At 32.6% G+C, this 72,089-nt stretch overlaps 6 protein-coding genes across 9 annotated transcripts; 5 read left to right on the forward strand and 1 right to left on the reverse strand.

The window, feature by feature from the left end:
• Window positions 1-7,531: 7,531 nt before the first annotated feature.
• On the forward strand, window positions 7,532-17,324 carry LOC123892347 (magnesium transporter MRS2-I-like). The gene is made up of 11 exons (XM_045942138.1): window positions 7,532-7,756; window positions 8,261-8,290; window positions 8,404-8,560; window positions 15,495-15,616; window positions 15,765-15,839; window positions 16,118-16,327; window positions 16,430-16,474; window positions 16,576-16,620; window positions 16,706-16,735; window positions 17,028-17,147; window positions 17,238-17,324. Exons 1-11 carry the CDS (start codon window positions 7,532-7,534, stop codon window positions 17,322-17,324), a joined length of 1,146 nt encoding a protein of 381 aa, XP_045798094.1.
• A 5,515-nt stretch (window positions 17,325-22,839) lies between these two features.
• Window positions 22,840-27,126, forward strand: LOC123908441 (protein SIEVE ELEMENT OCCLUSION B-like). The gene is made up of 7 exons (XM_045959083.1): window positions 22,840-23,159; window positions 23,302-23,394; window positions 23,746-24,179; window positions 24,790-24,884; window positions 24,990-25,123; window positions 25,277-25,762; window positions 26,255-27,126. Exons 1-7 carry the CDS (start codon window positions 22,938-22,940, stop codon window positions 26,888-26,890), a joined length of 2,100 nt encoding a protein of 699 aa, XP_045815039.1. The 5' UTR covers window positions 22,840-22,937; the 3' UTR covers window positions 26,891-27,126.
• Window positions 27,127-31,027: 3,901 nt separating this feature from the next.
• LOC123908450 (transcription factor bHLH92) lies at window positions 31,028-33,585 on the forward strand. Its single transcript, XM_045959094.1, has 3 exons — window positions 31,028-31,447; window positions 31,960-32,244; window positions 33,379-33,585. The coding sequence occupies exons 1-3, from the start codon at window positions 31,094-31,096 to the stop codon at window positions 33,469-33,471; spliced, it is 732 nt and encodes a 243-aa protein (XP_045815050.1). The 5' UTR covers window positions 31,028-31,093; the 3' UTR covers window positions 33,472-33,585.
• A 1,421-nt stretch (window positions 33,586-35,006) lies between these two features.
• Window positions 35,007-44,930, reverse strand: LOC123908458 (DNA topoisomerase 1 alpha-like). 4 transcript variants are annotated; one of them, XM_045959113.1, is made up of 16 exons: window positions 44,664-44,930; window positions 41,999-43,118; window positions 41,268-41,462; window positions 40,168-40,248; window positions 39,619-39,678; window positions 39,223-39,317; window positions 38,957-39,113; window positions 38,718-38,843; window positions 37,537-37,617; window positions 37,277-37,367; window positions 37,056-37,189; window positions 36,373-36,444; window positions 36,178-36,267; window positions 35,996-36,099; window positions 35,748-35,916; window positions 35,007-35,341 (listed from the first exon to the last, which is right to left on the reverse strand). In XM_045959113.1, the coding sequence occupies exons 2-16, from the start codon at window positions 43,040-43,042 to the stop codon at window positions 35,273-35,275; spliced, it is 2,568 nt and encodes an 855-aa protein (XP_045815069.1). In that variant the 5' UTR covers window positions 43,043-43,118; window positions 44,664-44,930; the 3' UTR covers window positions 35,007-35,272. The 4 variants fall into 4 exon arrangements, with proteins under 4 accessions (XP_045815069.1, XP_045815077.1, XP_045815061.1 ...); XM_045959121.1 differs by having other exon boundaries at window positions 37,339-37,348; window positions 44,664-44,875; XM_045959105.1 differs by having other exon boundaries at window positions 37,056-37,367; window positions 44,664-44,876.
• Window positions 44,931-52,064: 7,134 nt separating this feature from the next.
• Window positions 52,065-54,036, forward strand: LOC123908484 (benzyl alcohol O-benzoyltransferase-like). The gene is made up of 2 exons (XM_045959139.1): window positions 52,065-52,617; window positions 52,951-54,036. Exons 1-2 carry the CDS (start codon window positions 52,180-52,182, stop codon window positions 53,890-53,892), a joined length of 1,380 nt encoding a protein of 459 aa, XP_045815095.1. The 5' UTR covers window positions 52,065-52,179; the 3' UTR covers window positions 53,893-54,036.
• Window positions 54,037-67,517: 13,481 nt separating this feature from the next.
• On the forward strand, window positions 67,518-69,839 carry LOC123892364 (benzyl alcohol O-benzoyltransferase-like). Its single transcript, XM_045942155.1, has 2 exons — window positions 67,518-67,950; window positions 68,898-69,839. The coding sequence occupies exons 1-2, from the start codon at window positions 67,600-67,602 to the stop codon at window positions 69,837-69,839; spliced, it is 1,293 nt and encodes a 430-aa protein (XP_045798111.1). The 5' UTR covers window positions 67,518-67,599.
• The last annotated feature ends 2,250 nt before the right edge of the window (window positions 69,840-72,089 follow it).

Raw genomic sequence — 72,089 nt, forward strand, 5'->3', positions numbered from 1 at the left:
AACTTGTTCAGTTACCTAGCAATTGTAGAGCAATTGGTTGCAAATGGGTCTTCAAAACAAAGAAAGATGTTGATGGCAATGTTGAAAGGTTTAAGGCTAGACTAGTGGCAAAAGGTTTTACACAAAGAGAAGGTATTGACTTCAATGAAACATTTTCACCAGTATCAACAAAGGATTCTTTCAGGATTATTATGGCGCTTGTAGCACATTATGATTTGGAATTACATCAAATGGATGTAAAAACAGCGTTTCTAAATGGTGATTTGAATGAGGAAGTATATATGCGACAACCTGAAGGTTTTCACATTGGTAATGATGAGAATTTGGTTTGTAAACTAAAGAGATCAATTTATGGCCTAAAGCAAGCTTCTAGACAATGGTACTTGAAATTCGACGATGTGGTCACATCTTTGGGTTTCGAAGAGAATAAAGTTGATCAATGCATATACTTCAAGGTCAGTGGGAGCAAGTATATTTTTCTTGTATTATATGTCGATGACATCTTGTTGGCTTCTAATAACCTTGGAATATTATGTGAGACAAAACAAACATTAACTAGATTTTTTGACATGAAAGATCTTGGTGAGGCTTCATTTGTGTTGGGAATTGAGATTCATAGAGATAGATCCCGTCACACACTAGGATTATCTCAAAAGGCTTACATTAATAGAGTCTTAGAAAGATTTAATATGCAGAATTGTAGGCCATGTGAATTTCCTGTCATTAAAGGTGACAAATTCAGTATGGATCAATGTCCAAAGAATGAGGTTGAGCAAGCAGAAATGAATGATAGACCTTTTGCGAGTGCTTTAGGAAGTCTTATGTATGCTCAAGTTTGTACAAGACCAGACATCGCTTTTGTCGTTGGTGTTCTAGGTAGATACCAGGCAAATCCTGGGAATGATCACTGGAAGGCTGCCAAAAAGGTGATGAGGTACTTACAGGGTACTAAAGAGTGTATGCTGACATATAAAAGAGTAGACAACTTAGAGATCGAGGGATACACAGATTCAGATCTTGGTGGGTGCCCCGATGATAGGAAGTCGACTTCTGGATACATCTTTATGTTGGCCGGAGGTGCAATATCTTGGAAAAGTAAGAAACAAACTATTGTTGCATCTTCTACAATGCAGGCAGAGTTCATTGCCTGTTATGCTGCTGCTACTCATGCTGCCTGGTTGAAGAACCTGGTGACGGGACTCCGTATTGTTGATTCAATCAGCAGGCCAATGAGGATCTTTTGTGACAATAGTGCTGCAGTTTTTCACACAAAGAATAACAAAACTTCTAGTGGATCAAAACACTTGGAATTAAAGTACCTGACTGTCAGAGACCTTGTTAAAGATGGTACTATAGTGGTGGAACACATTGATACAAATTCCATGTTAGCTGACCCCTTAACCAAGGGACTTAGGCCCATGACTTTCAAGAATCACGTTGGAAATATGGGCATAGTGAGCTCTTTTGATGTGTTTGGTTAATGGGACCTTAAACTTTTATGAAGCCTTTCTATTATGTTGAATTTATATTCATGTATTGCATTTGATTTGATACGTTGATTTAAACATTGTTTCACGTTATTATTATTATTATTGGTGAAATAAACTTTATCAGATTTAAAATATACATGCATGTGCGTATATCAAATGTAAAATTTGAGCTCAGTGTTGTTAGGGTCACTTCGCCGGTGATCGACACTATTTTGGAGCTGAGGCGTTATGATAACTAAATATCAAATTAAAGCTCAGTGTTGTTAGGATCACTTCGCCGGTGATCGACACTATTTTGGAGCTGAGGCGTTATGGTATCTTATGGACCATATAATTTCTTTGGCTTTCAAGCATTTGAGAGAAATTATGTCTAAAACTTGATGCTCGGTGTTGATTGGATCACTATACCGCGGTGGTCAACACCATTTTGGAGCATAGACATGGTGGTATCTTATGGACCATAAAATCTCTTTGGCTTTGATGCATTTGAGAGAGATTTAGGACTGACAAAGAAAATGATAGTATGGTTGTTAGATCACGATGACATATCATTTTCTTGCTACACTCTACACGAATGACTAATCGACGAAATTGGTGGTATTTGTAACCATGGAAGGTGTTGTATAAAAAGGATATAACTACCGCCATGATTCAATATCATTTGATTTTTGTTGGATGGAGTCTTAATCAAGTGTTGCATCTTGGGATCACTTATTTAGTGGCTGGCCAAATTAGGAATTGTGTTATCAACCCGAGAGTCGTTTTCAAAAATATTTTTTCAAATTAAAATACACAATTGATTTTGCCCAAGTGGGAGAATGTTAGAATTTCTTCTAATATTTTGTGGGCTACAATCAATTGTAGTTTTGGTTGATGTTTTCTCTTCGGGCCCCCCGTGTTTCTTTTATACCCCCCAATATTCCAATTTTGCCCTTGTGAAAAATTCGGTTCGCAGAAACCGAATTTTTCCTAGTGCAAATTCAGAGTAAATTTCGGTTTTTAGAAACCGAAATTTGTTTTCAAGGCAAAAAAAAACTTCGGTTTCTACGAACCGAAGTTTTTTCAAGGGCAAAATTGGAAACTCAGGGGGGATAAAAGAAACACGGGGGGTGGGGAGAGAAAACATCGTTTTGGTTTTATAAAACGGGTTTGATGTTATTTGATGTGATCCATATGATGATGCATAAGCCCGACAAACGTGATCAATAATTATGGGCTTCGGACACTGATTCAGATTTGTGTAGAATAAAGTGTAGGCCCAACTCTAGGGTCCATGATGGGTGGTACTAGGGTTTGAGATCTTTTATATATAAGATTGGCTAGGTCCCCTTTGCCGTCACACATATAGAAAAACAATAATACGCTCATTTGTGGTTTTACCCATCAAAGACTGCAAAGACCGGAGCTAGTGATCAGGCAAAGGAAGACCGAGTTCAACACTTCAGTGTTCTGAAGAATCAATCGTCATGGCTTCAACAAGTAAGTGTTCTATCATCATATAATATTGATCATAATAATTATTTTACAGAGAATACTGGATTGTATGGTTTGAAACCCCCGCAAAACAAAATGTAACAAACTACACAGAGTATTTAGCGGGGTTTATAACCGCCGCTAAATAGTATAACTATGAAAAAAAAATTTAAAATTTTGGGGCGGGCCATGGCCCTGTCCAGCCCATGAAGGGCTCCGCCCCTGAGTCGATAGATCCTCATTTAGTTCTGTTCATTGAATAAATAAAAGTGTTTAATTTAACAATATCGTTATTTATCGGTTGTATTAGAACTTGTAAATGAATTAATACGATCAAGTTATTCTTGCCTTGCAAAAGTTGCAACAATTAACATTGTATTCTATGGAATTGATTATATAATTGATTAAAGAATAAATATAGTGTGATGAAAATTTCAATTCACTTCTCCAATTCGACTTGTTCATGCAGCTAAAGGCATGTTTAATAACATGGGTGTACCGAGTTGACATTTTGCTACATCTAAAGGCATGTTAGGGCCTTAGGTGTGATAATAAAGTAACATCTTGCAATGTGCTTCTATCTTGGGACAAAAAAAATCTTAGGAAGAAATGAAATAAACTACAAATTATCACTAATATGCTCATCTCTTAGAAGGTATGTGTTGTTTCCGAGGTTCAAAAATCATAAAAAAAATAATTTTCAGTAATCGAAGAGATTACTTGATTGAGTCGCGGGTGAATACGTTTTTTTTAAGACGTTTAGCGGCACTGCCCAAAATTGTGCAAGGCAGACGATCAACCACGAAGTCTCCATGATAAAACAGCCCAGTTCTCTACTGATAATACCGATAAATACTGTACTGTAGATATCGGACAAGAATTACATCCTCAAATATGGTACTAAAATCATTGCGCTATGATTTTAAGTTCATTCTAATCCGGTGCTATGACCGTTCTAATATGGTACTGAGACCATTCAAATTATAGGGAATATGGTGTTATGACCTTTCTTATATTTGAATGAACTAATGATATTTTAATCACTCTCAAAATAATAGTAACACTAAAAAGTGATATAGTATCACACAAATAATTAGTAACAAAAACTAATATAAATCTTCCCAATTTACATAATCAAATCTTTGCAAAATGTCTAATTCATTCATTCTAAAAATTTTAATATGGCACATTTCACTGAAAAGGCCATAAAAAACAATGACCAATTAGACAATATGGATAGAATGAAGCAAAACGTGATTTGAACATTCAACAATATAAGAACTCAAAGAACAAGGAAAAACTTGTTTAAACCAAACCAAGCATATATATCTCAAACTATTAAAGTAACCGATAATGATGATTTCATAAATCATTTGCCATTATTCAAACAAGACCAATTAAGGAGAATGAGAATACCAACCTTGTTGTTTATTGTGAAGGATACAACGTGAATAATCACTGTTTAGTATTATGACATAGTTAAACAAGCTATCCCCTCATGGCACCGTAAGTGTACATTAATTGGAGTTGAGGTAATTACTGACGATAAAAGGTAGTTGCTGCCGACATGTTCAGTCCCCATTCAATAAATATATTTTGGCTCAACACTTCATATTTAGGTTTAGTTTATAAAAAACTAATTGACACTGTTATGTACAGTAATTATTCCACTAACTTCCTTTTAAGATCATCCTGAGATCCAATAAGAAAAAGGGTGAGGTGGTCGTGAAAATAGGAACACATGCTTAGGGATGGCAATGGGCGCCCACGGGTGCGGGTTTGAGTGATACCAAACCCACACCCGAAATCAACACCCAAACCCAAACCCAAACCCAAATCTGTTCGGGTGGCAAAACCACACCCACGCCCACACCCATTGAGTTCGGGTTTTTTACACCCAAACCCAAACCCACAACACATTTTGTACTACTTTGCAAATTTAAGCAAAACAAGGTAAATTTAAGCAAAAACAATGGAATTTAAACATATTGTCAATCACTTAGCAAAAACATAGGTTTAAAACTACAAGGAAATTTAAAATTACAAAATAGTCTTTCAAGAAATTAAATTACAACTAAACCAAAATTAAATTCTTCCAACTTTCAAGCAAAATTCAAACACAATTTTGGTTTGTGGTTTGTGAAAAACCTAATTTTACTTTTACACTTATATATATGTGGGGGTATTTAGGTAATTTTAACATGTTTCGGGTGGGTGTATGAGTTTCGGGTGTGGGTTTGAGTGATACCAAACCCACACCCATATTTTCGGGTGTCACCCAAACCCAAACCCAAACCCAGTCAATTCGGGTTTCGCCCGTTGACTTGGATTTGGGTTCGGGTGGGTCTCACGGGTTTGGGTTTTTTTGCCATCCCTACACATGCTTTGACATTTTCTACTATCTTTCATATTATTTAGTAACTCAAAGTAAGTTTCTACAAGATAGTCTACTTTTATTATTTTTATTCTCAAAATACACATTAGTATATAATACATACTAATATGTTCTAGTAACCGATGTGAGACTCAAACATTTTATTTTATTTTCAATTCACGCAATATTATGCTCTTTGTTCCAATAGTATGACATGGAAACAAACACTGAATATATATATATATATATATACACTCATATTTCCTGTTGATTTTATTTTTTATTTATAAAAAGTTGGTTAATCTATTTCTAAAGAGTGTCACGCCTTCTCACGTAAAAAAATTTGCGTTAACTGAATAAGAATATGCGGCGAAAACATCTAGAAAACTTGAAATAACATTTCATAAATTCAATATAATGGAAATTTTAAACAATTAAATCTCGTCTCAACATCCGATGAATTAAACAACTGGTTTTTCAAATAATGACAACTTCAAAAAGGAATATTGTATAGTCATGCAAATTAAAGTAAGTGATGATTTTCAAAGTAATTGGATTCCCGATGACTTCCTAGCAGAACGACTCCTTATCTACTGAAAATAAAATGTAGATAGTCAAGCTATTTGAACCACTCGCCGACTTGAAAAATTTAAGATTGCACATTGTAGGACCAAGCCCGAAGGTGAAACAAGAAAGGGTGAAAAATGCCATTACATCAAAAGGCGTGCAAAATATAATAAGAGGTAGTAAAACATGATATCGTCATTTAGATGATCAAACATTAAAATGGAATGAAAATTGCAAAAACTCTACAAAAGGGGGTAGAGAATATCGTGAGGTGTAGTACTGCCGGACCGCCTACTATATATATAAACTCAACATGCGTTTATACTATTTACATTTGATATATTTGGTTTCATAGGACCAGAGGCGGTGAATATTTTGAAAGAAATTCAAATAGTCATGCATAACAATGTGATGTGTCTTAGGTCTCTAGATTTAGTGTTTAGGAGGATTGATAATTTTGTCATCCAAAAAGGATTAACGGCGCAACTTGTTGCCTGTTTATTAATTATCTATTTGATTAACATCTATTAAAAGGCAACAGTTATTAAATTGCACTTTGTTTTCAATCTGGTCTCCGTTGCAAAACAAATTTGTTCAATGATTTGTGTGAGAATTTGTTTTTGAACAAATGTATAAGAATATCTTAAAATAGGTAACATAGTTTAAATTAAATAAATTAAATTTTTATAGTAAAAACTTAAAATAGAAAATGTTAAAAAAAAATAACTTATAATGCATTGAATACATTCAAAAAGCTTGATTCCCAGTCCAGATTCAATGGACCAATGTAATGCTGGTAAACCAAGCTAATTTCACATATGAATTTTTGAAAAAGATTAAAGTGAATTCCTAAAATAAAAAGGTAAAGACTAAAAACTATTCAAAGTTTTTGTTTTTTTATACGCAAATTCGATTCATTAAATGATTTTTATTTGAGGCAAAATATTTTTCTTTCTTAATTAATAAAGAATATTTATTATTTTAAATCTATGTACAAAAATCTAAAAGGACCAAAAATTTGGGACGAAATGAGTAGTTAAGACTAAATTAACTTTTATCAATTTTTGAAGACTTGTAATATATTTTATTCTTAGCAGTTACATATTTTAAATTATTATATAATTTAAAGTATGTTTTTCTTATAATAATAATGATTTTTATTTAATGTATAATTTTTTTGGTAACCCACCATCATTAGAATATTTAGTCACATTTATCATTTTTCAAATACTATATCCTTATTTAGTGAAAATAAAAAAAATACTATATCCTTTGTACCAAAAAAAAAAAAATAATACTATATCCTTACATTAAATACTGAATATTGTTAGGAAATGACTATTTAATTAGGGGCAAGTTAGTAAATTTATATGACCAGAAGAAATATATTTTTACTGTCTGGTCAATTATTTTTTTGGTCAAAAGAAAAAAAAATTAAAAACTTTTTTCAACATATTTTATAACAATTGGCTGAAAATAATTAATAACCTCTTTTCAATAGTGGACCTAAATAAAAAAATAGTGTTTGATTTGAGAGAATATTATTAGCCCAATTTCTCTTATCTATTTGAGAAAACACAATTAACCAAAATTAAGTGTCCGAGTGAATGTGGTGATTTTCATTCCAATGCCAGAAATTACAAAGTCAATCGTGAGGAAGACAAGCATATCAACAAGGAATACTTGGATTAAGTTTGATGCTAATGGACATAGTTCTTTCCTCAATGTAGACAAGTATGAAATCATGCGTCAAGTTCGTATTGATGCTCGTGATTTTAGAATTCTTGATCCTCTTCTCTCCTATCCTTCCACCATTCTAGGCAGAGAAGATGTTATTGTTCTTAACCTAGAGGTTGGATTCACTTAACTTTTTCTCGTTATTTTCAATATTTGTCGTCATCGTTGTCATCATCATCCATATTATTATTATCTCTGTATTTCCTCCGGACACAATCATAAACAAAAACACTTTTAGATTCATTGAAAAAATAATGTATCTAGTCTATATTATTGATCAGATACATTATTTTTTCAATGAACCTAAAAAATGATTTTTGCTTATAATTGTGTCCGAATGGAATATTAAATATAAGATAATTTTTAGTCAATAAAAATTGATGTAAGCCACTAGGTTTAGTCTACTGGTGAGAGGTTTTGATAGTATGCTAGAGGTCTTGGGTTCGATACCCAGCTTATTATAAAAAAAATTGATGTACGTATTTGATTAAAAATTTGACCTAAATACATAAATTTTTATTACATTTAGGATAGAGTAAAATTTATGTATGTTTTTTTAATTTTTTTTGGTACATTGTTTTATATTCTATTATATGTTTTAATTAATTGTTATTTTCAGCATATCAAGGCAATCATAACTGCTAAAGAGGTTAGTCAATTTTTATAAAAAGTTTGATTTAGTGATCTAATATTGTTTGTCTGAGTTTGAGATGAATCTTAATTTCATGATCATATATATTTGTACCTAAATTATTTGTCTAGGTGTTTTTGCTTGACCCAACTAGTGAAGATGTAGTGCCTGTTGTTAGGGCACTACTAAGGAGATTGTGTACCATTGACACAAATCAAGGAGATGATATTCAAGACAATAGTCCACTTGAGATTGAAGTAGATGAAGATGATGGTATGCTTGATCATAATTATACCTCTTTTTATTTTATTTATTAAGAATTTTATATAATTTTATATCTAATTAGATCTAATTAAATCTTTGGTTTCTCTAATTTTGGAGTATGAAACCATGAATTTTATAATTACAGTATTTAATTAAGACTGTTATCTTTCATGAAATTGTGGTAATTATTTTTTTTTTTAATATATATGGTCAATGAAAAATGCTAGTATTAGAGTTGTGAATAATTTGTTTTTTCAATAAATTCTCTATGCTAAATGTAAATGTGTGTTGGGTTTCAAGTGTGAGTGTTTAAGTCTCATATCGACTATGTGTGGGAAGAATGTTGGATTTATAAGAGAGGTAACCCATTAACCTAACACCTTAAGATTTTGGGTTGAGATGTGGCGTCTCCCTCTCTTGTGTGGTCCTGGAGTATTGACCCATTGTTTCTCCTGAGCTTCCCCGAACTTCCCAACAGTGGTATCAGAGTCTAGGTTCGGCTTGGTGGGGGGAGCAGGAGGGGATCCTGGTTTGGATCAACTATAGTATGTGGGGGAACTCACACTTAGGGGAGAATGTTGGGTTTCAAGTGTGAGTGTTTAAGTCCCACATCGACTATGTGTGGGAATAATGTTGGATTTATAAGAGAGGTGACCCATTAACCTAACACCTTAAGGTTTTGGGTTGGGATGCGGCGTGTGGTCCTGGAGTATTGGTCCATTGTTTCTTCCGAGCTCCCCCGAACTTCCCAACTATGTGGATACCTATCCCAGTCATTTGTCAAATTTTAGTTCAAAATATTATTTATAGGCTAACTCCTTCCACTCAATTTTAAGACAGAAGAAAAAACAATCTAAATCTAAACGAGTGAGCTCAAGAACCAAAACAAGTTTGAAAACATGAGTTTTTTAGGGTATCATTTTTTGACAACAAGAACCAAAACAATTTAGGGCGGGGCGAAATCAAGATACAATATAAACTAACAATAAAAAAAGTATTTAGTAAAAAAAAAAACAATAAAAAAAGTATAAAAAAAACTGGTCAAAAACAACTATATATGAAACCATTTTAATAATTTAAAATTAAATTAGTATAAAATTAAATACTGTAATTATAAAATTCTTAAATTAAAATTATCTGCTCTATAATATTTTTAATTAGTTACTCTTTAAAATTAATTGGTTCATGAACCGTGTTTTATCATTTATTCTCATTTTTTTTTTGAAAAATCAGTCAACAATATTTAACTTGGATATTAATTTGACCTATTCCATGAAACTAAATATTAAATATCAGAGGGTTCAGATTTTAAGATAAGATTTTATAATATAAGATAAGATAAAATAAAATTTGATCTTAAAATCTGAACCGCCTGATCTTGATCAGACGGTCTACATGTGACCGACTGCACTGCAGTCAGTGAATTCCCGACTGCACTGAACCCCTATCCTATAGAAACTTACAAAGTGAAAGGTGAATGGTCATTACTACCAAGTACCAACAATTCAATAACAACTCAATGAACTCATCCCTTCAAACAAACAACACAGCTAAATAGTAAAATTGTAAATAACAAACTCATATCATACACAACTTCATGTAAAAATTTAATTTTTACCTTTGTTTCAAATTCAATGGAGATATGGAAATTGAGTTTCTGAGAACAAAGGAGGAGTAGGGTAGCACCGATGATGGGTGGCAGTGGCATGCCATCGTCGGGTTCCTTGCTGGTGGTGGACGCTAATTGATTTGGTTTTTTCTATCATACGCGTTGCTGATCTATTATGTTACTATTCTTGTTTATTTTATTTTTTCCTTTAGAAAAATTGGGTCTAGACATCTGTGCAGTTACTATTGATGTTTTTTTTTTTCTTTAGAAAATTGTGTCTTACATAATATAATTAATTTTTACATCCGCTATAATATTATTTTTGAGACCCTCATTTTTAAGAGGTCCTATGCCTCGACCCATGTTGCTCATAGGCCTGGCCACCCTTGAGTGTATGGGTGGTAAACCAGGCAGCCGCTCCGTTTAGGCCCGTCCCATTTTAAACCCGCAAAAAAATGGATGGATCGAGCTAGCTGGGCGAACTAACTTAGGTGTTCGACTTCAAAAGTCAAGCTCGCCCTTGTTACTAACAAGTTGGCGGATTGGTGGGCGGGGCCCGCCAAAGAGTTTTTTATATTTTTATTTTCTACTTATAAATTTACTATATTGATTCACAAATTTTCTATAAAAAAGAATATTTTTCAACGACACGTAATAGAAAATAACTCTAAAGATTAACAAATTCAAATCATGTAGTAAATTGTAATGCTTAATAATTTTACATAGTTAATTTGGTTTCAGTTCGCTACATCCTCGCAATCAATATCATTCGTCAAAATAAAGAATTTTAATAAAACAAAACACCAATAAAAATTCAACAACATTAAACAAGTCTAAAAATAAAACCAAACACCAACATTAAACAAGTATCAAAATAAATTAAATCATCTACATAAATAAGTGTCAAATAAATTGGATTATGATTAAAAGCAATCAAATAGAAAGCCCCGAGGGCGCCATATTCTAAGAGCTGAAATAATGTGATTGAATAAATCCTCCTCTAGCGGTTGTGGGCCAAGGACTCCTTCCGATCTTCTTCAAACCCCGATTCATATTTGAAAAGGGTAAAGAATAATAAAATAATTTTTTCAAAATGATAGGAGACAAAATTTATATGGATATAGTAAGTCTTGCTTGGGCTACGTACTTTAGTGGTCGATTTCACATATATTGATAGCTATCTCTCGAGCACATGTTTAGGTTTGGCCTTATACCAACAAAGTTAAGGATTATCCTATCAACCATCATCTACACTAAATCACCATCACCCCAAGAAGCGGCCGTTGTGGAGTTTGTCTTGGTTGCTCTTGTCATCTATCTCGAGTTCTTTTTTTTTTTTGAAAACGCTAAAATGATATATATTAACACTACAGCCTTCCCAGCACAAGACGTACCAAGATAAGCTACAAAAGTTTACAAAGTGTCATAAACACAAAATCATAAACACATCATACAAAGCCCAAACAAATCATAGGACTAGACCACCAGCTATGGTAGTTATAAGCTAACGAAACACTCGTCGACTTCAACCACCTAAACGAGAAAAGCTTGATCTTGTCCAACAAAATATGGGGCGAGTCCTCTGATCCTGTGAATAACCGATGGTTTCGCTCCGTCCATACAACCCAAACACAAGCGAGCCAAATAAGCTGTAAAAATGATCGGCGCACGCGAGATCCACCTGCTGAAAGAACAAACTGAGCAAAATGGTCACGCAGAGTAGTGAACTCCACCAAAGAGATACCAATCCACGATCGCACTAGGTCCCAAAGAGAGCCAACGGTACTGCAGGAGATGAATAAGTGATAAGCTGACTCGGCCTCTCCACATCCAAAAACGCAAGAGTGTGCTGTAGAAGATAAAACGCCTCGAGTAACCAGATTTACTCTCGTAGGCAACCTGTCACGCAATAAACGCCATGCGAATATGGAAACCTTCAAAGGAACCTGAGGGTGCCAAATAAGGTTATCCGCATCATCCAAAGTAGCCGAAACATGAGAAGTGAGAAGCTTATAAGCTCCTCTAACAGAGTAACCCATGTCAGGTTCAGGACGCCACTGCCACCTGTCAAAAGAATGAGCCTGCAAGATAATGGTGATTGCTCATAAATTGGTCTCTATTTATAAATAAAATTCTCCCTAATGATAGAGGGGAAGTTGTCCCGTTGTCAAAATTCGCTATGTATGGAAAGACCAAGTGTGACAAATTTATCAGCACAATGATTTTCTTCTCGGTAAATGTGGGAATTGATGAAAGACATTTTGAAGACCAAATTCATACATTTGAGCCATCTATTCTTTAATTCGCATGAAACAATGGATGCATACTTGTAAACCAATTTCATTAGCCTAGAGAAGTGCATAAACTATGGAAGAAAAGGAATGAATCAGGACGGTTTGTTCATCCACGGAGGGAAGCAATGTCCATACCAGCTCTTGCTGTTGAGGTGTGCCTTTAATGGATAAAATCTTCCTCTCGAGGGCGATATAGAGAAAAACTAAAATCAACACTTTCATTTAACTTGGAGATTCTAGTCAAAGATGATTCCATTCTTTTTAGAAGATACTTCTATTGCATTCATTTCTCCCATAATTTCAACATAAAGACAAAAATTAATGTCAATATTAATCGAAAAAAAAAACCGAAAAAATCAACATTGTTGCTCCTAAAAATCCCACTACAAGCAACTAGGTCTATACTACCTATCGCACTACTATTCGTATTTCGTTTGATCCCGGAAAAAATAGTAGGTATAAAATTATTTCCTCAATGATCGGCGCTTTAGATGGATGAACTTGGAGTTTGAAAGCTTTGAGAATAATTACAAAATCAATTATAGTAGACGAGGTGAATGATTTGATGTGGTTTCGAGTAAGAGAGACAAATGAGATGACCTTGTTAATTGCAGCTTTCCCAGTGAATGTGTTTTGTTGAATCTACTTTGATTTCATCATTGTGAAAGATTTATGCAAAAGATTTTACTTTGGGGGAACCATGATCTATGAAAGATGTCCCAATAGTGTTCATCTACAAACTCAAGATTGTTGATAACTAGGCCGGACAACAATTGTTGAGCATAGGGATAAGAACAAAAAATTAATATGGTATGCAACTTCCACAACCATCAAGAAAAGACTATACAAGAAATTAAATTACATGCCCTAGAATTCTAATTTTCATAATTGGGGAGTTCAATTGTTGTGCATCCAAACCAGAATGAATTTTGATGGTGAAGTTGCACTGTACTCCTACCATATTAATTTTTCCCAAGAAACATTTTGACCACTAGGAATCTTTCAATGTGAGCTCTCTATAATTAGAATTTATCTGCATTAATTGGTCATCTTTGTGGATTGAAGTGATAACAATTGGTTTAACAATCTTAGCTAACATAGGTAACAATCCTACAACTGGTCCTTTGGCATTAATCGGGAATGCCCTACACCGCATATGTCATTCAACCACCATGAATTTATTTTATTTTTTTAACTGAATTAAGAGCATAATGACATCAAAAAGTATAGAAGAAATTCCAACTAGGTTGGCACCCCTTGTATACTCTAATCATATGTCAAGTGCTCGTTTGTATATATAAAAAAAGAAAAAAGTAATTACAAAGTGGGGGGCCAAACCGTACCCAAAAAAACAAAAATAAAAAATAAAAAACAAGGAAAAAAGAAAACAGAACATGAAAAACATTAAGAGAAACGAAAAATTGGAAGACCACATCTATCCCAAAAGAATACATCCGATAAAGCTAGGGGCAAGGAATTCCACCATAGGAGACCTGTCGAGGCGTGTCCCAGATTGGATAGAATGTCGGCACAAGCATTCCCTTCACGAAAAATATGTGAAAATAACAACCTCATATTCCTAGCAAAACAGTTGCGCCAACGGTTCCTCAAATCCCAAGGAACAATAGTGGAGTTTTTAGATGCTTGAACCGCAACCTGTGAATCAGTTTCCACCCATAATTTCCACCAACCCCTAGAATGAGCCTATTCAATAGCAATAATAATAGCAAAGAGCTCTGCATGAAGAACAGTAGCACAATGAAGTTTACAAGAAAAACTACCCAAATATGCTCCATGAGAGTCACGAAAGATGCAGCCGCGCCCGATAAAGAGCCATCAGTAACTTTTCAAAATCGTAATCCACTTCCACACACGTTCCATATTAAGCACTTTGCACATTTTTTCATCGTGATACCCTCTCTGACAACCACCACTACAAAAAAAGTGTCCAATGGCGGCAACCCTTATTATGGAGGTTGAATGGAACCACCACTATAAAAGATAATTGCGGTGGTTTTTTGAACCACCATAATTAACTAAATAATTGTGGCGGTTGTAATGCTATCTGTGGTAATAACAAACCGCCGCTAAGTATAAACTATCGCAGAAACAGCCACAAAATGCTTTTAAGGGCAATATCAAAAAAGTTCCTTTGAATCCACATCAAAATATTATACATATATATGATGGATAGAAAATGTGTATTATTAATTAGCACCATCCGAAAACCTAAAGTGAGATGTATATTTCTTATAATAGGAAACTTTTATCGCCGAAGGAGTGTCAATCTTTCACTATTCAGGTGTAAGGTAAATCAAATGCGATCTAAGCAAGACGCCATGGAATTCCATTCTGTAGGGAAGGTGGACCTATTGAATAACTCTCCAATCAATCGTAGGCGGGTGAGCTAATTTCTTTATTTTTTTGACTTTAGCCGATCTTATTCAATGGATTGTGACTTTCTCAGCTTTAGTTTTCTATCTAATTTCCATTTGTGTTCATTGGACTCTTCTATTTAAGCTTGGCCCGAAGCAAGTGAAACTCGTCCTTCATTTCATACCTCAGTCCGGTGCCTATGGGTTTGAGCCCCATGGCGTTCATTTATTGAACAACGTTGTGGATTTGGCAGCTTTCTAGTATTAGACTCACAAGTCATGGTTTCTCATTTGCAATATGTAGACGATATTTTATTCAAAAGAGATTGTTTACATTTTTTCAATGATTGAGATTCTTTTTACCTTAATCACTATTCGACAGTGTTAATATCTCCCGACTTCTCCTCATCGCCGGCACACAACACCGCCCTCTCTCTGCATGCGTCCCTTCCTCCGTCATCCACCGCCCTTCCGTTCCTCTCTAAGAGTTTTTATTAGTTCACCTATATTCTCAAAATAATACTTTTGATATCTTATTTAAATTTCACGAATTTACACTTTTACTTCATTTTATTTAATTTGCCATATAACCTAGTTTCTACTAGCACTATATTCTCATGAAAATAGTTCTTTATTTTTTTCTTCATATCAATATAATGATATCTAAATATGAAATGTAGAGACACCTTTTGAATTTCGAGCACTAGAGATATTTCTTGAAGCAATTTGTAGCTTTCTTGATGCACGAGCTGCAGATCTTGAGATGGATATTTATCCTACATTAGATGAACTTACCAACAAGGTAAACATGCATGGCTTCACTATTTTATTTTTCCAATATGAAATACAAAAATGTTTAATTCAGCGTTCATTTATTAAATAATTTTCATAAAATTGTTTATGCTTTTTGTGACGATAATTTCATAATTTTGAATTAATTATATGTTTAGATAAGTAGTCGAAATTTGGAAAAAATTCGTAAATTGAAGAGTGCAATGACAAGGTTGACTGCAAGAGTTCAAAAGGTATGTCTTTGAAATTTAAAATCAATGTTATCATTTGTTAAAAAAAATAAAACCAGTGTTATCATGCCATTTATTTTGCTATCTAATGTTACTAGAAAATAACAATATATATTGTCAAAGGATGCTAGAGTCGCGAGTCTACACAGTTAAAAAAAGGGTTTAAGGGCTTTTCAATTTATTTTTATTTTTAATTTGGGGTGGGGGGTGTTGATATGAAAATTATTCTGTTAATTAGTACTTTGTCATAAATTTTTCTTAATTAAATCATCTAATATAAGGTAAAAGAATCTATTGAACACTTAATGGATGATGATGAAGACATGGCTGACCTATACTTATCAAGAAAATTGGAAGGAGGAGCATCATCACCTATAAGTCAATCAGGTGCTGCAAATAATTGGATTTCATCTCCAAGCACCAAATCAAAAAGTGTAGCAACAATTTTAAGAGATGAAAATGATGTGGATGAACTTGAAATGTTACTTGAGGTATAGTTATAATATATATTTATTTTTAACATGTAAGAAATAATTTTCTATTTTTAATTATTGTGAAAAATGTTAATAAGTGTTATATGTTTCATTTTGCAGTCTTATTACATGCAAATTGAAGGCACTTTTAGTAGATTATCTACTGTAAGTGATAATGTTATTTTGTTACATATTGTAAATTGAAAATGCATACACATATTTGGAGCTTACATTGGATATATTATTTTCTCTTATTTCATTTTCAGCTGCGAGGATATATTGATGATACAGAGGATTACATTAATATTCAGGTATAGACTTGCAATTTATCAGTGGTCTCTATTGAAATTTGATGAATGACATGTCATAAAAATAAAATGTTTATATATTTTGCAGATTGACAACCATCGAAATCAATTGATTCAGGTTCTACTTTATGTTCTTCTTTGAAATATTTAAATTGAATTGTTGACGCATTCACAGAGTCAGAAACATCTGACAGTCGTCTGATCTTGATCAGATGATTCAAATCTAAATCAAATGTTAATTTTTAATCTATAATTTAAAAATACCAAGCTTAAATTTAAACTGTCCGATCTTAACTGACCGCGTGAATGCAAGGAAGTTTTGACTGCAGCAGAAACGTGACAGCACTGCAGTCGGTCATTATTTTTTTAGTTACATTTTTCTTTTTTTGTTAATATTTGTCTCTATGCAGTTGGAGCTATTTCTTAATGCAGGAGAACTTTGCCTAGCATGTTATTCAGTGGTGACTGGAATACTTGGCATGAATCTTCAATATGATTGGCAAAATGACCATGATTACATGTTCAAATGGGTAACCACAATTAAACTATGTTTTTATGCAATTTTTAAATGAGATAATTAAAAATAAAGAATATATATAATATAAGCTTTTTATTGGCAGGTGGTTATTTTTACAGGATTCTTTTGTACTTTTCTATATCTCATCATAATTGCCTATGCTCGCAAAAAGGGATTGGTTGGATCATGAATAGTTGAATTTGCAATATGGTGGAAAAGGGAACAATTGAATGAACTTAAGGATTTCTAAGGTGTTATGATTTGTTTAAAATCGTTGAATTTGCAATATGGTGGAAAAAGGACCATTAGAATTTGTTGTTGAAAGTTTAAAAGAGATTATATCTCTCAACATATTGATTTTAGAGTTGGTATGTATCAAACACAAATATTAGCTACAACTTTAATTGTATAACTTGCTCTTTGGATTTGATCAACAATATTGTTTTCAAACACTCAAAATGTTGATTTTTTTTTTATAAGCAATGTTAGTCGTTAGTATTACAATGTTATGTTAATTTTTTTTCTCCTTTGAGGGGACTTGAATCTTGGACCTCTCTCCTTAACCCTTAACTCAACTATCTTAATCAGCTGAGCTACCCATCACACCCGGCATGTCAGGCCATCTCGATCATCATATCTGATCTAGGACTTCTTAACACACCCATCACGCCTAACACTATTGGGCTTGGTGTGTGGATATAAATGGTAGGTGGATCGACAACGGAAACCTAACAGCAGGTAGCTAGTCCAACAGATCTTGGAGACTCTGATACCATTTTAAAATTGAGTATTGAGGGCTCGTTTGGATTTAACATATTTTTTACCTTGTGAAAATAACTTATACAAATAAATAAACTTTTGTGTTAATTCATAAATTTTGATTAATAAAATTGTATTTTTATAAATTATTTTTTCATGCACTACCTTGAAAAACTTAAAATACTACATAAAAACTTATTTATTTATTTACACAACTTATTTCACATAAGCTAAAAAATAAGTCAATCCAAACGGGACCATACCGATATTATGTTGGCTTTTTATTTCATTCTTTTCTCTCTGCCTTATTCCTCTCCACCTGAGCAATAAGGTCCTGCACTCTTCTGGCATCACAAGTAGTGGAATTTGAGACTCAATTTCATTTGTTCAGACACTTTTTTAACTAAAAAGTATGCAAGAAGCTTCAATTGTACAAATTGTCCAACAATAAAAATTGACATGTTCTCCAACAACAAAAAAGACATATATAGAAGAAATAGTTAATATGAGGACTAACCATAAAACAATTGTAAAGTTATATTGAAGATCTTATCCAGACACATATCTACATCATCATCATTAAGAAAAAAAGTTTAAAGTTGTACTCTAAAACTATTAACAAGGACATGTGATATGCTCCATATTAAGGAATAATTAAACTAAGCTCTTTAACACTTTGAAACTCACAGAATTTATTAAACAAAGTGAAAGAAATTAGTGTACTCATATGTTAGCTTATCCCGTTGGTTGTACTCCCTCATTTTAGGAATCAAATTTCCTAAAGTAACTGTGTTGACACACTAATGATGTTAGCCGTCCGATCTGAATTAATAGTTGAGATTAATTGTTGATAGTTTAATCTCAGCCGTTTGATCTACAATGAATGGTTCTGAATCAAAATAGTGAGGAACTTTGTGAAACAAAACTGTAGCATATCTGGATCCCTCATTTTACTATAACGGTTGTAGTGTTAAATTATAGTTCATCGATGGAAAATTGGATCAATATACACCATAAGATTATGATTTGCCGATTGTAATATATATATATATATATATATATATATATCATTTTCTTAGAATTGAGAGTTGAACCTAATCCACCTATAAAACCGACTTAATTATTGCAGTTGTGTAATGATAACCAGAAAATTACATCTTACACCATATAAATTTTGTTTAAAAATGATATATCTCCTGCTTCTATTGTCTTCATAGTTAAAAAAAAATTCTACATATGTCATAGATCAGAAAAGATAGGTGAATCACAATTTCCTTGTAACGATATTATCAACAAAAAATCTACCACTCTAAGGCATCCATTCTACCCTATATACCATCCAGTTTCCTTGTCATATTTCTATATTGTATGTTTGATATGCTTTGAAATCTCGGTAATAAGTCAGAAGTTTTCAAGTTGCTGTTTTTTCCGCCCTAAGCGGAATTTGTGTGCAGGAAAAGCAAAAGTTTTTGTTTTGTCGCCTCGGGCGGAATTTTCTGCGCCCCGGGCGGAAATACGCGGGTTTGTTGATTTTTTGTGAAAAAAAACTTTTTTCGGAGGGCACTCTGACTTGGATTTGTTTTATTTTAAAATAGATTTGTTACTAATTTTTTGGCATATATTTTTCTATAAATAGGGAGTGCTTTATTGATAGAAACATAAGAGAGCACCATGTGAGGGGTTAGTGAATAAGGATTTGCCGCAACACCAAGGATAGAGTTTTTGGAGAGAAACAAGAGGGTTGTCTCTTGGGTTGACTCTAGGGTTGGGCAAAGGGTTATTCAATACACATTGGGAAACACTTATCAAATTGAGTCTCTTGACCACGAGAAGAGATTAGGGTTTTGGGTAGAATTAGGATTAATTCCTTGTAACCCAATTGGAAATTTCTTTGTAAAGTTACTCTTTGATATAGTGGAACCGAGGGGCTGCTCTCTCCCCCAGACTAGGTCATTATTGGACCGAACTGGGTAAACAATTTTGATTTTTCTTCTTCTCTATCTCGTTTATCGGTTATTATTATTATTATTATTGTTTATTCCGCTTGTTATTTGGTTGTCGTTCTATTGCTCCACACACCAAGTTTTCATTGGTATGATTTTTAAGACGAATTCACAACATTGTAGTTGTGGAACTTTAATATTGCCACAAAGTTGTGATGCCGTTGCAGACACATCTAAAATCTTTTATATTGCAATTTGAAACTCTACACTCATTGTCTTCCTAATCTATATACTTTTGCCTCATAAACTTTGAAATAATTATAATAAGAAAGACCAATTTATAATTCTACATATTCTGCAAAATAGTTGATCAGGAACCTTTTAATTTCATTCTTATTTTAATTTACTATTTTAATCATACACAATCTTTCTATATTTTTCTTTACTCAAACTTGCTATTATACTATTTTTTTGACGATGATTATATTATGTAATGGCAGCCAGACACTAGTCCTCCACTAACTCACGTTTTAGGGATGGCAATCTGACCTATATCCAACGGTATCCGCAAAAATTATTCACAATCAATAGGGTAAAAACTCGTATTTTGGGTATGGGCACGGGTATGGATAATTACCCGAAAAAATGAACGGGTACGGGTACCTTAGTACCCACCCCGCCTCATACCCACATAATATATATTTATTTATTTTATTTATATTATTATATAATAATATATGTAAATCAATTTAAAACAATACAAAACTATCAAACTATTATGTATTTTTAATAAAAATATTTATTTATAACATAATTATACAAAAATAATGTGAATATTTAACATAAATATCAACTTTAACTTAACATAAGAGGTTAGTAATAATTTTGTTTATAATTTTCATTAGTCAATATTAAAATCTTTGAAATTTTTTTAATTCTGTTAAAAAATGATATGATATATTATAATTCATCAATTTATTTTTAGTAAAAATGCGAGTAACGAGTACGGATATGGGTACTTAGGTACTCATATGGTATGGGGACGGGGGGCAAAAGTTTTTACCCACGCGGGTATGGGGATGAGTACAAGTATTTTTTCAATTCGCGGATATGGGGATGAGTACTATAATATCCTAGTCATACCCTACCAATTGTCATCCCTATCACACTTCATAAATATTCATATATTTATAAAAAAAATTTATTACAATTTATTCAGACCGCGGACTACCCGTGGCCCATATGGGCTAGCCCATATAGTAAGAGGGCTAGACTAAAAGTTGGGAAAAAATTCGGACTGAAAATTCAAGGCCCAAATCCTACATTTTAGCGGACCAGGCTGGCTGATCTATTCGGACAGTCCATTTTAATAACTCTAATCACAAATGACACATTAAGAAAGAACAAATATTTATCCATCAATACCTATCTAAAACGACATTTTCATAATATCATCATTTTTTTTTATAATGTGGAAGATGAGACAACACTGCAATTATACAAAACATGTTAAGAATTGCAATCCTTAGATCAAAGTAGTAATTAATATTAGAGGTTTCTTATTATCCAAGTTACTTATTTGTTGATGGAATAAAATGGCCCACACTTCACTTTGGGTGTATCAATCCATTGCTTGTTATCGAAATCATACAATATATTCCACTTCTTTTTAACCTTTAGTAGTAAACATTTTATTCCTTCCTTCAAGGTTTTGATTCAAGAATACCATCTTTGTCTAAAGCAAAAGCTGCGGGAAATCATTTAAAATTCCAATACTACCCCTATTTGCCTCATGAATCATGAGCATACGAGGTTATAATTGCCACACAGATTAAATTGGTCGAGAGATTTGTCCTTGTTGGGGTAAAATACACACTACTAAGAATTACTCATTAAAGAGTGAAAAAGTTAATCTTTGATTCTTTCACTAAATTGTGATGAAGAAATTAGAGATTTCAATTATTTTGTCCCGAATTTTAATTTTACTAGTACTGAGGTTTTATTTTTTAATTTGGTCATTATAAACAATAGAATTTATTTTGTGTGGTCAACAGATTTTTTCAACAAAAAATTGATACATTAATAATGTGGTATGCGTAAAAAAAATGTGGTAGAAATTTCGTATCTATAATATATTAATCCAAAATAAAAAGACAAAATTGGTCCTTATCACAAAAAAAATATAGAAAAAAAAAATAAAGAAGAAGAAAGAAATAACATTGGTATAACTTTTGTAAAACAAGAGACTACTTTTTTTAAACAAAATAAATAATATTTTTTTGTTTACGATGAGCTGGGAATTAAACTCATGACCTACAGGTTACTACCCAAATTCCTCACCACTAGACCAAACCTAGTGGCTTAACAAAATAAATAACTTTAATAATATAAGGATCGATAACCGGAACCCCTTCCCCCAAAAACACTAACTGAGTTAAGTTCACGGAGACATATTTCTACCAATTATTTCTACCAATTTAATTATGCTCACGGGAACTAAATATTTTTATATATAATAAAAAATGGAGAAGATAATATTATTACATAAGGTGACATTCACTACAAGAAAAACACAATTTATTGAGGGCCAAAAACCCTCTGTAAGTGGGTAAAACCGCCACTTTATTCGAATTTATTGGCAGCCAGCTGGCGGCCAAAATTCACCAATAAAACGCTCGTTGATAAACTTATTGGCGGCCTAGACCGCCAAAAAGTGTTATACAGCTGTTCTCTAACTTTTCTGGCGGCATACACCGCCCATATATTATATTTGTATATTATGTTTTGCAAGCAAATCAGAATGTGTCAGTTATGTATGTCAGTAATCACAAATTTTTTTATTACTATATTACAAATTTTTTGAAAAAATTTAATTTCTAACTCTGAATGTTAACATCAAACTCTTAATTACCAAAAAGATCGATAAAGGACAAAAATGTATTTTAGTTTCTTTTTTTCAATAGTATCTCCTTTGAAAACTTGTTACACAAAGTGTAAACTGTTGTGCATTCTCAATCTTATAAATAGGCCAAGCAACTAAAGAGCAATACACATCATTTGCATCATAAACTTAGAGATATAAGTATTTTCTTGGCCTAAAAATGTCGTCTTCGATGGCGCCGGCTTCAATAGCAAGTAATTTGTCAACTTATAGTCAGGGAAAGACTTTGAGCCCATTGGCATGGAGTGATGATAAGATCCTCGAAACTGTTTACATAACTCACGTCCACACCGGTGAAAGGTACGATGTGGAGTCGCTTTTCAGTCTCACATCAAACATTCTCAGGCGTTCCACCGCGATAGCTGATAGTGTTGCATCAAAGGTATACATTTCTAACGACTAATTATTAACATTATTGTTGCTGCGACGGAAAAATGTTTGATCAATTATTTTTTTCTTCCAAAAGTGATTATTTAGAAAATTATGAATTAATGAGAAAAATTATTGTATTATTTGTTTTGCAGACTGGGACTCCTACTGTTGGTCTTATAGAAGACAAAGTTCCCTTATCTGGTTATGAGCCTCCTTTCCGTAAACTGAAGCAAATTTCTTCTCAGGTGATTTTACATTATGGGATTTTTCTTTTCCAACATATATGCATGGAAATAATTAATATGATTTTAAGACCAATTTACTCAAAATCAGATGCATTGTTGAATTTAGATTAAAAGACAAATGCATAGTACCAATCGTTAGTTGGTTCAGTGGTGATTGACACTGAACTTGGTAGATAGGACCACGGTTCGATCCACTTGATGTCAGAACTGACCCCAAAACCAGATTAAACTGGTGGTGAAAGCCACTTCATTTCACTTCGTTTTAAATATTTGAACTTCCATGGTAAAAAAATCTCACCGTTTGATATCTGATTTTTAATACATAATCAATTTTGATTTTGTTGGTTGTAGATGATGAGCACCCCTCTTGGCGAACACCACGCACACTTAACAACAATGTCGATCCTCGAACAGCTGAAATCGCATACATGGGATGGAAAAGCAATCTTTGCTTTAGCTGCATTTTCATTAGAATATGGAAATTTCTGGCATCTAGTTCAGACACCAAGTGGTGACTCACTTGGAAGATCATTAGCAACAATGAACAGAGTTCATGGTGTCGAGAAAAATCGCCAAGCGATTGCTGATTACAACAGTTTGGTTAAGAATTTGTTGTTTGCTGTTGAATGTATTACTGAGTTGGAGAGGCTTTCAACAAAAGGTTATGATAATAAAGATGTTCCTGCTTTGTCTGATGCTATGCAAGAGATTCCTGTTGCTGTTTATTGGGCTATTATTACTGCTATTATTTGTGCTAATCATCTTGATCTTCTTGTCGGTGATTCGTAAGTACTTCATTTCCTTCTATATTTAATTCTTTTCATATCTGCGTTTAAAATATGAGCTTGAAATTTGAATTGTCTGATCTCAATTCAATAGTCATCGAGATCTAACTACTTGAATGCGTAGAATTGCTGACCGGACATTTATTAATTAAATGAAAGCATGGTCACATATAACAAGACAAAAGTTAATCTTGACCATATTTTTTGTTATAAAATAACTAATATAACCAACTTTCAGTTAATTATAACTAACTTGTAACTACCTTAAACAATATTAATTAATATTCTAACAAATCTCTAACTATATCGCATCAAATATTAATATACTCATTGTGTCTCAAAATATAAGGAAAAATAGGTCAACCATTAACAAAAGTTAACGTATATCTAGTCTAAATTTTACACCAATTTTTATTGACCAGTTTTTACTTATATTTTGGGACAGAACGAGCACTTAGTGTACAATGTTGGAGTAGTGATTGAATTTTTCAACAAATTAGTACTAATGAAATTAATGATTATTTTACAACTGTCTCAAAAATATTTGAATTTCTTCGCTTGAGGTTACTAATGAAAAATCAACTTTGTATCTGGAATGTGTTTGTTTCAGGGATGATAGGTATGAACTATCAAGTTTTGATGTCAAGCTTGCTTCCATTGTAAGCAAATTAAAGGCTCATCTCACAAGGAGCAGAAAGCATATAGGTAATTATATCCTTAATTATATTCCTTATAATTTGGAGCAGAAAACAATTAATGAAGAATGATAAATTAGATGCTGATTATAAATTATGTGTGTATATATTTTAGGTGAGCTGGAAGATTACTGGAGACGTAAGAGGGTCCTTCAAACTCCAACTGAAATTGTTGAGGTTTTAAAAGTTCTAATCTTCCACAATGAAGTTCAGGATCCCCTTGTGTTTGATGGCTTGAACCGACAAATGGTTCGTTAATATTCAAATGCTATTTGAGTTTAAAACGATATCGACAGTGAATTTTATATTATACGATTAAGATAAAAATAAACTGTGTGATGTAGCACCAAACCGAATCCGATTAAATCTTGTGTTACTTTTACTTTTTTTCTAATCCAACAGGTGAGCATTGAAGTGTTCCGAAAAAAGCACGTCCTAGTATTCATTTCAGGCCTAGACAGCATCCGCGACGAGGTTCGCCTTCTCCAATCCATCTACGTTGGACTCCAAGATGATCCAAGAGAATTAAAAGGATACAGAAAAGAAGATTTCAAGATTTTGTGGATTCCAATAGTGGATGAATGGACTCTTCTCCACAAAGCTGAATTTGATAACTTGAAACTAGAAATGCCATGGTATGTGGTTGAGTATTTTTATCCCTTGGCTGGAATAAGGTTGATAAGAGAAGACTTGAACTACAAGAATAAGCCTATTGTTCCTGTTTTAAACCCTCAAGGTAGGGTTGTGAACTATAATGCTATGCATATGATTTTTGTTTGGGGTATAGATGCTTTCCCTTTTAGGCCTAATGATGATGAGGCACTTACTCAAAAATGGAATTGGTTTTGGGCTGAAATGAAGAAGGTTTATCCAAGGCTTCAAGACATTGTGAGTACAACATATTTTAAAATTTATTATTTTTCAATTATTTTGTTTATGCAAATAAAAATTAATAATACTCACTCATTAAGTGTGTTTGTTTGGTACTACGGTGGTGGTTTGTCGGAATTACGTTGAGTTACTGTGATTCTGGTAAAGTCACCACAATATCAAACACACTATAGTAGATAGCTTATAACGTATAAGTTTGTTTGATAAAAGTAAAAAAAATTGGCAATTATCTTCTCTCGGAAGTTTAAAGTGTTTTTCACAAGTTTAGTGCATTTTTGTAACTTATATCAATTAGGTCAATCATTAATTTTATCAAACACTTTAAATTTAATTTACAAGTGTATCCACTATTAGTCGGTTCATCCGCTATCTATTGTAATTTGCTCTGCTAATTGCTGACTTATCTGTCAACCGCTATTTTATATCAATCCTAGCCAAAATACTATACTTTTCAATGAATATTGTTTGGATTATGTCAATGTGAATCAGATTAAAGGGGACACATTCATCTTCATCTATGGAGGAAATGATCAAAAATGGACACAAGACTTCGCACTAGCTATCGAAAAAATCAAAAGGCACGAAATCATCCGCAGAGCAGACGCAGTAATAGAACACTTCCACTTTGGAAAAGAAGACAAAAGAATTGTTCCTCGTTTCTGGATTGGCATAGAAAGCTTATTCGCAAACATGATTCAGAAGAAACACAAAGACCCAACAATCGACGAAATCAAAAGCTTGCTTTGTCTCAAACAGGACCAACCTGGTTGGGTCCTGTTAAGCAAAGGACCCAACGTGAAACTACTAGGCCGCGGTGACCAGATGTATGCCACCGCGGTTGATTTTGACATATGGAAGGAGAAAGTTCTGGAAAAAGCTGGGTTTGATGTTGCTTTTAAGGAATACTATGAAAGGAAGAGAAGAGAGTTTCCTGTTGCTTGTGCTAATATGCAGTTGGCTAATTACCCTGCTGATATTCTTGATCCAATTTACTGTCCTGATTCACAATGTGGAAGATCAATGGAGATTGCTTCTGTTAGTTATAAGTGTTGTCATGGACACACTCATCAGAATGTTGATGCACCAGCTGAGAGTGGTGTTGTTCAGATTGAGAAAAGGTCTTAAGTTTGTGTTGGTTTTTGCAATAATTTGCTTAAAATGTTGATGATGTTTGGTTTTATTATGATTTGTGTGTTTTGATATGTTTTATTTTGGTTTGATATTGTTGTTTTTGTGTCAGCAGATGTGATTTTAGCCTCTTATGTGCCCTTTAATGGGTTGTATAAAATAATGGCTACAAATATCTGTTTTGTCTTAATGAATTAATGAAATAATCTTATATATTATTTTATCTTATCTGGATTTTGGTGTGTTTTTTTTTATTCCACTAAGCTTTATCAATTAGCACATAGTTGAGTATCTCTCAAACCCCTTCATAAAAGGTGGGAGAAAAGTATCCACAATATGTTACAATATAATATCTACTTAATTACTTCTTATTTTATCTTATCTTATTATCTATAAAACTAATCAAGCCCCAAATCTATATTTTTCCAATACTACTAAGGGACACTTAAATAATTCTTGAATTAGATTAATAGTTGTTGATATGGGTAGTTGGGTGAAGGGAGAGTGGTAGCAGGAGTTCAGTTGGAAATTGAATCTTGACATATTGGATAAGGATCTCCTTATTGATTTGATCGAGTCCTTGTGTCAAGTTTGTTTTTCAAGTATGAACGACAATTCGTGTTGGAGACATGAGCTAGGTGGGTTGTTTTTCGGTTAAATCAGCCTATTTAGCTCTTGAAGATAGAGCTGGGCTTCAAAGAACTCTCCCGGGAAACGAATTCATAAATCTCGCAAGGGTTTGAGATTCTCGGGTTGCGTCCAAAGTGATTGCCTTTCTATGGCAACTCCTTTAGGATAGGGTTCCAACTTGGCAAAACCTTCGTAGACGAAGGGTGACGATGGGAACTACTAATACCTCTCGTGTGTGTTTTGCGGGGCTGTTGAGGAGTCAGTAGACCACATTTTCGTTTCTTGTGATTGGATTTCTCATGTTTGGTATCGTGTCTCTAGGTGGGTAGGGATGGAGTATGTGTCCCCCAATAGTATTATTCAAGTTTTTGAGAGTTTCCTTGGTTCGGGTGTGGAGCATCGGGTTCAGTTAGGTATGAATCTAATGTGGCATGTTGTTGTGTGGATTATTTGGACCTCTCGGAATGAAATCATCTTTGTTGGTGGGTAGTCAATGATTGATATTATTGTGGATAAGGTGACACTTTCCTCCTATAAATGTTTGCTAGGTAAAAACTCTAATAGCCTCTGCACCCTCTACGAGTAGGAGGTGCAACCTCTTTTGTGTCGGTCCAGCAAGGCGAGGTGAGGTTGTGTGCCTGATTGTTTTTAGGTTTTGGTTGAGTGATATCTCTTGGAGTGCTCTCTTACATATAGTTGGTTCTTCATCTTCCTCCTCATGATGGTTGCTCTGGCTGGTCGTGGTGGTTTCTAGCTTCTAGGAGTTCTTTTATGGTGTATCTCTTTTTCTTACTTTGTCTTCTTTTTTTTTTTTATCGTTGAGTATTTCTGGTACTATTGATTTGTACTCAAACTCTATTTTTGTATTTATATATATAATATATATTTGCCATTAAAAAAAAAGTATTCTAGATCTTTTAAATTTAACTTTTGTAATATATATATATATATATACACACACACACTCCCTCCGTCCCAAATTATAAGGGAAAAAAGCCCATTTTTTTTGTCCCAAATTATAAGGGAAAAAATCATTTTCAAGAATGTTTTTCCCTTATTCTCATAAAATTAAATGCAAATTGCATTTAATTTTCTCTCTCTACCATTTTCTCAATAAACAACAACCAATAAAAATTGTTTTTACATCTTCCTATGCAACTTATTCCAAGGAAAACCCACAAAAACATAGTTTAAATTCTCATGTTTTACATTTTCTTAATAAGTGTGATTTTTTTATTTTCTCTTATAATTCGGGACGGATGGAGTATATATATATATATATTAGTCATTTAAGTTTTTTTAAGTATATATCAAATTGTCCCTTTAAATTTATCATAAAGGCTTAAATGATCAATTCGTCCCTATAAGTTCGCGAGTTTTTGGTTTTCATCCCTGTATCTTTTTTTGTTTTAAAATAGTCCCTGAATGTGCAAATCCATTTGGTTTTAGTCCATAACGTTAAGTGTCATTGCAAAAATGATGACGTGGCAATGTGTAACGTAACAAACGAGGATGATGTGTCAATAATGATGCCCAGTCATCCACTTAGAGGGACCAAATCCAAAAATAAAATTGCAGAGAGGACCAAAAAAAAAAAAAAGAAATTAATCCCAAAAACATATTTTTTCTTCATTTCATTCTATCATTTCATTCTCATAATAATAAACTACATCAATACTTTTTAAGTTCTAAATTGATCCTTTAAATTTATAATAGAATACAATACACTACTCCTTTAAATGGTAACAGTGTAAACCGTTACAAATTTAAAGAACCAATTCTTAATACTTAAAAAACTTAAAAAAAAAAATCAATTTATTAGAAACATTAAATTTAAAAGATCTCTAAAAACATTTGGCCTAACTTTGAAGATTATAACATGAAACATTTTTTTTTTACTAAAGATTATAATATGAAACATAAAAAACGAATATTGATCTTTTATTCTATCCTCTGCAATGTCAACAACTTAATTTAAGAGAAAAAAATAAAATTGATTTGTTAAACTTAGAGTATCTTGAAAACATTTGGACTAATTTTATCATCGAAGATTATAAGATGAAACATAAAAAAGGAATATATATGTCAACAACTTAAGTGTCTATTTGATAACACGAATAACTTAGATTATAAGTTTGTTTAATAAAATAAAATTTGTTTGGTAAAAAAAATTCTCATTAGTTAATAGTTTTTTTTTAAAAAAAAATATTATTTCAAGTAACGTTTGAGTTTATAATTTTTTTCATTTTTAACCTTTAGTTTAATTTCGTTACCTTTTATAAAATAAAAAAACTAGTCATTAAAGAGAAAAATTACCCATTAAACATACATGTCTTTTTATGTCATTTTATATCAATCATTTTAAACGTTTATTTTACCAAATACTTTAATTTTAATCACTTAAGATTCACCTTATATTTCTCTTATTATAGTCACATTGTATAATTGTTATTTTTTTTGTGTTTTATTATATGACATTGGAGGTACATTTGATTTGAAAAAAAAATCCTATAGCTAGTACGTAGTGATACTCTTTGGGAGGATGTGAAAGCCAGTAGATTAAATTCCTCAAAGGATTGAAATATTTTGGAGTTTATAATCCATGTGGTGTTGCTGGTGTTGTTAGAGAAAGTTGATGCTCCTCATGAGATTGTTGGTGATGTTCATATCATATTGAGAAAACGTCTCGAGTATAGTTTTTTTTTTTTTTTTTTATGACAAGAGTATGGTTGATTTTTGGAATAATATGTTGAATTTTGTTGAAGTTTAGTGTTATTTTTTTTTTTTTTCTTGTTGTAGTTAATGCGTCGGCAGATGTGATTTTTATAGCCTCCTTTGTGCCCTTGAATTTTGAAAAATAATGGCTTTGACAATACTTGACATAAAAGAAAAAGTATTTTTGTTTAAATGATTTAATGAAGTTATCTTATCGTATTATTGTTTGGATTAATTTATTTTTGTTTATTTACTAGTAGTATAAGCTCGAAAGAATTTATAAATATTGTTTATGACAACTTTTATAATTATCAGTGAATTCTACGTTTAAAATCTTGAAAATTTTGTGATAGAATGATTTTATTTATTTTTTTATAAAAAATCTCATATTTACCAATACTCTATTTAAGTAGAGGACATAATCCGTTACTTATGTAACAGATGTTATAAAAATGAAAAAAAAAAAAAATCATTTTAGCGGTGTATTTTTTTCAAATTTCACATTTTTATAACGTTCTCTATTTAAGTAGAGAACTGGTAAAATATTTGAATTTCATGTAAGGTGTTTTCTCTCAAAATTTCTCAAATATGCATGCTGGGCCCACCTAGAGTGAAATTCTTGATTGGGGGCAAAAAATAAAACAAAGACACTTTAGTTTAAACTATGAGTTTAATTGAATGCATAAACTTTGACCACACGAATGGTCAAAACTCTATTATTGACCACGTTTTCAATCTATAGCACACCATGTTCCTCAACATATATAAATCAAAAAATTATTAATTTGTGATGAACACACTTGTCTCTTACTCATCATAAACTAAACAAATAATATTCACAAAAACATTACTATTATGGATCCCTTTTATCCTGAAAATCTTTTAGGTGAAGTTTTCTTTGATGAACCTCTAACTTCAAATCAAAGTGATTATGCTATGGCACAACAACAACCTTGTCCTACACAAAATCCAAGTGCTTTTGTTCAATATAGAGATCAACCCAAGATTAGTTTTTTGGAAGAAAATTCAAATACCATGAACAAGAGAATGGTTGCATTTTTGAAAAAAAGTTTGCCTTTAGAGAAAAATAAAGTAGCTGAATGTGAAAGAGAACGTGGTTTCAAACACATGATTAGTGAAAGAATGAGAAGACAAAAACAAAGACAGTGTTGCTCCAATTTACATTCAGTGTTGCCTAAAGGAACAAAAGTATGTATATAGAAACAATATTTACATATATATCGTAGTTTTAAATTGTAGTTGCAGTTATATAGTTACGTTTTTGCAAACATTTATATAGGTATGTAGCGGCCCAAAATTGTGGTTCTGATGTTGTTGTTGCAGAGACATCAAAATCATTTATATCAGTTGCAGATCGCAATTTCCAATCATGATTTAGGTGTATCCTATGGATCTATGATTATATAGCTTTGAAAATATTTTTTTTAGTTTTAATTAATTTGAAATATTTAAATTATATAGTTGCCTTGCAAACATTTATATACACATCTAGTGGCCCAAAATTGCAGTTCTGATGTCATTGTTGCAGAGAAATCAAAATCATTTATATTAGTTGCAGATCGCAATTTAAAATCATTTCAGGTGTATACTATGAATCTATGATTATATAGTGTTTAAATTTTTTTATTTTTTTTTGTTCTAATTAATTTGGAAATATTTAAATTGTTGGTAATTTATTTATTTTTCTTTTGTGGTGGTAGACAGATAATAATTCTGTAGTTCAAACAGCAGCTAAGGAAATTCAAAGGCTACAAGGATACAAAGATGAATTGGAGAGGAAAAACTTTGTGCTTGAAGAAAATGTTGAAGTAATTGAGAGAAGAAAACCTCATTATTTGAGAGTACCATACGATGCTACATCTGGAATTATTAGTTCTATGATTGAGACACTCAAATTGTTGAAAAGCAATGGTGTGGAAACTACAAGCATCAAGTCGAAATTTTCTCAACAGGAGTTGTTTGCATTCTTAGAGATTGAAACTGAGGTATGTTTATGTCTAAAACCAACATTCTATATTGTTGTTGTGCTAAGGTTATGGTTGCATTGTAAACCTTTGTATCACATATAACCTTATTAGATACTCTAAATTTGGAGAAGTATTTGTGTCGATACGTATCAGATATCGATACTTACATAAGAATCAAAACTTTTTATTGTTTTTAAAAGAATATATTACCGAATCTGTTTTAAATATTATGTCGTCTTCATTTAGGTATGACACAGAGGGAGATACAGCCGCAGCATTACGTTTTTTTTAAACTCTTTTCTGTAGATTTTTGACATGTTTGTTTATCGATTGAATATATTTTTTAAAACATTTTGGTTTTTTATATTGAAACAAAAATATTTTCACTTCCCCATAAACAAAAAGAATTCTCAGTCCTTTTTTTTTGTCACATTTTTTCCATTTAATTCTGACAAAAACTCATAGCTTTTATTTTAACCAAAAGTATCTTTTATAAATTAAGGTCAGTCTAGGTATACATTGATTAATGATTAATTTTATTTTTATTTTTATACAAGTATTTTACATCTATATAAGTTTTTCTATTAAATTTTGTTAATGTATTAAAGTTGTGTTTTATTTTTAATTTTAAAAAAATTCCTATTTCGGTCATACATGTTGTATCGAACCCATATATGTATTACGTATCTGGGATTCATATGACGTCTTCCATCACAATCTCGTTGTGGTTGAATCATCGAAAACTTTGAAGGTGTGACTTGGATCACAGTCGCAAACCTTATTTTAAAAATAAAATAAAAAATGCAATTTTGTCAAATCATACAAGATAGGTGAGGAGCACTAGCAAATAGCAATACAATCTCAACACAAAATTTTCAACACACTTCATTTCATTGGTTAAAATTCATTTGGACCCCACTAATAATTATATAAATTCCATTTATAAAAATAAAAAATTTGTGAGATTCATTTAAAATCTTAAAAAAAAAAGTGTTAAAAGACTGTCTTGCTAGCATTTTTCAAGGCTGAATTAATTATGATTTTTTAGTTGCATTTAGAAAAAATAATTAAGATTTTGTAGTCATTAGTTAAGGAGAGTTGAAACAGAAATAAGATTTGCTTATGCTAATAATATGTTTGGTTTGTTGAAAGATTGCAGAAACTGTTGTGGATAACATTGCAGATGAAATTGACTGGAAGCTTCAACATAAAATCCCGGAAGGTTCCCATAAGCAAATAATATAACATCCAAGAGTTTGGATATAGTCAATTGACTATAATCTGTTTTTTTTGCTACATGTAGTATGTACTATGTACATTATTTTTTTTTATATTGGAGACTACTATTTTTTTTGTCGACTTCCTGATTTTTAGAGGAAATAGAGGAAATGGTTCTGATAATTTTGAGTTCAATCGGAAGATGTGACTTTATTTACCTCCAAATCAAACTATGGATTACCACATTCTCTTGAAAATTAGTGGATTAACAAAATAAAATAGTTTCTAATGTGAAAATTAATTTTTGTTCTTAAATTATAGTAGACTCGAGATGTCATTTTGAACATGTTAAAATTGTCTCATCCGGCGCTACACAGGAAAATTACAATAATACTCTTGTTAATATAAATAGTAAGTATTGTCTTTTTTATTATTTTTCTGAAAATAGCAACTATATATGAAAGCAAAAATAATCAACTTCCAATCTCGTTAGCTCGAGCATTGTAAACGAGATTCGAATACACTTGTGTGTAAGTTTCTAATTATTGTTATTTCATCTATTTAAAAAAAATAGAATGATAACTAAACACCAAGTTTATTTCTTCACAGAAAATAATATGAAATTATTCCTGGCACATTTCCTGAATAAAGCCACTTGGCTGTGAACTATTTATAAAAATGCTAGAGTAGAGATTAATGTGGGTTTTAGTCCAGTCCGAAACACAAACAGATTTTATGTCCACGGCCAAGCGGCTTGCGGCGGCATCATCAGAAATCATAATAGAAACTTTGCGAAAGATTTCATGTGTAAACTTGAGTCAGGAAATGTTCTCTTTGTAGAATTAAAAGAAATATTCTTTGGTCTTCAAATAATCAGAGAAATGCCACTTACAAATGTCATTCTTAAAACAGATTCCATACAAGCTACTAACATGATCCAAAATAGTCATACTTTCATTTTTCACCTCCAACCTCTTCACCAAAGGGTCATACACCTTATCAACCTCTCAAAATCAACTATTCATATAAATTGCATTCACCGTGAAGCAAACACTTGTATCAATGCTCTTGCTTTAAGTGGTCATGAAGCGGATTTTTCTCTCTATTATAGATGTGTTTTTTACCCTAGCTAATATTAATTTACTTATTAATAAAAAACTTATGGGGAGCTTGTTCCACTATAGTCAGCCCTTAGTTTTTGTTTTGTCTTCCTTTTCTTATAAAATAAAAATAAAAAATAAAATAAATAAATGGCTCTCCATGATTTGGGAGAACTTTAACATCAGGATCAATAGGAGAATCTAAACTCTAAACCACAATTAGATTGTGTAACAAATACATCATTAGGTAAACAACTAAACCACAATTAGATTGAGCCACTTCAATACTCAGAAATATTTAATTGTCATTACTCATTGTTATGTGTGGTTGCTTACCTCAAGGATGGATTTGGATGTCCAGGCTTTAAAAATTTGCAAATTCATCATAAGGTAAGCAATCACACATAACAATAACAATTAAATAAAGAATAATAAATCTGCAAAACTGTCTCATTTTCCAAATTTAATTTAACAATGGTCATCACATTAAATTATAAATATGAATTTGTACCAACAAAAAAATCTATAAATATGAATGGTTGAGAGTCCATGAAGAAAGAGGACAGGCACAACTCACCCCAAATCAAAATTAGAGGGAGAATGTGTAACATAAATTTCCGCTGGACTTAATAAAACAAAGAAACAAAAATTATTTTATTTCATGTAAAAGGAATTAATGTGTAAAAAGAATGTTTTTTCCCTGCATAGTTGCCTCCATGTTATACATCTCAGAATCTGAAATCAGGATCTACATCCAATGCCCAAGCAAATTTTTCCAGCAGAGTTTTACTGAAAATCTGAGCATTTCAAGTCCCAAGCAACAAGGGTATGTTAGTCATAGGCCAATCAAAATTAAACATCAGAGTTATACCAGTTCACCATTTTGCAAAGATAATTTAAATGGTTTAAATCTGTTTTTATTTAGAAGTGGCCTGTCTATTATCTTTTTTTCGATCTCGGGACTAAAATGAAAAATAGAATATAACATAGATCGAAATTCAGAAAATTATTAAAGCCTATTTAGATTACTAGTACGATTTCGGTTGGGAGGCAACATAGCTTCCCGGCAACAAGAGCAAACAAGGGAAAGTCCAATAGAATCTCGACTATTTATACTAGTCATAAGTGCATTGTTTTCAAAATTTGATTAAGAGAAGAAATACTAGAATGAAATGTAATCATAACAAGTGAATAAGTTCTTACCTTTTCAATAGGAACTTCGTGCCGCTTGCACCAGGCGACTGTTATCCTGGGATCTAGGTAGTTTATCCTGGACGTGCCAAGTGCCACAGTTTTTAAATCTTCTTTTGTCATCATATCACTTTGCATTTTCTCAATTTTTGCATCGGTTTGATCTATCTTTTTCTCTATCCTGTACATTACGTAAATCACAATTACATATTACACTTGATAATTATAATGTGTAAAATGCTAAGAAAGCTGTATATTACGCTTCAGGACTCAAGTTCCTTTTGTTTTTTCCGTCCGAACCCTTTAGAGGCGGCTTTCCTTTTCTTGCCCTGTCCAAGTCTATTTTCAGCTCCTTCAAAAGAGCCTACAATTAAAAAGTATGTCAGCTACAAGTATATGTTCATCCACACCCAGGTTTCCAAATTCTAAATAGTATTATCACCTTATGTTCTTCGATCTTTTCACTCAACTTCGAAATTTGTCCACTGTGAGATTTTGAAACACTACGTTGATGATTACAAATAATTGCAACCTGTTATGGAAAAGAAACATCAATGCAACTTAGCAAACCAGTAAAATACACAAAAATCTGTGCACATTAACAAAGGAATCACAAAAGGAATTTTGAGAAGTCTACCTGTTTATTTGCATTTTGATAGACAAGAATGTTTGCTTTAACATCTTCTCCATCTTTAGTTTCCTTATTCAACTGTTGTCAGATAATTCAAGGAAAATTAAATATACAAAAGTTTAAAACTACATGGCAGAATAAACTCAAGAATAAACCTTTAATTTGATCTTTTAAAGATTGAGATGTTTCCACAAGTCCTCTAATTTTTAATTCCAACCAAATTAAACCCTCAAAAATTAAGAGTTTCACTTTACATGTCCTCCAAAAAAATCTGTTTATCAAATTTGTCCCTCAAAGATACATAATGGTCACCATGAAATATCTTGCAGAGAACTAAAGTGGTGACACAAAAGAGCGAATTCTATGAGAATTTTTTATATAAGATGCTAACATGGTGTTAAAATCATTGGAGGTACTATCATTAGCAGGACCCAAATGTCAATATGTGAATGCATAGATGATAGATCCAAAGGTAATCTTGGTTCAAATTTAAGTATGAAAAAAAAAAAGTGTAGGATTTCAATATAACTTTTAAGAGTTACTATCCTAATCTGAACCCGATAGGGTAAGGGGGTAAACCAAAATCAATGCACATACACAAATGACAAAGGAATTAATTGAGTACATAAATGCATAGCAAAGAACAGAATAATCTCTTTTTTATGGCAAAATTTGAAAGAACGTTTTACCATGTCATCCAAAGTGAACGATGCATTGAATGTACGGAAGAATTTTGCTGTCAGGTTGGGCATGAGTTCCTTCAAATGATTATTTAATATAGTTGTATCCAGCTTGTCAAAAAGTTGATCACCAGGACGTTTATCTGATAATTCAGAAAAGCAGATATTCAATGTTAATGGCCTCGGACTCATAAGCAATACTATATCAAAAAGTAGAACCATTTTCCTACCTTTTTGAAACTTCAAAATGGCATTATAAACAGGAAGCAACACCTCAACTGTATTTTCATACCTGATTGAATCTTTACCAAGGAAGTCAAACTGTATTAAACCAACATGAAAACATGATCATTATTACTAAGTATTAGCTATCGATAAAACAATTTAAGATGGAGGCAACCAAAACTTAAAGAAAAATCACATGTAACGTACTTCTGTTCATCCTCCTCAACCAAAACAAAAAAGTAGATAGATATTGAGGCTCAAATACCTTCAACTTGTTGTTGCCTTCTGCAGTCACATTTTCTACTTTTAATGTGCAACAACCAACTGTATCAGCTTCATCGTCGTCCTGAGGAAATGTAAATGAGAAACAACTACATTTGATTTGCAAAAGTCAAGGTAATTTCGGACAATAAAGGTAATGGAAAGAAACACGAAAGGTGCGTGCATGGATTCGGTCCTTTCTCAAATTCAAAGAACAATTAAGTTCACCATTGTCCATAGTTATCCAGTTCAATTGTCCAAACTTACTTCAGTGGCAGATAATAATAATAATAATAACAATAATAATAATAATAATAATAATGATAATAATAATAATAATAATAATAATAATAATAATAATAATAATAATAATAATAATAAAAAGCCTTTTTCCACTCGGTGAGGTGAGCTTTTACATACAATAATCACACCCAAAAATTAAGCAAAACAATGTCCCCTTGGAACTGACTTCAATAACCAAAGAAAATTCTAATCAATTTACCAGAATGCAAAACTACCTAACAGAATTGACCAGCCTGAAATACCTAGAGAGATTATAAAACAATCATTCAACTTTTGAACACCTTCCTGACACATTTGTGTTAATAAGTGGGAGGTATCCCTCACCTTACAAGCCGGTTGTGTAGGGCTGAAAATGAAAAGGTGAATTTGATATTGTAAAGATTATAGTTTAACTGAATATGACGGTTGTATTTTTATTGGACTAGCCACACATTTCCAACGCTTTTGGCATATGCCAACCATAATCATGAAGCATAAATAATTCTCATGAAATAGAATTATTACACTTTCAAAATGACATAATGGTGATAGATTAGCTCAGACTGTTTTACACTTTTACTTCCTCTTGGTAATATCTGATATACACATTGAAGGAATAAAATAGTTATAGCAATAAATAATTTTAATTTTCACTTGTTGGAAATGGTACCACATTAATGTTCCACCTTGCAAGTATTTAGCTTAAACTATAGCCAATTTAAAACTTAAACTAGCAAGTATTTAGCATACTTTAACTTACAAGATTACACAAGCATTCACAACACAATATGCTTTAGTATGTATCTATTTTGTCCTGTTTTAGCATATCTATACGTTATCTGGGGAAGAGGTGATTTCTAGTGAACAAATAAGTAAGTGCATCTGCAGATATTATATTTGTACCTTATCATTGCCAGCCCTCAAAGCTAGTTTGTCAATAAAATAAGTAGCAACAGCTATTTGCTGCTTCGTAATATCTTTGCTCGCGAAATCTTTCGTATATGCAGCCCTAATGTTCCCTATATAATTCTGCACCCAGATACCAAGTTATTATATAATTAAATAGTTTCTTTTAAAGGTCATACAAAATATCATGTGTAAATGCAGAATTAATAAAGCTGATAAACAAAGCATGAAAACACCTTTAACATCCTTGCTTTCTCATATTTTTCCCTGTCACTTTGCCCCTTCCAAGAACTACTAGCTCCCAGAAATATGTATTTGAATAACTTCGGATTGATTGGATCATTCCAGTAGGCTAACCAAGTAACTGTATTATCATGTCTTATCTCCTTCCAGCTGCCAAGTGAACAAAAATCAATGATTTCAGAAGATAATAATGACTTTCAATTCATAGGATTCATTTTCTTTTCAGAATTTTCACCAAGAAGTTTTCGAACAATAATACCTTTCACCAGGAATAGGACATTCAGGGATTGGTGCATCCTTTCCAATATTAATTACGACATCATTTGGAGTGATGCGTCTTTTCAGTTTGCCCATCTAATAACATAAAGAATAAGCCGTTAAGTGCAAAAAATTGTCAGAAACTTGTTAATATTCTCAATATGCATCTAAAATGTATGGCAAAAGATATATCTGAAGACAGTTTGCATGTTTTTATTTCCAATAACAATAATACTCCCTCCGGTCCTTTTTATAATAAACAACTCATTTTTTAAATTCATTAAATAATTGATGTATCTAGTTAATAATATAAACCAGATACATCAGTTATTCAACGAACCTAAAACGTCAACTGTTTCTTATAAAAACGACCGGAGGTAGTAGTTATCATAAAAACCTTGGGATGCTCTCCACGTCCACGGAACAACGCTGGAGGTTCAGCTCTAAAATTGCCAACCTGAAATATTTAACGGAAATTAGTCATGAATAGCTTCCCAGAGATTTTTTTTAAAACTAACAGTTTCATAAGAACATTTCAAAAGTAAAAGCTTAGATAGAGAAAGTCAATTTAAGCAGTTATAATGTGTTTTCTTCTGGCTCCAAGATTGTATTATGAATTATCAAAGCATATATCACCCTTTTGGTGATGCAATCAAAAGGGAGGGAATTGCGAGTATGATAATTGCATCTCCTCTTGTCCAGATTTACTACTTTGCACTTCAACCAGCGCCAAATAACGACAGGAGGAATAAACAGCAAGTGAACATTCAACTTCGATAATACTGACTCTTAATTCATGGAACAAGCTAAATCAAGATAAGGTAAAGTATAACTTCAATATTCAAAAAATTGGACAATTTCTAAGGCAAAAACCAGGCAAATTTTTTACAAGAGATGCAGGTAAGGGGTTTTGGTTGGGCAGAGAAAGAGGGAGAGACGATTAAACCTTCTCTTTAACACCATCAATAATAGCCCACATGTATTTCTCCTCTTGTTTCAGTTTCTCTTCCCTTAGGGCCTTCTTCTCCTGATAAATAGAAGACAAAAGAGGATCAATACTTAAACATAATAAATGAATAAAATACACTAATGATCACATTTCAAGCTAACCAAGAAAAAGCTTCATAAAAGGCACAAACATGCATAAAGATGTATATGACTGTATTATCCAGAACAAACCCCCGAAGTTAAAATCAAAAAGCTACAAAAGGGGGTATGAAATTTACCATGTAAACTTTATAAACTAGCCTAGATTCATCTCAACTTCCTTCCAAAAGATTGTTAAAAAATCAAAATATTTAAGCAATGTATGATGTACTTTACATATTTGGACTATAGTTGTCGGAACTGAAGTCAGATTGTTGAAACACGTGATTCTAGATGCTTTGCAACTTTCAATGATCCTGAACCCAACTCAGAACTCGTTATGCTGGGAATGTGGTAAAATTGCAAGCTTGGACATTAAACTCACTGTCGCTGTGTGAGATACATGGACCCCTGCTGATACACCAAATCCAGCAAAATTCAAGCCCAAAACCAGAGGGGAAAAACCACCAAATTTAACCCTTTGTCTATTCTGGAGGGTTTAGGAAATTAACGAAAGGAAAAAGAAAGAAAAACTCAGGCTGACACAAACTGCAACGAACAGAGCGGCAACTTCAGTTTTGTGACTGCCAACTGAATGCCTGGACTCCGGAACTGCAACTTGAGTGGCAACTTCGGAGGACACAAGACAGGTTCTTCCTGTGATTCCGACTGTTTCTGGGGTGCCATTTCAAGTACTTTCAGGAAAGGTTGTCTTCTGGAATTGGGAAAATGGCAAAGTGTATGGGTATGGTGATATTAGGAATAAACACATGACAAGCTTATAACTTATATAACACTCTCCTTTTCCTTCTTTTTGTCAGTTACTTCTCATAGACTTGAAAGTTTTATGTAGTTTTAATATTAATTTATCTAATTTATGTAATTTTAATACTCATAGATTTGATGTTTTGAGATATTCATTTCTATCATTTTCAAATGAAAATACATGAAACAACTTACCTTTGAACTCATCTGTTTCTTCTTCTCCTTTTCAATTTGGCACCAATCATAAATCGGTGTAAAGTCACAATCTTCCAAGTTCTGAATCACATGATTTTTTCCCAGCATCTTCTTCCAGTCAGTCCAAAAATTCTCCTTGAACTTTTGTTTTTGCATGTAATCTGTATCCAGCATGACAGCATACAATGTGGCGACCTGTATATACATTCCAAGTTCATAATAACTCTTGAGATAAAGACTCTTTAATATGACAACTCTCACATAGAAATCCTTGACACACACACCTCAATTTCACAAAAACTAAAAATATTGAAAAAGAAAACTCTTAGGATTTAGATAGGGTCTAACACAACCCTGTAAAACCGATATGTCAGGTAGGAAATGTCGCTCACTTATAAGACCCTCAACACACCTCCCTCACACCCATGACTGAATATCTTGAGCGTGATCCGGTAGCCCTATAACGGGTTCCCAACGGGATCTATAACAGACTCTGATCGGTGATACCATCTTAGAATTTTGACAAAGACTAACTCAATCCCACAAAATTGACTTGTAAAGCGAGACTTTTTTTTTTGTGACAACTTGTAAAGTAAGACATGTCTCCCACTTATAAACACTTTTTCCAAGTCACGTCACATCCAATGTAAAAAATTTAACAAAAACAAAACAAAAATGCAAGAGAAAACAGTCACAAAACCGTGAAAACACTGTCACAAACAAAGTCCTACCTCCTCTTGTTCAGGGGTCAAAGTCACTGGCTTTCCCTTATAGAGAATCTTTATCCCATGGGGCTTGTAAGGAGGTGGGAAGATGATACCATTGTGAACCAAAGTAGTCCATTTTTTCTGCCCATCTTCAGAGCTTGGAGGAAGTTTAGTAGATTTGAATTGTTCTGATTTATTTCCTGATTTTTTGAAATTGGCCTTCTTCTTAAAAGATGGAGTAGCACCCTTATTGACTTTAGTGACATTTGTCAACTTCTTTAAGGAAGATGATTTATCCACTAATGTGGGTAACTTATTCATTCGTTGGGAAAGAGGAACATCATCATTATCATCTTCCTCCTCAACCTTCGGCTCAGATTTCGCTGATATTTGTTTAGCATTAATTGATTGAGCTGGATCTGAGAGTTTTGACTTCTTGCCAGAAAAATGCAAGGAATCACTCTTATCCAGTGGTCTCTTAACAGACAATGTAGATGGCCTTTCCTGTTTAACACTAGCATTGGAACCATATTGCTGTCCTTTCGGAGCTTTTGAAAGTGAAAGCCTTGATGACAGGGGAATATCATCATCAGAGTTTTCAGAAGATTTCTTTGGAACAATAGGAGTTGCTTTCTTAGCATTGATATTGTTCATCTTCATCCTAACACTCAATGGCATATTTTCCACCTCGTCCTCAGAATCTTCTTTATTTTCCTCATTAACATGAACGGGAATTTTCTTTTCTAAAAGAGACTCTTTTTTATTTTCGAATGATGAAAATTTTGAAATTCCTCTAGGGGACCTCACATAGACCATTGACGTTGATGCTTTTGATATACCCACAGAAGATTCCACGGCAGATGCCTTAGCGCATGGGACAAGCTTACCATTTTGTGAGCTAGAATTGTGGCCATTTGATGAAGGCACATCAGAGGACTTTCTATATGACCGTCCATCATTACTATGAGAAGTTGACTTCCTCACTTCTGAATGCGATTGAGTACTCTTCGACACTGAGCTCCTTTTAAAAGTTACTGGCCCATCATCGTCATCAAATTTGCGCGACATATTTAACTTACCAGAAGCCTCAACAGCCGTTTGTCAACTATGCAGTGTCATAGCATGTACATCACTTTATCATGTCCTGGGGGAAAAAGCAAGAAATTATAAGTTCCAGGCCAATTACTAGTTACTAAGGATAAAATCACATAGCAAACATGAAGACAACGATGAAAAATTAACTCTGCATAATAGAGACCGTAAATGTATGTATGAATGCATGTGCAAATTGAATTGAATTCTGAAGTCAACTGAACTTAAGGAACATTCACATATTTGTCAATTTAAAATTTAGGTTTATAAAATGAATTTAGAAAAAGTTTAGAAACTCATTGTAATTTTTATGTTGAAGATGCAGACCCATGAACCAAAAAGAACACCCAAATACCAATTATTGCCTCATAACCAAGGTAGTAAAAGTCAAGATTTTATGCAAAATCGGGAAGTGGAAGTAAAATCGTCAAATCGTAACTATAATCATAAGATTATACAAAATTCATAAAACTCGCATAAATGCATATAAATTCCCATATATGCATACAAATAGCATTAGTAAGACAAAGAAAATCTTAAATCACTTGAAATACTTGTGTAAATTTAAACTCATAAGCATAGCTCACATGTAAGATAATTAAAACCTTAAATCACACTTCAAATTCTTATATAAATTTAAACTTATTCATAAGCATAATCACATAAATATTTCAAAGATTGTAGATTATATGATTCAACGGTTAACAGGGGTGGAATCGCCCGATTCAACCAAAATAGGATTTTGTGTATACTCTAAATCATTGAGGGCACACATAATCACAAAATCGTGGGATTTTACGGGTCAAATCAGGGTTTTAACTACCATGCTCATAATTAAGAATATATGAACAGTGACATTAACATATCAAACCCTAGGGTTGTTAAATGGCAGCTATAGCATTAAATAGAACAAACTGCTTTTTTCCCGTTATCCACGGTGGACAACACAGCCAAATGCTCAAATGCCTAAGCAAAAGAAGACAAAAAAATATAATGCTAGGGCTAGTAATAAAACTAAAATAAAAATTTAAAATTGTGGGAAAAAATCAGCAATTAAGATGATAATTAACCGCGCTATTTCCTTTAAAACGCAAATAACGGTTCTTGACAAGTAATTCTAATCAAACAAAAGAAAAACAGAAAAACATAAACCACAAACACAAAATGAACATAAAAAATTCATATCACCGAAATCCATATACAATAACCGAGTTGAAACAAAATCAAATCAATAAGAAACACAAAATAACACAAACAATATCTATAAGTTGGTATTTATATTTCACTCCTACAAAGTAAGAGCAAGCAAGCTTAAGAATAAAATTCCACACCAACTAAAAAACTATAATTTTTCTTAACATCCAATCTTAATTATTAATTATAAATAAAATCTAATATCAATCAACAAAATAACATCAATTGCATGCAAAAACATATAAGATCGACCATAATATAATCTACAAAAATTTATCAAAAAAATTCAAATTAATTTAAGTTTCATAACAGCTACAATATGAAAAAGTAACACACACAAAAAAATTTAAAAACAGATAAATTATTAGATTAGATGAAAATAAAGAGGGAAAAAAGGGGTTACTGAAATTGATGAAGAATTAAGGTGAATCCTGGAGTTTTTGCTACAGCAATAGCTCTATGATTGATGATGGAGCTGAAGATGAATGAGGAAGAAGATAAAGTTGAAAACTTGAGGTTGAAGAATGAAGTTGAGAAGTAGCTGAAGAACAGTTGTGTTGTGGCAAGACAGGTTATTCTCAAGTTAAGATTTTCCGGTGACCTGATTATCTAACATTTATATATTTTCCTTTCTTACCACTTTTTTCGTTGTTCGAAAAATCTCAACTTTTTTTTTTTTGGTTTACCCAATGGGCCTTTTGTTAGCGGTTCAAGCCCAAACCCAAATCGCTCAGAGCCCTCCCAAATTTTTGAAATCTGATTCGCAAAATAATAAGTACCGAACAGAGAGATTCGTAAATAAAATAAATTTTTTTATAAAATCCGGAAAGATATCATTGGATTTTATTTTCCATTAAATACTTTTAGGGACAATTTTAAATTTTTTGGGAGGACTATGAGTAACTAGGGGTAATACTTTTAGTGACAATTTTAAAAATTTTAGGAAGAGCAATTGTAGGGAAGAGCAATATGTTTTCTTGTATTAAAATTTTCAAAAATAAAATTTAGATTCAATTTTAAGAAATAAAATTTTCTTCTTCATCTCTGTTATTTACTAACAATGGTATCAAAGCTTCGGTTCGATGAGATATCACATCAGAAAAGAAGTGTGCTATTGTGAAGGTGTTGAAAAAAGTGTGGTACTGTGAAAGTGTTGTTTAGGGGGGTTCATGCAAAGGAAAAACTTGGTATTTAAGTGTGTTCGTTGTGATTCACCTCTCTTTTCTAGGAACCTACTTGGTGCATAGTGTACAGTTTGCGTGTAACTATTATGTCTCATTTAAGCGTTATGAAGTTTGACATAGAAAAGTTTGATGGAAGAATCAACTTTGACTTGTAAAAATTATAAGTCAAGGATGTGCTGATACAATCAGGATTACACAAGGCGTGTTGGAAGTGTGGAAAGTCTGGCATATATAGAGAAATTGTCCAAGTGGGGCATTATTTGAAAAAGACTCTAAGGCAAATACTAGCAACGTCTCCCTTATTTTGGGAGATGATGGTGATCTTATCTAGAAGATAAAAGAGTAAAATGCCAAATACCCCCCCTGAAATTTCAAAATTTGTCAAATACCCCCTGAAATTTGCCCCCTGCTCCGTTTACTCCACCTATTTTGAGCCTTCAAAAGCACATTGTTTGAGCTTTCAACCTCCTTGCAACCAGGTCAATAACAAGGAACCGAAACAATAAAACTATCATCACCAGAATCATCCTCATTATCATTGTCATTGCTTTCAAAATCAGAACCAAGAGGTTCTAACCATCCAATAGACTAATCTGAGTCATCAGATTCAGAACCAAACAAGAAACACCAATCACCAACATCATATTTTTTATCAATTCTTGTCTCATCCATCTTTTCCTCTTTTTTCCTCATCAAAATAGACGGAGTAAACACAGCAGGGGGTAATTTGATTGACGTTTTCAAATTTCATGGGGTATTTGGCATTTCACTCAAAGATAAAGTGTGTCCTTAAGGTATTCCCGATATACCATGCAAAAGGACACATTATTTGTTTTTTAACAACAAAATATACAAGATGAACAAATATCGAGAGAAACAGCACTACAAAAACAAAGGCGTCGGATATAACCAGAACACCATTGAATAAAACCAAAACTGACACCACCTATTAGCGGTCCACTTCTAATCTCATTCTTAGAAAGTCCCCCCGCAACCTTCAGACCACCAAAGACGACACCAACCAGACTCATAGATGTGGCGAAAAGAGGTCGTCATAAGCAAGGACCACCTCTGGCGGAAGGAACATATGATGTTGAGGTAGGGTGGTTTGCGTTCACGTGCACGGTCACTTTTAGGCCAAACACCGGTGGCTCAAGATGATTTTGATGCGGATCAATTTATAAATGAGCATGCCGATTATGACGAACCTGGAGCACCACAAGATCCACCACAACAACCACCACAACAACCACGACGCCAACCACCACCGAATCCACGTAATGTTGACGAAAAGGATTACTAGGTTGAGCTTCAACTTGAACAATGCCCATTGCAAAAAGGCCAAGCACAACAGGTCTTGACGGTTTAAATTCGTTAATTTCGTCTCCCATAACTACAAAATAAGCAAACGCAAAAAAATTCAATTAACCACATATAATAGTTACAATCCTAATAGAATACTAATTAAACACATATAATACTAATATGCAATTTTTGTTTTTTGATTTCAAGCCTTGAATGCGTGTGAACTGTGAAGACCTTCCCCCTTCGATTTGGTTTTTTGATTGTGTGTTGATGAAATAATAACAAGTGACTGGAGTGTCACTGATATAAAGTAGCGCTTCGATTTATATAAACCGAAGTCATATTAATTTGTTCGGTTCGTGAAAACCAAAATATATTGCCCAAATTTTTTCAAATTACGAGGAACAAAATGGGATTTTTGGGGTTTAAAAAAAAGCATGGGGTCGGAAGAAAACATCATAGAGATATATACTAGTCCTAAATTTAATTTTCAGTTTTTTTTCTCTGATTTAAACTCCTTTTAGACTTATTATGTTTGTGAATTGTGACATGTATTATAAGTATGTTTGGTGATAGTGTTAATAATAAAAAATTCTAATTTGATTGCTTGATCTCTAATTCATTCCAATATATAGATCATGTGGAGTACTAAATTTTCAAAATTAACATTTAACAAATTATGAAATTGATCACATATTGAATCATAAACATCAATATATAAATGACATATTTACACACAAACCTCTTCAATATCAATGTGTACACCAAGATTAAGATACTCGCTCAGTATTAATGACTTTTTTATTATTTAGCTAAAAATCAAAATGGAGGGAGTCCTCCATACCTACATTTGCATCAAGGATTTGAGCATGCTTGAGACATTCTGAATGCATATACTTCGATCGGGACGTATACTGTTTAAAATATAGACGTATATATTCAGAAGTACACCCTTGGACAATATACAAATTAAGATTAAAAACAAGGTAGGAGTGAGTTGGTTAGAGTGACATATAGATAAGTAGACAATCTAGAATGTGTTGGATATTATTCGGTGTGTTATAGAAAGAAAAATAAAATTTTATCCTAAGTTTAGGGGATTGGTCTGAATGATATAAAGGAGCTCACGACTAAGGATTTCATTTTGATTTCGTTCGTTTTTGGTTGAAGGTGCAAGAACAACCAAGTCAGCCCTCCCTGGATCCTTTTTTTCTAACGGAATTTTAACTCTAGGCCATCTTGATTTACTGCATGTATTATTCTCTTTGCCACCTTTGTGTGTCCTGTTGCGGTACTGTTGAATCAGCTGAGCACTTATTTCTCTCTTGTAACATTTGGTTCCCTTTAATTTGGTCATCAGTTCAATCGTGATTGGGTTTTCGTCGGTGGACTCTCACACTCTATCAGAATTTCATTCAGTTTACTTTTTCAAAAGGTGGTCTTCGGGCACGACATTTGTTTCTGCAACTCATTTCGCTCTTATGTGTTTGGGTTATGTGGAAAACGAAAGAAATCAGACTCTTTTCAGAAATTCGGAGTTGAAGACAACAAACATTAATTTAGTTTCAAACTACCATACTGGTGGTCGAGCCCGTATACTTGCTTGGACATCGATTAATTTTCATGTTGTTACTTTGTTTTGGCGGTTTATAAATTTTTTATAGTCTTTTCGCCACACTTTGTGCTGAGGAGATGATTTGGTTAGAATAATATTTCATTTTTATCTGTTAAAAAAATTATGTATATCTTTATTTTATTTTTTAAAAAAGTTGTTTTTTAGCATTTTTGAAAAACCAACTGTAAATTATTTTCCTAATCACATGACAGAGCACTTCTTTCCTTTTATTCCACTAATTTAGGAAGGGAGTTAGTAAGCATTGCGTTATTGGTTCTCTCTCTCAATTAAGTTTTTTTTGTTTTACGATGAGCTGAGGATCGAACCCAAGACTTATAGTATACTACCCAAACTCTCACCACTACATCAAATTTAGTGGCTTCTTGACACATTTAAGTGAGATAGAGGTTGAAAAAATGAAATAAAAAAAAAAATGCAAGAAGTAATATAATAAGAAAAATATTAAAGATAATATTTTTTAAACCAAATCAAAGTTAGAAAAAAGGTTGGTGGGAGAATCCCCCACAACATGGTCAATAAAGAATGCAGTAAATGAAGGTGGCCTAGTTTTGATCTTATGCATGCATTCAAATTCAGAAGCTTATAAGCCTACCCCCCACGAATAAAGAAATTTAATCTGTGTTATTTTGGTCAAGGGAAGTGACTCGGAGACTCTATATACTTGACCATATCCGGTTTTTGGAGAAACAAAATTAGAATTTAATTCAACAACACTCCTATTGGTGAATAAATTTTATGTGTTGTCATTACACTATGTCTGGTCCTATATATATATAAGACCATCTCCAATGGTGTAGTACCTATTAGGTACTCATAGTACTTATTAGGTACTATCATTGGAGCACAAAACATTTTAGTACCTAATAGGTACAACTTCTAATATAAGAACTCTCTCTCTCTCTCTTCTTTTTATGGGACTCACTTTATTTAATATATTCAAAAAAAATTAATTTGACAATATTATTTTAAATTAAATTTCAAATTTTAATGATGTGGAGTTATTGATGGGACCCATTTTAAAACTTTTTAAGAAATGCTCCATTGGAGGGGTTGAATACCTATTAGGTACTATTATTAAAAAAAATAATAAATTGTTGATGTGTCTATGTAGGACCATTTAAGTACTCAAAAATGGAATGCTCCATTATGGATGCTCTAAGTCCCTCAAATAGTTTAGGGCTATTGTGGATAATAAGTGGTTGATCGTGTATTTAATGCTTAAAACTATAATACATTTTAAAGATGGTTGATAATACTCTTTAGAAATAAAAATTAACAATTTTCTCAATTATAAGACTAAAATAGTGACATGATTGACATCAATTCTAAATGAATTACATTTTTATTTTTTATTGTTTTAATTTAACCATAAGAATAATAATGTATATTGTCGTTGAAATTTAAAAATAAAAATAGTTATTGATCTATAGTCGACTAACTTGTGAAGTTAGTCCATATAAATATATTTATATTTATGAATGAAAATATCACTAATAATGAAGATAGAGATGAAACAAAGGCATAGAGAAATAAAAAGGACACCGATAGGAAAGAGAAAGATGAGAAAGAAATGAAAAAGTGAGCATGAGAGATGAGAGAAGATAAATATAGAAGAGATAACATTGTTGTTATTTGACCGATAAGAGTAAATGATTTTACAATAAAATAAAATTATGAAATTAAAATTTTATATGAGACAGTTGTAAAATAAGAGAATTATCGTCACCATTATTAATAATAAGTCCTGGTTCAATTGACAAAAATATTGAAATTATTAGGCCGGACGTCGTGATTCGAGTTCGAATCCAAAATCTCACAATTATATGTTAGTTTAATTTCAGTGAATTACAATTTCATCTAAAAACAAAAAATAAAATAAAATAAAATAATATCTCTCTAAGATGGATAAACAAGATAGAACGAGAGATATACAAAATAAAAATTCTTCTTTCATATATCTTGTATACTCTTCTTTGCTATATTCTCTTCCTTTCACTATTATTTGCTATATTCTCTTCTCTTTCTAACTTCTCTCGGCTCTCTCTCTTCTTTTACTCGTCACTATCGGCGACAAAAGAGATAACATCATGAAAAGAGAAAGGAGAGAGAAGATAATATAAAAACGACAGATAGATAAGAAATGATAAATATTTGATTAAATATCTTTGTAATCAGAATATAACATTCTCAATTATACTAGTTAAAGATTTGATTAAGTGACTTTTTAGTTTTGATTGCTCCTATTTTTTTAACTCCTATTTTTTTTTTGGATTATTTTAAAATATATGTTTAAGATAATTGATACACATACATATGAAAGACAAACAAACAACAAACAGTTTTATTAATTATTTTTTTGGATGAAAAAATCAATCTTCATAAAAATTACACCTAGAGATCTAAGAGACACAATGTTACTATAAATTACTCTTTTAACTCTTTTCTACACCCTCTAAGGAAGTTAAAAGTATCGATTTTTTTTTTGAGCTCCTATTTAAAAATTCTTAAAATTTTTATTAATTTTGATGGGTCGACCATTATAATTTATAAACTCTTGTTTAAAAGGTGGATATATGAGAACAACCAATACAAAAATAATGTGATCCAAAGTCCAAAAGCTTAGGATAGTAGTAGAAAATAGATCTTGAATTAGTGGCGGATTCATAAATTTTCTTTAGTATGGGTATAAAAAATATTTTTATGTTTTTGATTATATGGGAACCTCTATAAAAAAAATTACGGCTTTTAAGAAAAGTTGTTAGAATAGGAAATTTGTTTAAAATTTGTGTGACTATTACAAAATTTTCATTTATGATAAATATATTCAATGTTGAATTTTCATATTTCAATGCAAAGCATAAAAGATATATTTGAAAAAAGAGTAATAAAAACATCCAAAAATTTATAGACTGTCTTATATTTAAGGAAAAAACATTTTTATATAATCAAGGACATTACAACAAATTAAAACACATTTTTCTTCAGACGATATATATAGTACTTGATTTTTACTTTTAAAAAATTGATTACACAATTTTTGAAGAAAATTGTTATATGTGCATTTGATCTGCAAAATGTTCGTACTTGTCAGAACAATACAATACATGACAGAACAACATAATATAGATATTTAAGGTATTGAACAAATTTTATGTTGTACAATGTTTGGTGGATAAAATGTTATATTTTGGTATTTTAGACAACTTCTGTAGAGGACAAAAAACTATCATGTGGTTCGGTGGGGGACAAGAATTTCAACTTTTATCCTGTTTATTAGCCCCTTGTTTGTACAATACCACAAATAGTTTTAAAATCAAACACAATAGTACAACTGAAATTGTCCTTTATAATCCTTTATTTTTTAGCATATCAAACACCATGTTTAGGTCACATAGCAATTTTTCTAAATTTTATGGGGGTTTGAAAAAATTTATAATAATATTTTCTTCACATTAAAAACATATAATTATATCATTATACATAAGATTTAGTAGCGAAACTTGTTACTTTTCTACCGTTTGATCATGGTAGAAAACAAATTACTTTTCTACATAAAGATTTAGCATTTTCCTATCTTATATATAATATAATATAATATATAAAGTCTTCCATTTAAATAGGATAGACAACAAATTACATTACTGGTCAGTGGTCATGCATGTGATGTGGGGACATTAATTCAAAGCTATATGGCGGCGCCACAACAAAAATTACAGCACTGATCACTATATATATACAGCATTGCATTGCATTGCATTCAAATTAACCATTCCTCTTTATTCAGTTCCTAAATCATGGCCCAATCTCTGTCATTCACAGTAAAGAGGCATGCCCCTGAATTTGTAAAGCCATCAAAACCAACTCCCCATACAATAAAACTACTCTCAGATGTAGATGATCAAGATGGGTTACGTTTTCAAATTCCTATTATACAATTTTACAAATATGATCCAAATATGAAAGGAAAAGACCCTGTTGATGTTATTAGAAAAGCACTTTCAAAAACACTTGTGTTTTATTATCCATTTGCAGGTAGATTGAGGGAAGTTCATGCTAGGAAAGTTATAGTTGATTGTAATGATGAAGGTGTTTTGTTCATTGAAGCTGATGCTGATGTTACTCTTGAAGAATTTGGTGATGCTCTTCAACCTCCTTTTCCTTGTTTGGATGAACTTCTTTATGATGTTCCTGGTTCTTCAGATGTGATTAACACTCCAATTCTGCTTATTCAGGTACACATTTATTACTATTAAGGGAAAATAAAATTTTACAAAATGAATATTAAATGAAGGATATCTTTAGTATAGGTATAGATGAAATAAATCATTTTTTGGAACCAATCGTTAGTTGGTTCAATGTTGATTGACACTGAACTTGGTATGGAGGACCACGGTTCGATCCCCCAATCAGTAGGGATCTGTAACCACTTGATGCAAGAACTGACACAAAACCAAATTAGGCGGTTCAATGGGTTGGATACTGAAAGTAAAAGCAAAAACAAAAAATCATTTTTTGGTTTACAACCTAATTTATTTAACTCACATATTCGAATTGTATTTGTTCAGGTAACACGCCTCAAATGCGGTGGTTTCATTTTTGCTATTCGTCTAAACCATATAATTAGCGATGCAACTGGTTTGGTCCAATTCATGAAAGCTGTAGGCGAAATTTCTCGCGGGATGAACATACCTTCAATCTCACCAGTATGGCGCCGAGAGCTTCTAAACGCAAGAGATCCACCAAGAGTGACATGTACTCATCGTGAATACGAACAAGTTCCCGACACCAAAGGAACCATTGTCCACTTAGATGATATGGTCCACCGCTCTTTTTTCTTTGGTCCCACTGAGTTATCCGCACTCCGCCCTCAATTTCCATCTCACCTACAACAACAATCCAGATTCGAAATTATCACTGCATGTCTTTGGCGTTGTCGTACAATCGCATTACAACCTGAAACCGACGAAGAAGTTCGCATAATTTGCATATATAATGCACGTGGTAAATTTAATCCACCATTACCAAAAGGTTACTATGGTAATGCTTTCGCATTTCCTGTTGCAATTTCAACCGCAGGAAAATTAATCGAAAACCCATTAGGGTATGCATTGGATTTAATTAAAAAAGCAAAAGCCGACGTCACTGAAGAATATATGCATTCAATGGCGGACTTAATGGTCATCAAGGGTCGGCCTCATTTTACTTCGGTGAGAATGTATTTAGTGTCTGATGTTACACATGTTGGACTTAGAGATGTTGATTTTGGTTGGGGAAAAGCTGTTTATGGAGGACCAGCTCATGGAGGAGTTGGTGTTGTACCTGGTCTTGCTAGCTTTTATATACCTTTTAAAAATGCTAAAGGAGAGGAAGGTTTAGTTATACCGGTTTGTTTGCCAAATCAAGCCATGAAGAGGTTCGTTAAAGAGTTGGATAGTCTCCTTAAGAACAACATTACCCTACCTACTAATGGTGGTCTAAAATCTAGTTTCATTATTTCTTCATTGTAGACCTTAATTAAGACTGTTGATTTGATTTTACTATATATTGTTTTGTATTAAAATTTTCATAACCATGATCACAAATTATTTTGTATCATTCCCATTTTATTTCAAAATTCAATAAAAAAAAACGCTCTGCTTGTTTTCCCCTTACATGAGCGCCACGACCGCCACTTCTAGATTCCATTGGATTTGCTTCTCGTTCCTACATATTTGATTTTAATTTGGTGTGCGCGTAGCGATTGCAAGCATATTTAGGTGGTGTTCGATCTATTTGCCTCAATGTGATTCATGATGGGAGATGATTCCAAAATGGCTGTAGTTGGAAAAGGGAATTTGAAGTTGTACATTGCAGGGTATGTTCAGATTCTCACAAATGTGTACTATCTCCCTGGGTTGAAGAACAATTTGTTGAGTATAGGTCAACTGCAGCAGAAAAATCTCACAATAGTGTTCAAGAATGACACTTGCAAGGTGTACCATGAAGAAAAGGGATTGATTATGTTCACTCACATGTCAATGAATAGAATGTACATAATCAAAGCACCGGTGTTGATTCCAAATTGTTACAAAGCAACCCAATCCAATGATGCTCAGCTTTGGCATCAAAGATATGGACACTTGAGTTTCAAAGGGATCAACATCTTGGCCCAGAAGAAAATGGTACAAGGCCTACCATATGTGAAGGAACCAGATCAAAAGTGCGACAGCTGCATGAAGGGAAAGCAACAGAGAGAATCCATGCCAAAGAAAACCCTCTGGAGAGCTAGTGAGAAATTGCAGTTGGTACACTCTGATATCTGTGGCCCTATTAATCCTGAATCTAATGGCAAGAAAAGATACTTCATCACCTTTATTGATGATCTAAGCAGAAAGACATGGACTTACTTCTTGAGTGAAAAGTCTGAAGCATTCATTACCTTTCAGAAGTTCAAGGCTATGGTGGAGAATGAGACTAAACTCAAGATACAATGCTTGAGAACTGACAGAGGTGGTGAGTATACATCTACTGCATTTAATGAATATTGTGATGTTCAAGGGATCAGAAGACAACTTACAGCTGCCTATACACCTCAACAAAATGGAGTTTCTGAGAGGAAGAATAGGACTATTATGAATATGGTGAGAAGCATGTTGTCAGACAAGAATGTACCAAAGAATTTTTGGCCTGAAGCAGTCAACTGGTCAGTCCACATACTCAATAGATGCCCTACTTTTACAGTAAAAGATGTTACACTAGAAGAGGCTTGGAGTGGAATCAAACCCTCAGTAAGCCACTTTAAAGTTTTTGGTTCCATTGCCTATGTTCATGTACCAGATAATCTGAGAAAAAAGCTTGATGACAAAAGCATTGTCTGCATTCACTTAGGCATAAGTGATGAATCCAAGGCCTACAAGCTGTATGATCCTTTGAAAAGAAAGATAGTTGTGAGCAAAGATGTAAGATTTGATGAGACAAAACAATGGAATTGGGAAAGTAAAGAAGTTGAAACAATTAAGGGAAGAGAAGTAATCCCTGACACAGATGCTTGTTCAACAAGCAAACACAGTGAAGAAGGGAATGATGGTTATGATGATCACAATGAACTCTTGATTGGGGATTGATGACATGCGTCACTACATGAAAATAAGACCAATTTCAAGTCTTTTTAGAAGAATTGTAACTCATTTCATGGAAGAATAATGCACTAGTTTGAAGATATTTGCAAAGGATGAAAGTAGCTGAAGAATGAAGAAAATAGCTAATATTCTGCTTTTTTCGCCCCGGGCGAAAATGTTGGTGCCTCAGGCGAAAATTTTGTGCCTGAGGCGAAAATTCCTGTGCCTCAGGCGAAAATTTCACCAGAAAAAGTACCTCTCTGTTTGCCTGTTCGCCTGGGGCGAAAATGTTGGCGCCTCAGGCGAAAATTCTGTGCCTGGGGCGAAAATGCTCGTGCCTGAGGCGAAATTACCATGTATTGACTCCGGTTATAAAAGGAAAAGGCAGATCTGAGATGAGGGATCAAAAATTGACATTGGAAACATCAAATTGAACAACTTTTGAAGATCTAGGAGCTTGGAGGCAAGGATTGAAGTGTGGAAACACATCAAGATCATCTTGTAAACATGCTTTCTCTCATTTCTTTGATTGTAATGTTTTCTTATACTATGTGTAACTAAATTCCCATGATTGGTCCTTAGGGGATTCTGATTTCTATTTCTCTTGAACCATGTGATTCTCATTTGAATTGATATATGAATTACGAAGTTAGTTTCTTTGATTATTCCTTATGCCTAATGCTTTATATGAATTAGCTACTTATATGATGAATTCAATGATTTATTTTACTATGACAATAGGAATGAATCATCGATCTAGGAATAATTGATCGATTAACTTTCACTTAAGACATTTCGGATTGTTAATTGAGATTTTATAGATTAAAGTTTGTAATCCTCAATTGATCATAGATTACCTGAGACATTAGGAATCGATGATCAAGGGAGAGGATTATGTTACCAAGACATTGGGCATAATCATTTTTGATTTAATCTAATCGTGAAACTAAATTGAGTAAATTTGTAATCATACATGAAATTACCAAGAGAAGTAGCAATTAGATGAACCAAAAGGATCAATCGCTTTTCTTCATTTGATTTGAAACCTAAGTTATTTTGTCAGTTTATGATCAAACTTGAACCAAACAAATTTCCCCCCCTTTTTACATTTAAATTTATGTGTTTAAGTATGTATTCAACTTGGGTTTGAATTACAACAATCCCTGTGGAAAGAACGATTTTTATACTACTTGACGGCTAATTGTATACTTGCAAATTATTCATCAAGTTTTTGGCGCCGTTGCCGGGGATTGTTGATTGATTCAACAAGGCAATTGAACCATACTTAGTTCACTATTTTAGTTTTGTTTTGTTTATAATAAAAAAATACAAAAATAAGTTTCATTTTAAATTTCGTTTTCACTATTGTTTAGTGCAAGTGCTACTATGATATTTTCTTTGTTGTTTAGACCAGGCAGGAAGTCATGCTTGAATTAGACAATCAAAACGAACTTTTAACAAGTTACAAGTTAATGAATGCTCTACTACAAATTATTACCACACAATTAGCAGCCCAAGAGCAGATGTGCTACATGTGGAATGGGAAGCAAAACAATCCATATTTCAATGCCTATAATCTTGGAGGGAAGAATCACATGAACTTTTCTTATGGAACTAATTCATGTTTAACTCAAAATAAAGAAATTCCTCAAGAGCAACAGTCGGAAGATCACCTTGTAGATTCTTTTAAAGATAGTCTTATCTTAGCTATCAAGGTGACTCAAGGAAATTTTGAAGCAATGAAGATTAGCCAAGACTAAATGAAAGCTAACCAAGACATTGCTAACAAGAATCATGAAGCTTCAATCAAGAACCTAGAAACCCAAATGGGTCAATTGTCAAGGCAATTCTTGGCTACTCAAAATAATGGCTTTGAAGGTTCTACAAAAGATAATTTTGGTTATGACAAAGAAGAAAAGTCAGTCGAGTGAAGATGGAGTGAAAGAAAAGAGAGAAGAAAAAAATGAGAATGAGGGTGAAGTTGAAAAAGAATGTGGAGTAGAAAATGAGATTGAAGGTGAGATAGAAGAAGTAGTCGAAAATGAGAGAGAGAAAAAAATTCAAAAAGAGAGTGATGAGAAGTTAGTTGAAAAGAACCACACTTTAAAGAAAGGTCAAAGCTTAGAAGAGAAGGATAACAACAAAAGGCAAAACACTTCATTCCATGCCAAGTTGCCGTATCCGCGAAAGAAGAAGGCTAAGGAGAAAGAGCACCAACACTTCAAAAATTTCATGAAAATGCTTCATAGTCTCCAAGTGAATATTCCTTTTGCAGAGGCTTTGGAACAAATGCCCATATATGCGAAATTTATGAAGGAGCTTTTGACAAAGAAGCGAAAACCTCTTGATGATGAGACGGTAGACATGACCGAAGAGTGTAGTGCAATAATTCAAAAGAAGCTTCCACAAAAGAAGAAGGATCCGGGAAGTTTCACCATTCCATGCTCTATTGGAAACTTACATGTTAGGAGAGCTTTATGTGACTTGGGTGCAAGCATCAATTTGATGCCCTTATCTATGATGAAGCGCATCCCGGTGTCGTGGCTAAACCGACAAAGATGCAATTATCTCTTGCCGACCGGTCAATTACCTACCCACATGGAATTTTACAAGATGTTTTGGTAAGATGTGCTGAATTTGTATTCCCGGCTGATTTCGTGATTCTAGATATGGAGGAGGACGCTGAAGTTTCTCTCTTGTTGGGAAGACCATTCTTAGCCACCGGAAGGGCTCTAATTGACGTCGAGATGGGTGAGCTCATGTTTCGTCTAGACAATGAACAAGTATGCTTCAAGGTGTTTGAAGCAACAAAGTTTTGTGGAGTGGTACCCGAATGTTTCAAGGTGGATGTGTTAGAGGATGTGGCAAAGGATGTGAGAGAAGAAGAATGGGATAATGAAATTGAACTTTTTCTTCAACAATTGGATGAGTGCCAAGTAGCGGAAACGCTAAAAGTGGAGGAGACATTGCTAGTGGAGGAAGAGTTTGAGCCAAGTCCTCCGGGGTTGCAAGAACTTCCTCCTAATTGGAAGTATGTATTCTTGGGAGAAGATTCAAAGCAACCGGTCATAATTAGTAGCTTGCTTACTCCTTTGAAAGAAGATGACCTTGTTAAAGAATTGGAGAAGGATTATGACACTTCGGCTTGGAATTTAAATGGTATAATCCCTGCCTTTTGGTTGCACAAGGTGTATAAGGAGGAAGAAGTCAATCCGGGTGTAGATGCTTGTAAAATTGTTATTCCTCCATTGGAAGGTTTAGTAAAGAAAGAAGTGACGAAACTAGTTGAAACCGTCATGATGAGTTTTAGGAAAAAGAGTGTGGATGATTCTAAGGAAGGTCCAAAAGGAGCACGAAAGAAGAAAAGAAAGAAAGGGAGGAATAAGCAGATAAAGTTCATTCGCCGTCCAATAATAGTGAAATCATTGCTTGTTGATCAGAATAATTCTCGGTTGAAGAAAGAGCAAAAGAGGAGTTGGGGTGAAACAAGTCTGAAATATCCTCCCTAATTTGAAGTCATGGACCGTCAAGCTATTGACGTTAAAAGAGCGCTGCTTGGGAGGCAACCCAAGGTTTTATTCACTAAACAATGTTTTTCTTTGTTTTTGTTTTGTGTTTTGCAGGTTCAAGAAGACAATAAAGGAGTTGGAGTATAGTGCATTCGAAAGCTGAAAAGAAGAAGAAAAAAAAGAATCAGGTTTTCAGATATTACCTTCTCCATGTGTACTTTTTGGCCTGCTTCGTGCGTTTATGTTGAAGTTGTTACTTGCTCTTTATTGGTCATGAATAAATACTTGTTTTATTTGTTGTTTTCCTTGAATGTCTTAGTCTTTTTGAAAACCTCACACTATTTGAAATTTGTTTTGCTATCATCTTAGATTCAAAATTGTTGGCCAAATGCATGATATGAATGTGTGATGTTTTTGATTGTTTCTGATGCATCATAGTGATAATTTAGGCAAAGCTTAGGGACTCTCACAAATATTGACCATAGTTTAATCCAGCAAAACCGTGAGATTTTGAGCCCAAACACTGATTTCTTTAGATGATTATGAGAATTCCACACTTAGCTATGTCTCTAGAATTTGCGCATGTTCTCTTTAATTGATTTATTGTTGTGATGCACACACGAGGCAAATTGTTTGGTACCTTGAGCCTGTTCTAGCCACCTTTATCATTGCTTATCCTTTGTTTAACCCCTTTGAGCTTAAAGAAAAATGTTTTGTTTGTTATCTGACCCAAGTTATCAAAATAATATATATAAAAAAAAAAGATTTTCTTGGAGAATTAGATACCTTTAGTGGTTTTTGCACAATGCATGTCACTAAGTTTGGGGTTGCTTTTGGAATTAGCAACAACTTAAGTTTGGGGTGGGTATACTAGAGAACTAAAAAAAAAATTATGAAAGAAAAATTCAAAAGTTCACCGAGAAAAGAAGTTCGAAAAGAAAAAAAAGAAAGAAAAAAAATAATCATGCATGGTGATCTTCTTGAAAACAAAAAGAATTCCTTGAAAGAAAATTTTGTGAAAGAAAATTGTTCTCTAGTATCAATTCTTAAAAAGTAGGGTGGGGTGTTGTATCTATTCAATTTAGTGGTATCTAACTTCAAGTTTTTTTACTCACTTACCAGAAATGCCACCATCCACCTTATAACCCAGCCACGTTATAACCTATAAAAGTCCTCTAATGTGTGTGCTCATGACATGGTGATTGATTTTTGAGAATGTCTGCAAATTTATAGTAGTCTAGTTATGATGTGTTGATTGAGTGAATATTACCCTTAAACAGGAGAGTCGGTGAGGGTCTGAAGAGATTAAGTATGGTCAATCTTTGTTTGATGCTCTTTGTTTTGCCTAAATTTGAAACTGTGTGTATTTGAATCATGACGAAATTGATCGTTGAAATATTATGCAAATTACGTCTAACTTGATTGGGTTTGAGTTTGTGTAGTCAAATGGATTGAGGTAGTGTTTTGTTTTCTTAGAGATTGAGATATTCCTCGAGGACAAGGAATGAAATAAGTTTGGGGTTGTGATGACATGCGTCATTACATGAAAATAAGACCAATTTCAAGTCTTTTTAGAAGAATTGTAACTCATTTCATGGAAGAATAATGCACTAGTTTGAAGATATTTGCAAAGGATGAAAGTAGCTGAAGAATGAAGAAAATAGCTAATATTCTGCTTTTTTCGCCCCGGGCAAAAATGTTGGTGCCTCAGGCGAAAATTTTGTGCCTGAGGCGAAAATTCCTGTGCCTCAGGCGAAAATTTCACCAGAAAAAGTACCTCTCTGTTTGCCTGTTCGCCTGGGGCGAAAATGTTGGCGCCTCAGGCGAAAATTCTGTGCCTGGGGCGAAAATGCTCGTGCCTGAGGCGAAATTATCATTTATTGACTCCGGTTATAAAAGGAAAAGGCAGATCTGAGATGAGGGATCGAAAATTGACATTGGAAACATCAAATTGAACAACTTTTGAAGATCTAGGAGCTTGGAGGCAAGGATTGAAGTGTGGAAACACATCAAGATCATCTTGTAAACATGCTTTCTCTCATTTCTTTGATTGTAATGTTTTCTTATACTATGTGTAACTAAATTCCCATGATTGGTCCTTAGGGGATTCTGATTTCTATTTCTCTTGAACCATGTGATTCTCATTTGAATTGATATATGAATTACGAAGTTAGTTTCTTTGATTATTCCTTATGCCTAATGCTTTATATGAATTAGCTACTTATATGATGAATTCAATGATTTATTTTACTATGACAATAGGAATGAATCATCGATCTAGGAATAATTGATCGATTAACTTTCACTTAAGACATTTCGGATTGTTAATTGAGATTTTATAGATTAAAGTTTGTAATCCTCAATTGATCATAGATTACCTGAGACATTAGGAATCGATGATCAAGGGAGAGGATTATGTTACCAAGACATTGGGCATAATCATTTTTGATTTAATCTAATCGTGAAACTAAATTGAGTAAATTTGTAATCATACATGAAATTACCAAGAGAAGTAGTAATTAGATGAACCAAAAGGATCAATCGCTTTTCTTCATTTGATTTGAAACCTAAGTTATTTTGTCAGTTTATGATCAAACTTGAACCAAACAAATTTCCCCCCCTTTTTACATTTAAATTTATGTGTTTAAGTATGTATTCAACTTGTGTTTGAATTACAACAATCCCTGTGGAAAGAACGATTTTTATACTACTTGACGGCTAATTGTATACTTGCAAATTATTCATCAGGGATAATAATGATCAAGGAGAGCACAATGATGTGAGTGATCAAATTGTTCCAGATTCAGAGAGTAGTGATGAAGAAGATAACCCTCCCTTGGATAAAAGAGTTTCAAAAAGACCAGGATACCTTGATGATTTTGTTACAGATGAAGCTGAGATGCACAATCTTGCTATTTTCACTCCTAGCACAGATCCAATTACTTATGAAGAGGCTTGTAAACATGATAATTGGAGAAAGGCCATGGATGCTGAAATTGCAGCTATTGAGAGCAATAATACTTGGGAGTTGACTGCATTACCAGCTGGTGCAAAGAAGATTGGAGTGAAATGGATATACAAAACCAAGTACAATGAACAGGGTAAGATTGAAAAATATAAAGCAAGATTGGTTGCAAAAGGCTACTCTCAGCAGCAAGGCATAGACTACAATAAAGTGTTTGCACCTGTTGCAAGGTGGGATACTATCAGAACTATTCTTGCTATAGCTGCTTTGAAAAACTGGTATGTGTTTCAACTTGATGTGAAAAGTGCCTTTCTACATGGAGAACTCATTGAGGAAGTGTATGTTGATCAGCCTCTAGGGTATCAGAAGGAAAATAAGCCACTGGTGTACAAACTAAAGAAGTCATTGTATGGCTTGAAGCAGGCACCAAGGGCTTGGTACAACAAGATAGAAGCCTACTTTAATCATGAAGGATTTGAAAAATGTCCACATGAGCATACCCTATTTGTCAAGAATGAATCAGATGGAAGAATTATAGTAGTAAGTCTCTATGTTGATGACTTGATCTTCACAGGCAATGATGAAAAATTGTTTGCTGATTTCAAGAGCTCAATGGAAAGCAACTTTGCAATGACTGATTTAGGGAAAATGAGATACTTCCTTGGTGTGGAAGTGAAGCAATATGGTAATGGAATATTTTTGTATCAACAAAAATATGCAGTTGAGATCTTGCAGAGATTTGGAATGAATGATTGTAATAGTGTAAGCAACCCTATTGTGCCTGGAAGTAAGCTACAAAAAGATGAAACAGGACAAGCCAACAATTCAACATTATACAAGCAAATGGTAGGGTGTTTGATGTACTTGCTGGCCACCAGACCTGACCTTGCTTATTCTGTTTGCTTAGTGGCAAGATACATGGAAAGGCCAACTGAAATTCATATGGCTGCTGTGAAAAGAATACTTAGATATTTGAAGGGAACAACTAGCTATGGATTGTGGTATGAAAGAGGCAAAGGAGATGAGTTAGTTGGGTGGTCTGACTCTGATTATGCTGGTGATATTGATGACAGAAGAAGCACATCTGGCTATGTGTTTATGATTGGTACTAAAGCAGTTTCATGGTCTTCTAAGAAGCAACCAATTGTCACATTATCTACCACTGAAGCTGAGTTCATTGCTGCAGCTGGTAGTGCTTGTCAAGGAATTTGGCTGAGCAGAATTTTGACTGCCATTGAAGCAAGAGAGAAAAGCTGCATTACCATATATTGTGATAATAGCTCATTAATCAAGCTATCCAAGAACCCTGTGATGCATGGAAGAAGCAAGCACATAGATGTAAGGTTCCATTTCTTGAGGGATCTGACTAAGGAAGGTGTAATTCAGTTGGTTCACTGCTCATCCTTTGAGCAAGTTGCAGACATAATGACCAAGCCTTTGAGTTTTGACAGCTTCAGCAGAAACAGAGATAAATTGGGCTTATGCACATTAGAGTTGGTAAATTGATTGTTAATGGTGTTCAATTTAGGGGAGAAATTGTTAGGATGCTCATTTGTGTTAGTTGTTTAGTCCAATTTTGTGTGTAATTGTGTTTAGTAAGTTTGCTTGGGCCTTAAGAAAAGCTGGCCTGCAGCTTGGCCTGGCTTGCCTGCGCGCGCGTGCTTGGCCTAAGCCTGCTGGCCTGCCTTGCCTTGACTTAAGCATAAGCTGTTTGTGTGTTTGGGACTTTGCCTATATATAGGCTGGTATTGTTGTTAGTAATCAATGAGAAGAACCATTTGCTTCTACAGTCTCTTGCGCGTGAATTTTATTCTTGTAGCAATTGGAATAGTGTGATCATTTGGAACTCTATTTACAACGCGATTCATGTTTTCATTTATGCGCGCGTCAATTTGCTTACAATGTGATTATTGTGTTGTTCGGTGAAACAATACATGTTTATGATTTTGTGAAAGAAGGTTTTGCATTCGCATGGCAAACATATGCCCATGGAAGATCCTGGCACCGCCGTCACAACCAACACCTTTGTTCAAGCACTCTCTAACATATGCAATATATTGAAGTGATCATCAACTGTCGCAATAATCCATTAATTAAAGCTGATTATGTGAGCATCAAAATAACCCAAGATGAATATGATAAAACAATTATGGACTAACCAAGTCGAGAGCAATGTAGACAATGAGCCTCCTTTTACTTCTTATGCATCCATGTATCAACAAAAGAAGAAAAAAAATTCCTGCATAAAAAACATGGTACATAAGCTTCTAAAAATTGTGATAACTATGATCATAATAAATTTCTCATGACAAAAATATTTCAAGTCCTAAATTTTGTCACTGTTACAAATTGTCTAAACAATTTTTTTTTCTATGAGATTCTTCCATAAAATTGATGGATTTACAACTTTGACAAATTAAAAAATTTAGAATCTATACTAAAATTTAGGTTCGCCCAAAAGATATTAAAGGGGAGAACAATATTTCAACATACTATAAATTATAGGTGGTTTGTTCACAAACCTTAGAGAAATAATGCTTACTAATTAAGTTGAATAAATAGTTTACTTTGCCTCACCAAATACTCCTTGTGTTTAGGGGTTGTGCTTATCAATAAAATTAAAGCTGTTAAAAAAAAAAATTAAGTTGAAGAAATGAGCTAGAAAAGTATGATGTTCTTGAAGAAATGCAAGAGTTTTTTTTTGGCAAAAGGGGGAGGAGGAATATTGTAGATTTGTAGTCACTATATTCTCCTAGTTTACACCATATATAGCTAACTTAATTAGTTGAATTAGGAACCAACTAGATCTTTAGCCCCCGTGATTCACTCACCTAACTTACTATTCATGATCACTGACATGTCATTCATCCATGTGCCCTTCTCTTGCTTCCCGAGAAAGGATTCTCTCAATTTTATTCCTCTTAATTTTTCTCAATTGTACATCATGGTCATTGATCAATTTTTTTAATTATTTTATAATTAAAATGTTATCACATTTTTTGATCTGATGGTTTAAAGACCCACATTATTTCCTCAATTTCTTTTTTCAATGGAGAGAATCCATTCTCTTGCTTCCCAAGTCATGTCAGCCCCTAACTTGACATATTTTTATTTTGGCAAAATTACACTACATGTTCTTTATCTTATTTTTTTGTAACATTTTGGTCCTTTATCTTTTATTTGTAACACTTTAGTCCTTTGTTTTTTTTATTTGTAACACTTTAGTTCTTTTTTGTAACAGTTTGGTCATTTATCTTTTTTTATTTATAACACTTTGGTCTTTATTTTTTATAAATAAATAAGATAAGGACCTAAGTGTTATAAAAAAAAGATAAAAGACCAAATTGTTACAAAAAAAGATAAAAAACCAAAATATTACAAAAAAATAAGATAAATGACCTGTAGTGTAATTTTGCCTTTTATTTTCTTTTGTTTATAATGGAATAAAAGATCGAACTCATTGTTGAGGGTAATTCATTGTAACCAATGTTGGTTACTTGTAACACAAGTAAAAGAGTTAGTTAGGTGATTTTACGTGATGAGTTGTGTTTGTTAGTTTTTCTGTTATGTTAGTTACTTGATCTTAGGGAATTAGTTAGGGGTAGTTACTAGTTTGTTAGTAACTTAACATGTAAGCAACACATTATAAATAGTGGTGTAAAGTGACATTGTGATATAGTGAGATCAATAACAATAACTTCTTTCTCTCTTAATTCTCTCTCAATTATGTATGTATGTTCTTGCTTTAATTAAGTTCCAACACTCATGATCTTATATATACTATTTTAATCTTTTACCATTAGATCAAATCTAATGGCTTTACTTAATTTGTTAATCGATCAGTTCATATTAAGTCACTCTTAATTGAATTTTTTCATCTTAGTACTACATTAAAATATTCAAGTAAAATATATCATAGAGTCTACACATCTATCATCTATGATCTATCACTTGTGTTGGTATAAACTATAAAGCATTAGGTTTAAAATTATTATACATAAAATTAAATTTCAGTTGTTTACATATCACGTCAAGTTAAAAAGACAACTTGCTATTAATATTAAAATTTATTTTTCAGGCAAAAAAGGTGGGGGTACTGGACAAATTTAAGCAAGAGGTAAAAATATAATAATGGAAAAATTGAATAATACTCCTCTGTCTTTTATTATAAGTAATCTTGACTTCATTCACGTATATTCCAAGACGTGGTTGGTAAATTTAATGTTCATTACTAGAAAAAAAAAATTAATGTCCATTTGACCTTGTGAATATATAGATCGGTTGGTAGATAAATTGCAAATAATAATATGTCGGAATTAAAATTTAAATTCTGGTACTTTCGCTTATTCACTTTAAAAAGTAGAATTCTAGTTATTATGTTACTTGACAAAAAAAAATTGAAGCCTCATTTTTAGGAGGTTCGATGTCACAGCATATGTGTCTGGGTTGGGCCTGATGATTGACACTGGACTTGGTAGAGAGGGTCACAGTTTGATTCTCTACAAGTGCGATCGGGAAGGGTTGAAATTATTTGATATTAGAATTAATCATCGAATCAGATTAAACAGTCCAGTGAACTATATAATAGTGGTGAAAATCAAAAGTAAAAAAAAAAGTTTGTGGAGAATCCCTCAACATGGCCGCGATTGGGTTGACATGATAAAGAATGCACTTGCATTCAAATGCTAGCATCCAAGGGGTTGTAGCCCACGAAGAAGCAAATGGAAATTAATTAATTCAATAACTCCAATTGGTGAATAAATTATATTTGTCTGACATTTTGATATGTAATATTATTATTTTTTTATTAAGATTTAATTATTTTGTACAATAAACTATATTTGGTCATTTTTAAGTAAGTCTTTATTTCTCAAAAAAAACGGTAACTCTTTAAGTTTAAACTATTTTTAGTTAATATGCAGTGTCTCTAAACTAACTAATATATATTTCTGTAATTGGGTAATTTCTGAAATACTTCAATATTAAGTCATTGATTAATTAAACAATAATGAAATTACCTAATTATGAAAAAAATACATTGTTAGTTTAAAGACCTATTTAAAAAAAAACAAAATAATTGTTTCTAACTCACCAAATAGCACTAATGATAACAGCCTTAAAAATTCAGATAGTTAAAAAACAACAAAATAATTAATCTTTATGGGTCCACCTTTTGGTATTTTTAATACTATGATTTCGATTTTCACTAGAAATTAATTAAACTAAGATTCTGTCAAATGATTTGTATTTGAGAGAATTTATTAACACTCGAGTTCAATTTCTTTGTTATAATTTTACCTTTATAATTTCTTGTTTAAAACATAGGTAGATATTATTTATTTCTTTTTGTAAAAAAAAAAAGAAAGATATTATTTATTTTTTTGACAATAGGAAGGTAGATATTATTTATTTTTTGACAATAGGAAGGTAGATATAATTAGAAGACAAAAGCATTTAATTTCTACAAAAATTTGTAATTAAAAAAAGAGAAGAACAGTCAAAACAAAAGTGTACTCAACAACGGCTAGAATAAACTATTGCAACTCAATACATATGGCGCCATTATATATACAACCTCACATTGATCAAATTAATCACCCTTTTCTTAATTACAACTTTAATTTCATCATTAGTTCCTAATTAATGGCTCAATCTTTGTTATTCAAAGTGAAGAGACATGACCCTGAATTTATAAAACCATCAAAACCAACTCCTCATATAATAAAACTACTCTCAGATATAGATGACCAACCTACGTTACGTTTTCAAATTCCAGTGATACAATTTTACAAATATGATCCAAATATGAATGGGAAAGACCCTATTGATGTTATTAGAAAAGCACTTTCAAAAGCACTTGTGTTTTATTATCCATTTGCAGGTAGATTGAGAGAAGGTCCTGGTGGGAAAATTATAGTTGATTGTAATGATGAAGGTGTTTTGTTCATTGAAGCTGATGCTGATGTTAGACTTGAACAATTTGGTGATGCTCTTGTACCTCCTTTTCCCTCAATTCATATCGTGTTGAATTAATATTTGTATTCTGACAGAAAGACATAGCTAGGTTTATTGTCCTGCTTTTTAAAATATTGAATGCACAAGTTTTAAGATAATTTTTTTTTATTAATATGTTTAACTAGTGTCCTGGAGACACGGTTTAGGATTTCCTTATAAATAAATATTAATTTCAATGTAAAATTTATCGTTTTTATTTACTTAACTAGTATCTTGAAGACACTAATTAACATGACTCATATAAAAAATAGATATAACCAACTTTATTTCATAGCTAAAACCTATCAGAAAAAGAAGATAATTGGTTACTCACATTTACTACTACTTTGTATTATTTTCCAAACATCTATTTTAGTTTTTAAAAATTAAAAAAGAAAAATCATGTTTGAAATTAAGCACTATTTTCAAAAACTTTTTTAAAAAACTACTTCTAATTTTATTGTTTTAAAAATTAAAAAACAAAAATAAATTATAGGTGTTTTGCTCCTCAATTTTAATGTTAAACTAATGTGGACATCCTTTCCGGCAAATATTTTAAGTTTCTCTAATGCTAAACTCCAACCCAATCTCATATAAAAGTTCAAAACTTCATTACTTAAATTACGGCTCTTATCTTATCTAATTTAATTGTATAAAACCAAGTGGACATTACGTTTGAGAAAATGAATATTAAATGAAGGATATATATCTTTGGTACACTATCATTGAATATAGATGATCAAACAAAGTCTGAAAGTCAGCTTTTGTTTCTAACCTAATTTATTCAATTATATTTTTTTTATACAAAATCACAAGTGTCTGATTGGGATCCACTTTTAATTAATTTATATATAAAAATCTATGAATATAAAATTATGATTATCCTTGTTAAAAAAAAAATTATGACTATCCATTCATTCACATACTTGAATTGTAACTATGTGTAGGTAACGCGCCTTAAGTGTGGTGGTTTCATTTTTGCTCTTCGCCTAAATCATACAATGAGCGACGCAGCAGGTTTGGTCCAATTCATGAATGCCGTGGGCGAAATTTCTCGCGGGATGAACATACCTTCAATCTTACCGGTCTGGCACAGAGATCTTTTAAGTGCAAGAGATCCACCAAGAGTGACATTTCCTCATCGTGAATACGAACGAGTTCCAGATACCAAAGGAACCATTGTCCCCTTAGATGACATGGTTCACCGCTCTTTTTTCTTCGGTCCAACTGAGTTAGCCGCAATTCGCCCTCAATTTCCATCACACTTACAACAACAATCCAAATTCGAAATCATCACTGCATGTCTTTGGCGTTGTCGTACAATCGCATTACAACCTGAAACCGACGAAGAAGTTCGCATAATTTGCGTAAGCAGTACACGTGGGAAGTTTAATCCACCGTTACCAAAAGGTTACTACGGAAACACTTTTGTGTTTCCTGTTGCAGTTACAACTGCAGGAAAACTAATTGAAAATCCGTTGGGATATGCATTAGAGTTAATTAAAAAAGCAAAAACTGAAGTCACTCAAGAATATTTACATTCAATGGCGGATTTAATGGTTATCAAGGGTCGCCCTCATATTACGGTGGTGAGAATGTATTTAGTGTCCGATGTTACACATGCCGGTCTTCGAGATGTTGATTTTGGTTGGGGGAAAGCTGTGTATGGAGGACCAGCTCATGGAGGAGTTGGTGTTGTACCTGGTTTTGCTAGCTTTTATATACCTTTTAAAAATGCTAAAGGAGAGGAAGGGATAATTATACCACTTTGTTTGCCAACTCAAGCCATGGCAAGGTTTGTTATAGAGTTGGATAGTTTGCTTAAGAACAACATTAGCCAGCCTATTAAGAGTGGTCCAAAATCTGGTGTCATTTTTTCTTCATTGTAGATCTTAATTAAAAATGTTGATTTGATTTTGCTATGCTTTGTATGGAAAACCACCCAAAGTAATGTTGCTAAGAGAATAATCACAATTCACAGGGATCTGTTTTCCTAAAAAATAAAATAAAAAATCATGGTGATTAAAGTTAAGTTAAGCATTAAATATGTTTCATTTTGTGTTATATTAAATGTCATAATTTTTTTATAAATTAGATTGTGGGTTTGAATGTGCAGTTTGCTACATTTCATTTTTTGACCCGTAACGTAGAATACTGCAGGAAATTCTGCAGGAAAATGAACAATTTCTAGTAGTTAGATATCTCAGAGCTAGGCTGAGACGGAATTGGATTTCCTAAAGTTGAAATCTCCTACAGTTGCCTGCAGTTGTATTTTTTTATGGGAGAAAAGTGATTTTTTTATTAAAAAAATAAACACAACAATTTAGGCTGAATGCAGGAAACTGCACGGAAATCCAACTGCTTCAACTCCTCACAATCATCTCTAGCACCTCAAAGGAATATATTATTAAAAATCGAGGAAATAAAAATAATGTTGGGGAGTCCCCGTCAGTTTAGCTTAATTGGTAGGAACATCGTACTATATGTGCAGGAGGCCGGATTTGAATTCGGGACATTCCATTTATTCACCTCTAAGGTAAATTTTCTAGCCACTAGACTACTTGACAAAAAAAAAAAAATAATGTTGGGGAAGATTAAGCCAAAACACAAGGAAATAGATATTATAAATAAGGAAAATGTTAACGTGTGCACCAAAGACACATGTTAAGGAAGCAAAAGTAGAAATAATATATTGAAATTTGTGCATTTAACTTTTTAAACATTAAATTTTTGGTGAATTCTTCGGTACACATATTATGTGGACGTGTACCGGTACACCGTTGACGTGGTTAATAAGTGGCAAGTATTTAATGCAGATTTTATTTCTTTATTAAAATTTCTATTTTAAACATTACTTTTTAATATTTGCAAATGTATCCTTCACATAAATACAAATCATCAATCATATTTAATGCAGATTTCTGTACAATATTTTAAGGATAGAAAATAAGAATCACATTTTAATATTATTAGTTTATAAAATTTAATATTTATTTACTGTTTAACCATTAATACATATAATTTTTAAAATACATTTATTTTTAAAAAATACTTGATAATTTTTAATATGTGTATATATTTTATTGTAATACTGTTAATTTTTTATTGATTCGTAATATTTTATAGGGTTAAATAAGTTTTTTGTCTTGTACCAAAAAAAAATTTGGTCTTTGTAAAATTATTACATTTTTTTTCATCTTTATAAAAAATATCACGTTTTGATCCCTACTAAATTTTTACGCATGCAATATTAGTCGTGTTGTTAAGTTGATATGTATTAACGATTATTTTGTAAATATGTATAAAGCATTATAAAATGTTTGTCCAAAAATAAGAAGCTCATAATTTGATTTTAGGTCAAAATATTCGTTAGTTTTATCTTGATATTTTGATTTAGAAAATTCATATTTTATTCGTTAGTTTTATGTTTATTATTTCAATTAGGTCAAGTTGAACAGATTGACTGAGATGCATGATTCCCTTAGTCACAGTTGCAAGTTGAACAGTTAGATTGCTAATATTTGATCTTCTTAGTCCCTTCAATCTAGTTGGCTGTGACTTAACAATTACTTCATAATAACTAGGTTTCTTGAGCAATATTAGCCTAACAATATGAGATTGAACCATTAGATTGTTGAAATTCAACTTCTTAAGTGTTAATTATTCCACTTAGGTCAAGTTGAATAGATTAACTAAGATGAATTGATTCCCATAGTAACAATTGAGAAAATTAGTTGAGACTTAACACTCATTTAATATGAACTAGGTTTCTTGAGTCATAATTAATCTAACTAGTGTCAACAATTAAATTCTTAAGTGTTTTCCATTTAATTAAGTCAATTTATTTCTTTGGTTTTTATCGACAGAAATGGTAGAGATTTAATAATTTGTTCCTGGTAACTAGGTTTTTTGAGTAACAATTAATCAAACTATTTGTTATCGAGCTATTATATTGCCAAAAATTTGAATCCTATGTGTGTCATTCCAATAAGGTGGTATTGAATTGTTTGAGAGAAAATTTGACTTCCGGTAGAATTTTTTTGGAGAAATCACGATCGGTAGAATTAGTTAAGACTTCATTGTCCTTTCATATAGGAACTAAGATTCTTAATTGACCGTTAGTTCAGTTACCATTAGAG

The sequence above is a fragment of the Trifolium pratense genome, linkage group LG1, assembly GCF_020283565.1.
Source record: "Trifolium pratense cultivar HEN17-A07 linkage group LG1, ARS_RC_1.1, whole genome shotgun sequence".
In the NCBI taxonomy this organism is placed as follows: Eukaryota; Viridiplantae; Streptophyta; class Magnoliopsida; order Fabales; family Fabaceae; genus Trifolium; species Trifolium pratense.

Coding starts and splice junctions, on each gene's coding strand:
- LOC123908458 (XM_045959105.1), bottom strand. CDS start 43,042: ATGTCGCGCAAATTTGATGACGATGATGGGCCAGTAACTTTTAAAAGG. Junction 41,463..41,998: donor TGACCCCTGAACAAGAGGAG/GTAGGACTTTGT, acceptor ATGTATATACAG/GTCGCCACATTGTATGCTGT. Junction 36,268..36,372: donor ATCAAAATGCAAATAAACAG/GTAGACTTCTCA, acceptor TTTCCATAACAG/GTTGCAATTATTTGTAATCA.
- LOC123908441 (XM_045959083.1), top strand. CDS start 22,938: ATGTCGTCTTCGATGGCGCCGGCTTCAATAGCAAGTAATTTGTCAACT. Junction 23,395..23,745: donor TGAAGCAAATTTCTTCTCAG/GTGATTTTACAT, acceptor TGTTGGTTGTAG/ATGATGAGCACCCCTCTTGG. Junction 24,180..24,789: donor GATCTTCTTGTCGGTGATTC/GTAAGTACTTCA, acceptor TGTTTGTTTCAG/GGATGATAGGTATGAACTAT.
- LOC123908484 (XM_045959139.1), top strand. CDS start 52,180: ATGGCCCAATCTCTGTCATTCACAGTAAAGAGGCATGCCCCTGAATTT. Junction 52,618..52,950: donor CTCCAATTCTGCTTATTCAG/GTACACATTTAT, acceptor GTATTTGTTCAG/GTAACACGCCTCAAATGCGG.
- LOC123908450 (XM_045959094.1), top strand. CDS start 31,094: ATGGATCCCTTTTATCCTGAAAATCTTTTAGGTGAAGTTTTCTTTGAT. Junction 31,448..31,959: donor TGTTGCCTAAAGGAACAAAA/GTATGTATATAG, acceptor TTGTGGTGGTAG/ACAGATAATAATTCTGTAGT. Junction 32,245..33,378: donor TCTTAGAGATTGAAACTGAG/GTATGTTTATGT, acceptor GTTTGTTGAAAG/ATTGCAGAAACTGTTGTGGA.
- LOC123892347 (XM_045942138.1), top strand. CDS start 7,532: ATGCCAGAAATTACAAAGTCAATCGTGAGGAAGACAAGCATATCAACA. Junction 16,328..16,429: donor AACTTGAAATGTTACTTGAG/GTATAGTTATAA, acceptor TTCATTTTGCAG/TCTTATTACATGCAAATTGA. Junction 17,148..17,237: donor ATGATTACATGTTCAAATGG/GTAACCACAATT, acceptor TTTTATTGGCAG/GTGGTTATTTTTACAGGATT.
- LOC123892364 (XM_045942155.1), top strand. CDS start 67,600: ATGGCTCAATCTTTGTTATTCAAAGTGAAGAGACATGACCCTGAATTT. Junction 67,951..68,897: donor AACAATTTGGTGATGCTCTT/GTACCTCCTTTT, acceptor AACTATGTGTAG/GTAACGCGCCTTAAGTGTGG.